The 70396-nt window shown below is 41.9% G+C and overlaps 4 protein-coding genes across 8 annotated transcripts in view; 1 reads left to right on the top strand and 3 right to left on the bottom strand.

The window, feature by feature from the left end:
- Positions 1 to 11332: 11332 nt before the first annotated feature.
- TBX19 (T-box transcription factor 19) lies at positions 11333 to 25053 on the bottom strand (the record flags this gene model as incomplete). The annotated part of the gene is made up of 8 exons (XM_082049840.1): positions 11333 to 12299; positions 13054 to 13186; positions 14055 to 14156; positions 14946 to 15007; positions 16046 to 16107; positions 16897 to 17031; positions 18927 to 19191; positions 24857 to 25053. The coding sequence occupies 8 exons, from the start codon at positions 25051 to 25053 to the stop codon at positions 12065 to 12067; spliced, it is 1191 nt and encodes a 396-aa protein (XP_081905966.1). The 3' UTR covers positions 11333 to 12064.
- Positions 25054 to 32749: 7696 nt separating this feature from the next.
- On the bottom strand, positions 32750 to 43600 carry SFT2D2 (SFT2 domain containing 2). 3 transcript variants are annotated; one of them, XR_014186438.1, is made up of 9 exons: positions 43315 to 43600; positions 42465 to 42551; positions 42072 to 42157; positions 40890 to 40971; positions 38790 to 38825; positions 38613 to 38671; positions 38339 to 38487; positions 37813 to 37842; positions 32750 to 37194 (listed from the first exon to the last, which is right to left on the bottom strand). XR_014186438.1 is itself a non-coding variant. In XM_082075948.1 (8 exons), the coding sequence occupies exons 1-8, from the start codon at positions 43375 to 43377 to the stop codon at positions 37155 to 37157; spliced, it is 483 nt and encodes a 160-aa protein (XP_081932074.1). In that variant the 5' UTR covers positions 43378 to 43600; the 3' UTR covers positions 32750 to 37154. The 3 variants fall into 3 exon arrangements, 2 of the variants coding, with proteins under 2 accessions (XP_081932074.1, XP_081932075.1); XM_082075948.1 differs by lacking the exon at positions 38339 to 38487; XM_082075949.1 differs by lacking the exons at positions 38339 to 38487; positions 38790 to 38825.
- Positions 43601 to 47047: 3447 nt separating this feature from the next.
- TIPRL (TOR signaling pathway regulator) lies at positions 47048 to 56140 on the bottom strand. The gene is made up of 7 exons (XM_082075947.1): positions 55884 to 56140; positions 53551 to 53730; positions 52614 to 52713; positions 51336 to 51467; positions 50831 to 50926; positions 48961 to 49023; positions 47048 to 47310 (listed from the first exon to the last, which is right to left on the bottom strand). The coding sequence occupies exons 1-7, from the start codon at positions 55982 to 55984 to the stop codon at positions 47161 to 47163; spliced, it is 822 nt and encodes a 273-aa protein (XP_081932073.1). The 5' UTR covers positions 55985 to 56140; the 3' UTR covers positions 47048 to 47160.
- Positions 56141 to 58199: 2059 nt separating this feature from the next.
- The window catches only part of GPR161 (G protein-coupled receptor 161), a 12842-nt gene continuing 645 nt past the window's right edge, over positions 58200 to 70396 (top strand). Inside the window, exons 1-8 of one of the 3 annotated variants that reach the window (XM_082043366.1) lie at positions 58200 to 58314; positions 58859 to 58948; positions 59655 to 59709; positions 59813 to 60412; positions 61193 to 61917; positions 63407 to 63511; positions 66199 to 66330; positions 68296 to 70396. The exon at positions 68296 to 70396 is cut by the window's right edge and continues 645 nt beyond it. In XM_082043366.1, the coding sequence (XP_081899492.1) occupies positions 59973 to 60412; positions 61193 to 61917; positions 63407 to 63511; positions 66199 to 66330; positions 68296 to 68543 (1650 nt within the window). In that variant the 5' untranslated portion in view covers positions 58200 to 58314; positions 58859 to 58948; positions 59655 to 59709; positions 59813 to 59972 and the 3' untranslated portion in view covers positions 68544 to 70396. The remainder of the gene's footprint in view (positions 58315 to 58858; positions 58949 to 59654; positions 59710 to 59812; positions 60413 to 61192; positions 61918 to 63406; positions 63512 to 66198; positions 66331 to 68295) is intronic. The other 2 variants (XM_082043368.1, XM_082043367.1) reach the window with 2 other exon arrangements.

Raw genomic sequence — 70396 nt, forward strand, 5'->3', positions numbered from 1 at the left:
GCTTTTTTCTTTCACCAAAGTGAAACACAGGCCTGGCTGTACTTAAATCAGGTATAAAACACTCTGTGGAGGTTGTGTGTTTCCTACTTCCCACTCCTTTTCTCTCCCCACTTTTTTCCTATTTTCATACTGAAATAGGGATGAATCACACATTCAACAGCTCTTAAACATCAGGTTTTATGTAATGTCCTGATTTAATCAGCCAGATATGGTGTGAAAGGACAAATTATATTTATTGACTCCTTGCCCTATTAGGTCATTAAAAGTACTGCCAGGATTTTATTGTGTGTAGCTATTAATGCATCTGCACCCTTGTTCAAGGTTTTCCTCTGCTCCAGCTTTTCTAGAAGCACCAGTGTTTCAGCAAAGCAAATTTCACACTAGTAAACAGGCTAGTTCAGATAATATTGTAAAAGCTCCAAGAAGCCCTGACTCATAGGATTCCCTTAGCAGTAAGGGGAAATAAAGGTCATGCCTCATGCATCAGTGCTGCCCAAAATGGAAGCTTACCTTCTGTGACAGAGGCAAGTATGATCACAGGATGAATTTGTTGAAGTATTCCCAGGAGAAAGAGAGCAGTTTTTGTGGCACAGTACAAGACACTGGTGAGACTGCCTCCAAAATACTGCAGACAGCTCTGCTCACCAGGTTTGGGATGGATGAATTTCAACTGAATCAGCACAGAAAAGGGCTTTAGGATGAACACGGCAATAGAAAACCAAATACCTGAAGGGGGGTGAGGGGAAGGTGTGATATCAACCCAAACCTTTGCTTGATTATCCAGCAAAATTAAGGCTGGGATTGCAGTTTCAAAGTATGTTTAATATGACCTAGCAGTAGCTTGCTATCAGAAGGGCAGGCCCACTTGCCCCAGTCCCACTGCCTCCCCTGTGCTAAGTGGCTTAAATGAGGAGCTGGACAGAGCTCGCCCGGCTGCTGCAGCACAACTGTCTCAGACAGAGGAGGCAGCAGGGCAAAGCAAAGCTGCTGAAGGCAAAGCAAAAGCATCTCTTCTTTCAGCAGGAGCAAGATTAAATGAAGCATAATGTAAAACTGAGAGCAATTTATGAGGTATGGCAGTTGCAAAAAAAAAAAAAAAATCCAAACCGACCAAACAAAACCAGAAAGAATTAATAATTCAGCTAAGGTACAATGCCAGCCCAAGAACCAATGTTGATAAATTAATCATAAACACATTTAGGCTGGAAATAAGCTATCTAAATGTCAGTCTTCTCATGGGGCAACTGGGTCCTAAGCCTCAATTAATATTAAGATATTCTTAATCAGTTTAAAAAATTGATGACGTTTTCCCTCCAGTGACAGGGGAATAGAACATGCTCCTAGAGTTCCCTGCCAATCCTACACTTCTAGTTTAATCGTCCATTTATATCAACCCTTCTAAAAGAAAAAAAATATTGAAAACATTTAAAGGGTATGGATTTCTTGCTTAAAATATATATATATCTGCCCTAGGAGACTCATACAAAACATTCAAATAAATCCGGACAAAGCACTTTATTGCATGCTGACAGAATATATCAAAAGCAATGTGTCCCTTTTGGACATCTGACTTCTCAGGGCAAAAATGGTTCAATTGACCAACATATGTTACAGAAATTGATTTTTTTTCTGGGTGTTTACTTGTGCAGAGAGGAACTTTTATAGCAGGGGACAGCAAGGACCTGAGGACACTCAAACACAAAACAGAGAACACAGCTGGTTTCCTGTCTGCCAGCTACTGTTATTGGAAGGATTACAAATACAGATTATCCATGGGTACACATGCACACATCTTACCCTAGGGCTAAAACTGATGAGCCTGGAGACCTTAGGGTTCAAAAGGAAGATGCTCAGCTGGTGAAACCCATTTCACTGGCATGGCAGAATTTCATAGTAGCTGAAAGCCTGCCTCAGGACAACATGATTTCCTGATTCCTCAGTAGAGTCAGCTGAGCCCTTCACCTTGCCAAGTTACACAGTTACTTCATATAGAGCGAGACCCCTTGAAGACCAGGACTCCATTAGACTAAATACTCTTCTGAACTTCTGAATTAATAGATGAGGCGACTCCCATGTATTCAGGCAATCAGGAAAGAGAAAGAAGTACCACTGTACAACCATGCAGCTCCCTGGAATCTGCAGACACAGTCAGAAGAAGAAGTGCCTTGTAAGGCCTTTCTCCTGCTCACATACAGAGATTCACAGTTTACTACATTTGCGCAGCACACACACATCTCCTCCCAATCACCACATGTACTGCAGGCACAGCATCCAATCCCAGCTCACGCTGTGGCTGGGAACGGGATGGCAGCCTAGGCTGAGCCTCGGGAGAAATGCCTACACAAACAGTGGACGCAGAATCATAAGATGCCCTGAGTTGGAAGGGGCCTACAAGGATCATGGAGTCCAACTCCTCTTCCTGCATATGACAACCCCAACATTCGCCCCATGTGTCTGAGGGTGTTGTCCAATTGCTTCTTGAACACTGTCAGGCTTGGGGCCGTGACACCTCCCTGGGGAGCCTGTTTCAGTGCTCCACCACTCTCTGGGTGAAGAACATTTTCCTAATGTCTAACCTAAACCTCCCCTGGCACATCTTCCTGACATTCCCTCAGGTTCTGCCATTGGTCACCAGAGAGAAGAGATCAGCACCTGCCCCTCCTCTTCCCCTTGTGAGGAAGCTGTAGCTGCCATGAGGTCTCCTTTTAGTCTCCTTTTCTTCAGGTTGAACAAACCAAGTGACTTTAGTTGCTCCTCATAGGGTTTCCCCTCTAACCTCTTCACCAACTTTGTGGGCAAGTGAAGGCCAAGGCAGCAGGAAAGGCAAGGACAGCCACATGCTTTTATTCAAGCTGTGCTAATAGCACACTGTGGGCTATATCATCGGCCAGTGCAAAGTCAGCTTCTCTAAGGGAAGCTGGTTTGCACCAGCAGGAACACTTGTCTCAGCATGACAGCTGCTTTCAGGAGCTTACCTCCTCTTGCCATGTGCCCACATGCTTATTTTATACCTTCTTCACACTCACTCTCCCCCTTGGTTAAACTGTCCTACTTCTGCCCTAATAACATCTTGCCCTTCTGGAGGCAAGACATAGTCTGTACTTTCCATATTTTATGTTGCCCTCCAGAACAACAAGTAAGTATAGGAGAACAAAAAACATTTAGAGATAGGACATCTGGGGAAATTAAAAAAAAAAATAAAATAAAAAGAAGAAGTGCGGAACTTTCGGAAAAGTTGTTTGTATTGTTAAAACCAAGCATAAGTATGCACTTCAGAATTAGGAAACTTCTTGCTGAAAAATTTATGCTATAAATTTTAATCTGTTCTAACTGACTTTGCTGGAGGAGTAGGCTTCATGCAGAAGTACTTCTAAATGAGCATATACACTTACGTCTTTCTTTCAGATTTGCCCATCTATGGCTGCTAGAACACAGTCCTTCCAAAAACTCATAAAATTCACAGATTTTTATACTTCATGATTACAGTATGCAGTTAATTGGAAAAATAACATACTCTTTAGAAGTATAATCCTACTTCAGTCTTACCAAATCACACAGTTCTAGCAAATCTAGAATTTGCTTATTTCCTCCCTGATCCCCAAAAAATCACCTAGAGGTCTCCATATTGAAAGAGAACGCAAGACATATATGTGGAAAGAATTTATAGCAAACATCTCAACTTAAGAGTTCAGTACCCTCAAAATAAGCTTTTATTAGCTTTTTAAACCAGAATTATTCTGAATTTCAAAGTGAAAGTTAGTTTTAGCTGAAACAGTACCATTCAACCAGCCTTCTGAACATTTTAAGCAACACTTTAACATCTCCAAAACAATTTTAAAGTATCAGCAAAAACAGGCATTCCCTGAAAAGAAAACTCCGATTTTTACAAAACTAACATTTAATATTAGTAACAACAGTAAATATTGGCCACGAAAACTGTCATCTCTTTGCATACATATGCACCTAATTTGTTATATTACCAGTAAATGCAACTTTTAAGCCACTACAGTTACTTATCATTACATTTTTTACTAAAAGCTCTAATTTTTTTCCCAAAAAAGCAGCCAGGAATAAAAGAAAAAAAGTGGGAGAGAGACTGTCCCAGTTCAGGAGAGTTCACAGCCTGAACAGGGAGGACAAACAAGCAAAGACAAAACACAGGTGTCAAAGAGGTTCATCCCTGTTTCTCCTGTGCTCCCCTGGAAACCTGCCTCTCAGAGTACACCGATACTCAACAGATACCACCCTGCAAGTGAGGAACAACCCTTCTTAGCCAAACAGGATATGGATTTGGACTGTGAATCGGTTTTTTCCCAGGGATCACAGCATCTCATCCAAGTTTCAGCTGTATATACCACACAAGCCTGGCCTTCAGCTAACGCCTCACAATCATGGACATTTTAAATGTCACCCTTCTGATGGTTCAAGTGTCATAACCATAACTGAGAAAAATCCATGCACATTTGAAGCTGGTCAGAAAAACATCAAGCCTGCTGTGTTGAGCTCCTTGTTCACCAGAGGGGATGACATAAAGACAGAAATTAAGCAGCTACATACCTGTCAGGGTCAGCAAAAGCAGAGCTGTAGGCCAAAGGATGGGGAGACACAGGCTGCCACAGGGCAGGCAGCGCTCTCATCAGCAGGGCGTAACCCCATTGTGCCCCAGTCCAGCAAACAAAGCAGAGCTGTGATGGAAACACATCCTAGCAACAGCCCTGCGAGCATGAGGCAAGTCAAAAAACCAGGTCCAGGAAAGCCAAACACCAACTCGAGAAGAGAGTCAGAGCATGAACCCTGTAACACAGCCCAAACAGAAAATAAGGCCCTCAGGCTGAGCTCAAATGAGGGCCCTGGGGGCAAGGGTGTGAGTGGAGGCCCCAGGTGAAGCTGGTCAGAGCAATTAAGGTTCATTAATGCACCCAGGGCTCTCAAAAAACCAAGGGTTACAGTATATTTTTGTGGCTTAAATGAGGTGCCTCGTTAATGCCTCAACACCACGAAGTTACGTTTTTATATTTTGCTTTTACTACATGCTCTCTGAAAAACAACCTATCTGCAGAAATATAAAATATATGAGGTAAGGGCTATAGCAGCCAACAAGCACCCTGTGTCTGGGGAGTTTGACTCTTCACCCCTTTGCTAGGAGTGTTGCACCAGCTACAGCTGCAGAGATTACAGTGACATGGGGACATGGGACACGGGCTCCAGTCCTGCCTGTCCTCCCAGTGTTTGTTGCTCCTGGGTGAGATTCTGTGCAACCTACAAAGCCCACAAATTTGGCCTGGTCCTGCCAGTGAGTCTGAAGCTGTCCTGAGTTTCAAGTTTGTCACAAAAGTAAAGGTGAGGTAAATTACATAGGAGATTTCCTGATTTTTCACAGAGCAACCTAGAAAGACAGAAAACAGCGTTACCTCAATGTCACTGCCTCACAAACAGATTTCTAAAATGTTTTAAAAGATTTTTTTGTGGCATCATCTAGCACTGCAGATTACTTAGATGGACTGCTTCCTTCTAGGAGTCAAGTTGTGGTTTGGGAACACCATCAATGTCTTATTCAGAGCTCAGCTCACAAGTTCTAGAGTATTAGGATCACAGTGCTGTGACTGCTGCCTCAACTGGTGGCACATGTACAAACACTCAAGGCTCTATAACTTTTATGTATAAGAGTATGCCGAAAGGCCTCAGTGAGACAATGCCTCATTTTGGCAGTGCTGTATGGATGTGCAGTAAGAGGTACTCCTACCCCACGGATCTCCCACTACAGAGGCTGAGAGAAAATGCAAAATGCCTGGTTTTCAGATGCGAAAATGAGATGCCTGGTGCAACACTGCCCCGAGACAAAAAAAAAATGCTCAGGCACTCAACCTATGAGGCTGTAAATAATACATGCAAAGTTCTACAGAAGGTCTACGAAAACTATAGGCATTTGGTCAAGATAATTCAAATCCTCCCCTAGTTCACTCTTTCCCCACAATTCTTCATTTAAAAACTGAGTGTATCCTTCAACTGACCATAAAAATCGCTCATACTTTATGTTGCAATAACTTCTTAAATGAGAGACTTTCAAATCATGTAGTAAACATTAGCATCTCTGTGATAAGGACTGTTATTTATTGTTGCTGTAGGCCTAGCAGGCTATGACACACCATAGCTACAGCCATTAGGTGGAAACAGTGTTTTTGTACCAGTGTGTTGTATTTAGAAGGATTATTTTTAACCCACGTACTTGCATAATCAGAATATATGACTAGAATATAAAAATGGTTAAGTATTATCAGCTGTTATTGTGCTCATCTTAAGAGCAAACAGAAACACAGAACCCAGATGAGCTGTGCAGAGGATCTGCCGAAGAATGAGAACCCAGAACCAGCTTCAGGAAAAAACTACACCTGAGCGCTGAAGCAAGTGTCACACCTCAGTGTGGACAAACCACAGCAGTTAAGCTTAAACTGACAGAAGTATTTTCTAATATCATAAAATTCCAGATTCTTTTAGGTTTTAAAGTGTTGTTAACTGCACTACCAGCTGTACTTCTTTCCCTGTTTCTGCATTTGCTAAATTCCAGCCAACAAAGGGTCAGAGAATAGATATTTCATGGCAGCAGAGGTCAAAACAACAGGAGAAAACTGAAATACTGGCAACTAGGCCTAGTTTTCCAAATGCTACCAAGTCATTTTACAGATTTGGAGATGTCACACAACTTTTTTTAACAGCTAAGACTGTGGAAAATTGCCATGTCCCAAAGAAAATCTGTGATTGCTCCAGTGGTTGATTGAATCCAAATACAGAAGCAAATTTTTTCTGCTTACCCTGCAAACCACATGGCATTTCAGATTCAAACAATTATCTATATTTTACAAAACTACTTCATGTCTTTATTGAGCACAAAGTTGTAGATACTCTAGAAATGTGGAATGCAAAAAAAACCCAAATCCAGATCTCAGTCCAGGGTGCTTTAATGGGACTGTTACACTGCTGTGGAGAGCCCACACTGGGAAAGCAGGAGGAAAATAAGGATGAACACAGATTATAGCAAAGTATCTCTCAACTACAATATACAACTGTCCTCCTAGAGGACAAAGAGCATGGTGTACAGCGTGTCCTTCATGAGCTGTCTCTCTGACAGGAAAAGAGGTGGATGGATGGATGGTTCACCAGCAGTACTGCTGACTTCTGAATTTCCTCGACATTATGACTGATACATGTGAGCATCACAGACTGAGGTAAGCAAACAGTTCAGAGTGAGTCACAGAGAGAAGGATAAATTAAGATCGTCCCAACAGCCATGCTGGAGATTCACTGTGGAGCACCTTTCTGCCTCAGTCAGTGCTGAGCCAACACCCCAGCTGAGTACAGAAGGTGCCGCAGAGTTTTGTTGGCAAAAGTGGCCTTTACAAACACTCGTCTCAAAATGCCTGTGTGTTTTGGCATCAGTATATACCAGGGAAAACTGGTGTCCAGGTTTTGATTGCGGGGTGACAATAAAACCCTGGCAGATGTATTGTTAACCTCCTCCCTCCCCCCTCTCCCCCTACATTCCCTCCCTCTCCCCCCTTCCCACTCAGCACAGGCGATCGGGAGGGAAAGAAGGACAGAGAGAAGGGAGTTGGAAAAATTAAAAATGTTTTACTAATGCTACTAATAAGAATAGAGAAAATAATACAAAATATACAAAACCAATCTTGAAAGTCCCAGCAACTCTAGAGCTGGCACCCGAAGTCCTGGATTGGACTCTGCAGCCAACCGGAGCTGGATTCAATCTGTCACTAGGCCTCAGTTCGCAGGGACGACTAGCAAGGTCCTCTCCTAATGTTGGCCATAAGGAAAAGGGATGAGATCCTCATGATCTCCCACTTTTATATGAAGTATTCACATGAATGGGATATGATACTCAGTTGGTCATTTTCTTGGTCACCTGTTTCTCATTGCCCCCCTCGTGAGATGTGCATCAATTCTCATCCATCCTTACCCGTCCAGTGACCTTGCATACCATTGCTGTCTACCAAAACATGTATCTGGCTTTTCAGGAAAGCAGCTAATATGAAAACTTTAGCTGACAGGCAAATTGACTAAAAGAGAAACTTGTTTTTAACAAAACCAGGACAACTAGGCAGTCATCCTAAAGTATTTCTGCAGCAGAACAATCCCCAAAACACCTGAAAATTTGTAAGCCTGAAAGATCTTGAAGATCTGAGAACTCAGAAATATCCCAGTCAAGCACACTCAGAGATGAAGCAGCAGACCCGCAGGGGTGGTGACCAGCAACACGGGGGCCGGTGTGAGCACAGTGGCACGATCTCCTGGGGAGGGCAGGAACACAGCAGGACAAGGGTGTGAAGGGTGTGTCAGCCTCACCACCCAACATGTTGCCCACCCAAAATGGCGCTGCCCAGGCTAGAGAGGAGCAGCAGCCATTGGAGTGCTGCCACACAATAGCCAGGTCATGTTAGGAGGGAGCAGGAAAGCTCAGGCACAATTAAATGGCCACTGAAGCCCACAGAAAGCATTAAAATGCACTAAGGGCAGCCTCCTTCCCCACCCGGCCACTAGCCCTGCCAGGCTGCCCAGCACCGCTGCTGGAAGCGGGGACATGGAGGGCAAGAGTGCTCAGCACTGGCTGTGAGTCCCTTTGGGGCCTGCGGGCCCTGTTACAGCTGCAGACCACAAACCAGAAACTGCAGTACTGAAGGCAAAACAGCCAAGATTTGGGCTTGAGGTTTGGGGTTTCTTTTTTTACCCTTTAGATCTTCTGCTTTTACTAACCCCTTTCACCCCATCATTTCTTTATACATTAAAATAAGGTGTCACACAAACCACCTTGCAACCTCACAATTAGTATCAGAGTACACTGCTAAAGCCCTGCAGAAACCAAAAACAAATGGCTTCTCCCTCTAATTACATGAAGATTTGTATAGGGATGTGCCCCTGGTCCTTGACCTCTGGCTGTCCAGGTGTATGGGTACAGCATGGTTGCCCACGTGCCCAGCATTGCTTCTCAGTCAGGACAAGACCTACCATGTTTCATGGGCCAAGAGACTCCATAATCTGGTTAAGCTAAAAAACATGAACTGTCATTAACACCAAGTAGTACATTTGCCCTGGAGACTTCAAAAGAGCTTTTCCAGTCTTTCGATGTGTTTTTCTTCCACAAAATCAAGGAGTGACTTTGTTAAAACGTATAAAAATTGGGAGGGGGAGGGTGGGGGGTGGTGTTGCTTCTCTTTCTGCAGTTTCAGTTACTGCTTATAGCAACCAGTGAAATATTCAGTCAGAAATTATTATTGCATGGTTTTTAATGGCAAGCAGAAATCTACTGGGGAACAAGGGCACTATGAGTGCCAAACCAGATCCACAGTAATGGTTTATTGGAAGGGAAACAGTTCATATACAGTTTTAGGGAATCTGCCTCCCATGGGAGGACGGTGCAGCCAGCATCCCAGCCTGTTACTGCACTATGGGGAATTCCACTGTGCTGGAGAAAGATATATACAAAGTTAAAGCAGCAGCTTTTCCTGTGATCAAGTGGCAAAAGCTTTCCCCAATGCTCCCACTGCTCCTTAGAAGTGATCTGTCCAAGCCAGATACCAATTTTCAAAGCCTTTGCCAAAGTAGCAAAATGCCAAGGCAGTGAGCAAGCCTAGGGTGTTTTTATCCCTCTATGTCATTTCTCAGGCTTTGGCTAAATCAGATTGTCTGCAATGACAAAAATTAGCTTGTTTCTGACATCTCAGAACTTTTTGCCTCCTATGACGTGAATCATGGCTGCTCTTACAGTGATAAGAAAAAAAAATTACTCTGCCTGTTCATTTTGATCTTTTTTTTTATCCTTTCCATCCTATGGGACTATCAGGAAAGGTAATTGGATTTTCTCCTAGATTGTTTATTTGTGCAATAAAAATGCAATTTGTGCAATATCTTACGATCCTTCTTCTATTACTGTAATGCAGTATAAGGGGAAACTAACAAATTATCCAACTCATTAACCATGAAGGAAGTATAGCAAGTCCTGGAACACAGACAAGTCACCACTTTCCTCTTTCAGCATCTATAACTATCTTTTATAGGCTCAGCATGTGGTGTGTATGTGGGTAGCTGAACAGCCAGAAGAGGGTAGCATTCATTAGTTAATAAGCCTCATCTGTAAAGCAGAGCTATTTTTGAGAGAAACACCTGGATTTCTGGCTGCAAGGTAGAGAAACATAAAACTGAGAAACTTATCGCCAAGCTTTTGACAAAATATGGAAAGCCAGATTTACAGTCAGAACTGACAAGGATTAGGCTGATCACTGGCCAATGCCTCTATTAATAAAAATGCGCATCCAAAGCAACTTCATGACTTTATTTTTAGGGGGTAGCAGCACAAGTCAGCAAAACTAACAATGTTCACATTGTCTTGCCTGCAGCGAATCTGAAAAATGGGGAAGTCGTGAAAATGCATAACAATGAGAGCACCCTAAGGAGATGGTTCAGGGCAGAGGTATAGAATATGAAACAGGAGCTTGCTGACCTTACCAGGCAGATGCGCCTTTGATGGCCTGAGTAAGTGTCCTCCTTGCTGCTGCTCCTAATATTTACCCAAAATAAATGCTGCTCCCAGAGACTGTGTGCAGTAAGTAAGTATTCTCAAAGGGAGAGTTGCTGTATCTGGCAGAAGCAGAAACACCTGTGTAGGGACACTGGGTTGCAGGAGCTTTGGAGAACTCTCTTCTATACCTACATTGAGAATTTCCTCTTTGAGGGTATCTATCCAGTCCCTGTCAATGTTCATAACTGTAAACAGAACTGAACTGCTGCTGGGCATTTCCTTATACAGCAATTTTTTTTTCACCCCTACAAGAGATCAAATGTCAGACTCTTCTCTGAGAAGCTGATAGGGCTTGCGTGAGGAGGTCCATGAGAGAAACAAGGAAGATTGGGGGACAACTGTTATTATCTACATTACAATTAGAAATCCCAAACAGGATCAGGCCTCCACTATGCCAGTTGTTGTATGCTCATACAGAATAGGAAAAGCTGTGGCCTGAAAAGGGAAGCTGAAACAGACAAAAGTTCAGAGGGGAAACAGGTAAGAAGACATGAAATACCATAGCCAAGATCATACAGCCAGTCACTGGCCAAGGACTAGAAAATTCCTGGCCTGTCGACTTGTTTCTGGCAGAGCTGCTTTAAATTGCTCAGAGGCTGTTAAATGAAGAAGACTGTATTTGTGTTTTCACCTTGGAAAGGCACTGAGGAGACAATACACCATTTATTCATATTTTATTTGAGCTCTATACCTGAAGCAAAGTGGAAATGCAAGCTGAATCTTTTTTCTATAATTCTTTTCCCTCCACCCTGTCAAAAATAGCACATATAGAAAACATTGGAACTTTTCATTTCAAAGACGGTCACATCAGACTATAAATGCTCAACCAGATGCCCTTCACCCTGCTGCTACAATGCAGCCACTTTCTCAGCTTGTGTCCACTATCCCTATAGCACACAAACAGCAAACAGGAACCGGGGAAGGGGAGAGGACAGAGAATACTGTATGCAGGTGGCATTAGGGTCTCAGACTAATTTAATCCCCTGAAGGGTTTAGTTGCAGGCATTTTGAAAACCTTCATTTGAGAGATTCAGAAAGTCAGCAGCGCTGTCCCTTCAAATTATCAGTTGCAAACTTGCTCACAATTTCCCCTGGACTTGGCTGTTAGTTACAGAAAAGACTTAAAATGACGAGCAAATAACTAGCTGCCATGTTGGCTTCACTCAGTCCCATGTCTCTGACTATTTTTTTATGTAATATAGGAGCAAAACTAATTTAAAAGATTCTTTCTGAACATCATCCTGAGCGACACATAAAGGTCATAAGGTTACAGTAATAAGCTGGTTCACATAACATTTCCTGCCTTTGCATTATGCATTTTGGCTTCTCTGGCACACGAGAGGTACATTATGGAAAGTGATGTTTGATGAAGTCGGTTTTCTGCATACACATCCCTGCCCTGAGCTGCAATTCTGGGAGGTCATTTGCCATTTGTGTCAGTCCTGTTTGGCTGAGCTTCCCTGGTGAGCTGCCTCTCCGTTAAAAGGAGTTTGAGGATGTCCAGGCAGGGTCGGCCAGTCTGGCCAGAGCAGTTTCCCCTTGCGTTTCCATGCTGCCAGACACCACTCCCTGCAGAGGGATTTGGACTGATGATGAAGCAGGTAAGGGGACATTACCCCTCAGAAACATGCTCGAAGGGCTGCTGTTCACCTCGCTTCCCGGGCTGGCGACATTTACAGCGGTGTTGCTCACTGTCCACAGGCAAGGGTAGTGGCTGGGAAAAAAAGCAGTATAAATTGAATTATTTGTTTCAAAGCATTTTCCCCTGCACAAGACTCACCACAGTGAAGTCAAGTGCATTATCTTCTAAAAGGCAGCGATCCAAATCAAATTAATAAAGTAAATCAGCCTTGCAGATCTTAAGTGAAAAACCACGAACAGCCATCAGACTCTGTGGCCTTGGAGAGAGACATGGAGAGAAATGTATAAATACATGTGAGGTTTCAAGATTTAAAGATTAGAGAAGAAATGTGAGCATTTCTTTTGGGAAAAGAAGGGGAAATACTTGATAACTGATTGACTCTCTAGGTGCAAATTCCAACCATTCCTAGAACTGTTTACTACCCTCTTAACTATATTTTTATAACAGAACATGAATTAGATTCTTACATCCCTGCATGGGAGTAGGATCCTCATTTCATGCAAGAAAATAGCGAGGAACATACAGAGAAAAATAATTAGGCTTTAAAACGCTCACAGATTGTAGATACCATTGTTCTCTGTGGCTGTTCCAAGCTGTTCCAAGATCCTGGTTTTCAGCAGTGTTGGGGTAAAACAAAGCTCCCATTGATTTCAGAGCAGGAGATAATTAGCTTGCCAGAAAGATCTGTCCAGGAATCTCGAGTTGGGCAATTAGGTTATGTTTAAAATCCTGGATGCCGATTAAAGCTTGGAACGAAGTGTGAATCACCAGGGCAGTCCTACAAACCTCACTGCTCCTCATACCAGCAGTTTTCCCATAACTTTACCTGGGTCCAGGGCTGGCAGCTCCCTTCGTGTGTGGCACTGAGAGCAAATTAGCATGTGGAGAGGAGGGCAAAGTCCAGCTGTCATGTCCTGAGAATACCTGAAGATTATTGCTGGAGCTCTCCAACAAATTAACTTTGGGGAAAAAAAAAATACATAGCAAGCAATAAACAAATCCTCAGTAACTATTACAGAGACACCGTCTTATAGCAACAGAACGTGAGTCGGCCTAAGGAAGCAATCTGATCATGAGGTTCCTAACCATAGGTAAAAGAACAAAATTCATGTGTTTCTTAAGAGAGCTGCAAGGTGACATTGTAATTCCAGGTATGATATATGGGAAGGTACACCATGATAGACATGGTATATGCATTTTTGCGAGTCTGACTGACAGTCTTTTCATTAATGATAATTGCCATTTTACTGGCAATGTTTTGATACAGATTTCCTTATAACCTGAGCTTAAATATTTCCATTAAACATGATGCCTTGCTAAATTATAATCAGTAAGCAGACTACTCTATCCTTACTCTTGTTTCTAGGCAATTTCCTCTGATCAAAGTAGAATCAGTTTCTGGAACTCTGCACCCAGATCTAGAGAGTGAAAGGGCCTCAGAAGACATTCTGGCAATATCAAAGCACCCTCATCTCAAGTCAGCTGCTGCCATGTTCCCAAGGATTGCTTCGGCTTGAGAGCACAACTGCTTCATGCCATAACCTCGACAGAAAGCTTGCAATGCTCTTTTTGTATAATTGGGAGCTGTACTTTGAGCAAGGTCATTCGCTCTAATTTATAATTAACAGTTACAGTGCACCCACCTTGTTGTACCTCTTGTTTTGCTGCCTTAAACTCACTCTGTGCGTGCAGATTGTTACAGAGGCTGGTCATACTGTTTCCTAGCCTCAGCTCTTGCATGTTTTAATGCTTACGCTAACCTAAAGCAAGGGTCAGTCAGGCAGAGAACACCTGTTCCCTGGAAGCAAAGCAGCAGTACAGTCGTACCTGTAGGTGAATGATTTCTCTGCACGTAGGAAGGTGGGTACGGAGCAGCCCGATGCCCTCGCAGTGCTGAGTATCGCTCACAGCCGTGGGGAGTGTGTGGGGCTGGCAGAGGCAAAGGTCCAGCATACTGATAATTAGAGCTGCCTGATGCACACATTGTCTCTGGGTTGGAAATCAACCAGCCACTCACTTGGAGGGAAAAGAGACAGGAAAACTGTTACTGCTCTGAAACATTGCTGTGCAATAAAGAAACCAACCAGCCTTCTTGCAGAATCAGCTCTGCCTCAAAAATACCAAGCAGATTTCAAAATACTGCTTTATGGAACCGACAATCAAAAACAAAACAAAACAAAACAAAACAAAAAAGCCAAACAAATAAACAAACAAAGAGCCCTGCAAAAAACAACTGTCAGTGACTGTCATAAATGTCAAAGAACAAATTAAAGAAAAACGAACCATCATTAAAATGAACACAACCTCTGTTCCTCCCATTTTTTTTGACCTGTTTGCTAGTGAAAGGTAATCTTATAGGTGACTAAAAATATTCACATATTAAAAAAAATGGGGGGGAGAGAAATCCCTAAAAATGTCATATATTATTTTGTAATATTGAAAATATTGAAAATAATATTGAAATAATATTGAAAAATCATATTACAGGAAAGTTACATATATATAAGGAAAATCATCACTCTGCATAAACTGTTACATTATTTGTTCCTGTGACGTTTATAGATTTTTTTATTTATTTTTTTTTTAGAAAAAGGTCCCTTTCTATGATCATGATTCAGGACTCAGTAAACAATCAGTATGACCCATTTAAGCAAGTCCCAGGTTCCCAGCACCTATCATATCACACAAAAATTCCATCCCAGTAAATAAAAACCTTACAGTGAGAATATGTCATATGTTGACCTTCAGAGGTTGTTTCTGGAGCATCCTTGGGGTGGTTTCTGAAAAGCAAAATACTTACTGGTAAAACTTCTCATTGAGAAAATACAAAAGATAGTTAAAACCAGAACTAATCACTAAAAAAATGGAAAGTAAGCTAAAAAGGAGGGAATTCCATTGTCTTTAACCACTTGATAGGCAGCAGTAGACTTTTCTGCACTGTTCCATTAAGAAGCAGGGACTTATGTTTCATGGCATGCATAAAAATTCTCCTAAATTTGCACCAAATTTGGTGGCAGAACCTGGAATTCTAAATCTACCTGTGGGCACCTTTCCTGTTTGTGCCACCAGGCTAAGCCTGGCCTCCCGCCCAAACCAAAGCAGCTGGAAACCCTGACCCTGAGACACAGCAGCTTCCTAAGTGCTGAGAGGTATGGAAAGAAACAAAGACTCTCCTGCAGGCAAGTGGGACACTTCACATGTCAGAAGATGTAGCGGGTCCAAACAAAATTTACTAGCAGTTATGGACCAGAATGCATCATTCAGATGCCCCACTGCATTAGCAATGGCTGATGGCAAGTAACACTGTGAAAGGTAAACCACAATTCGTTTCCAATGGAAGCACCTCTAACGTCTTATATAGTGAGCACCTATAGGTTATTTCTAATAAATACATCATACATTATCACACAGGTTTAACAACAGCAGTGTAGTTATGTTACAGTTACAGTGCAACTTCACTTTAGTTATGCTTTTTGACATCTGCAGTTAGCTGTTATTCTCCCTGAGCTATTAAATTATGGGATTTGTTGGAGTGTAAGTACAAAGTGGTGAACATATGCAGTAACATTGCTGGGGAAATTCACATCAACTTATTTCTGGCTTCCTGTGTAGATAGTACTAAGTTCTAGGAACCCCAGAAGGATATTCGCCCATTTCAGACCCTATTGTGGTAATAATTATAGAGAGAGTCTTCCCACTGATTTCAGTGCAGTGACTCAGGATTTAAGACAGCAGAAACAAAATTAAGTTACATTATTTATCTTTCACATTGTGATGCCATAGTTTTAACCATATAATCAGCAAAAAAAAGGACTAACCTTTCTTTTGCATCCAGGAAGGCTTTGGCAAAGGGATTATACTTGATTTTGAGAGCTGTTATCTTGAGTTTACAGAAAACAAGGCATGTTAGTGAAGGCAGTTTGGAATAGAGACTTGACAAAATATCTTGCAGAGTAATCTAAGTGGAACTGACACAGTTACCCCTACAAAAATATATCCCCACATATGATGTTTTCCAGGGCTGGTTGTGAGAGCACTTTGCTTGTTGCAGAACACCCGTCGGGGCAGCCTCATGGCATGGTCCAGTCTGGGAAAACCCATGCGATGCTGGACCCTTTCAAGAGAGTTTAAACACCGAATTCACTCCAAGTATGAATCAAATCTGCAGCAACACTAGTTAAGGGACGTCACACAAATTAGTAATTGTCACAAACCAAAGCATCCCTCAGTTACAATTTTGGAGTTTGGATTAAATTTTCCCATGCACAATTGCACTGTTCTGCAGTTGTGTGTATTACAAAGAGTGTGGGGAGAGAGGATTATCATTACAATTATCAGTTGTTGCTGCAGAAAGATACTGGACTTGAATGTAGGGGTTTGGTTTTTTTTCCGGTAAGGGATTGGGATGCCAGGACAGATGGACCAGTCTGGAATAGCTGTGGCAGGATATTAAGCTAAACCTGGCTTAGAACTGCAGCCAGACACTAGATTAGACAATGTTCTACTGCAGAGAAAAGACAGAGTATTAGAATGAATGGAGCATTATAGTGCATGGGACTGGTGGGGAAACAAGAAAAGAACCAGTCTGTCCATGCTGATCTTGTAGTTAATAAGCTTTTAAATATATCTGACTAATGGTGGCCAAGAGCACAGCATGGAGTCCACCTACCTCCTCATTTTGATAGGCAGTCACAGCTATGAACTGTGTCTCAGGGAAGGAGCAGTTCATCACCATCCGGTGGGGGCCTCCTACGCGAACTATGTGTACCTGGGGCTCATATTTATGCAGGGAGTTCAACATGATCTGCAGAAAATGAAACAGACAGACAGAACTCAGTGCCACCCACAGCTGCTATTATCCTTTGGCTCTACAACAGACCAGATGTCACTGCTCAACCTCCCCAGCCTGTGATCACTGAGAGCAGAAGGACAGGCATCTCCCTCCCTTCTGACAAACCACAGGGCTGAGCAGAATGAAACTTCACTGGGTTTGGATTTAAAGCTTTTGATACAGCAGCATCAGTGAATATCTGTGTTAGCAGCTATGGCCTTTAACCTATTGGGCTTCCACTGTACTAGAGGCTGTTGAAACAGTTTAAGGGGCAATCCCCGTCCTGCTTCTACCTTCTGAAAGACTCAGCATCACCATCACAGAAATCAAGGCCAGGAGAGAGCTGAGGCACACACCTTGTCATCTTTTTGGGGCAAGACGAACTGTACCTAAACAAGCCTCGGTGGATGTCTATAACCTGGCATTCAAAGCTGTGAATAGCATCAATTCCAAAACACACCTTTCTCTGGAAGTCAATTATATTGCTTAATTCTCTCTACTGCCAGAAAAAAAAGATACTAAAAAAAAAGTACTTTTGGAACTGCTGTGTGCACATATATGCGGAAGAACACAATCATTAGCATAAACCACTGATAGTTAGCTTTTGCCTTCTAGTAACACCACAAAAAGGAAAGCTGAAGCACAGAGCAAGTGCATGGCTTACCTTAACATTGTTGTCAAGACTTCAAAAGAAATCCAGGAGACCTTCAGATGTTTGCTATTTAGTGATATTTACTTAGTGACTTTTGCTTAGGTTCTGCTTCTCATATGGCTTTTCCTTCCTTGCTTTCTATTTTTTTCCTATCGACTTCACCATATACACACATCATGTTCCCCTGTGGCTTGTTTGTTATTTGGTTTTTTTTCCCCAGGGTATCTCTGACCCTCCAAGTTGATTTCCTGTAGCTTTTTTACCCCTATGCATACTTTTCTGAGGCCTTTGACTTTTCTGCGATCCTGGATGCAGGACAAGAATTTGCAAATTCAGATCCCATTCTATGTTCCACAATAAATCTTGTGTGCTGATTCCGTGTGTGACTTAGGAAAAGTCAGGTCATCTTTCTGTTCTCCAGTTTGTAAAAATTGAGATAATTTCCTACCTAATTAGGGTACTAGGCTTATGGAGGTACCTCACAAACCTAATGGAAATAGCAGATGGAGTACATATAATATTTACGTGAAAGGAATTGATTCTGGGCTGACAAGTATCATCCAATGTGGGAGTTTTGTACAAAACAAACACGCAAACAAAACGTCTTGTGCAACATTTTACCTTTAGATGCATCATCAAAAATAAAATACAAAACAAAACTAATTTTCCTTTTTGCATTTTTAAGGGGTTCAAAGAGAAAGTCACTTATTTCTGGTACATGTGGTTTCTTTCCAAAGGCCAAAGCTGATTCAATAGAATATTGATAATTATCATGATGCAGAAGCAGACATAGTAATTATTTCATTTAGGAGCAGCCTTTTATTCTGCTATCTGACTCCTGCCAACATTCCACTTACACCAAACAACATGGGGGAACACAACAAAAACCTAATACCCATGACCATTTTTCCTCCTTCTCTGAAGTCCTATGTAAAAATCCCCAGCACACAAGACCAACTCTGAAAAGCCCCCTGATGATTAAGTAAACCACAGCACTCTGTCTCTCTTAACATCAAGAAGTCCATTAAAATCTGAAAGCGCCAATTAAGGCCTGTTTATTCCTGTTTACATTTGGCCTCCAGAGAATAATTGGCATCTATGGGTGAAGAGGCCTGTAAGGGCCTCTATAATTACATAAATGCACCCTTGATATTTCTTGATTGGTAGGTGCTTGCAATTGAAGCCAAGAGGTGTACGAGGAAACATCAGGCCATACCTGCCCACTCCCATTGAGCTTGTTGGTAAGTTTGACTTTGCTGAAGGAAATGGCAGCTTTCATCCAATGGGCCCCAAAGTTGGGAGAATCTGGGTGGATGTAGACGCAGCTGTGGTTTGGTGGCTCTGGTTTCCCAGCCGGCACCCATTCTCCATTGACGTACTTCCAGCGGTGGCCATCAGTTGGGGCAAAGTCCAACAAGAAAGAATACATGGCATTTGGGTCTAAGCCCGACACACTGATCTTCAAAACAGGGAACATCCGTCTGGCCAGGAAACAAAAAAAAAAAAAAAGAGACACTGCTGGAAACTGGTTTTGGAGACTGCTCATTATGTTTGTGACCAGATCGTTGACCAGGTCAATGTAAAAAACATCTTCCCTCCCTCCATCTATCTGAAGAAACCTCTTAAATGTTAATCCTTCATTTCATTATTTGTTCAATCATTTGGAAAAAAAAAACCAAACATGTTACCTCTAAAGTAGGGCACTAAGGTCTTGATCATGCCAAGAGTTACAAACATGATGAACTGTGTATAGCATCTGGACATGCTAAATACATCATTAGGTGTGGGACAAGAAGGCATGAACAGGATCGAACAGAGTTGCAAATGACAGAAGGTGGAGCTGAACCACAGATTTACTGCATTAACTGCAGAATCCTGTTATAAAGCGCACCTCTTTGGTTCTCGAATTCCCCCGACGCACGCCGCCGTACTCTAACCAGTGGCCAACTCCCACCTTGTCTGATGCTGGATATATCTTCTGAAATGATCCTGCAATCTCCAGCACCCAGGACATAATCTCCGCCACGTACTCATCAGACTCCGGTTAGACTTATTAACCATACTACACTATACAAAAGGTTTTTCTTCCTTCCCTGATGTCTCCCACTTGAGTGATGGTTTCCAGGTAGTGCTGTTCTAAATGACCTAATAGGTCTGCTACATTTTCCTTGTCTAAAAATATTTTTTTTTACTTTATCAAGGTTGTATCACATTAGTCTGGCATGACTTAAATTTAATAAAATGCTTTTTTATCTAATTTTCCATTGTCTTCCACATATTTAATTACTCTTTCCTTCAAAATACATCCTGAATTCTTATAATAGGGATATATTTAAAAGCCTGTAGTTAGCTGAAATGTGTTTTCTCCCATTCTTAAGTGCAAGCATTCACCTGCTGTCCCACTATTGTTACCTAAATCTCCAGTTTGAGAAGTCTGGTTAAAATCCTTGACATTAGACCTTGCACTTGGCAATTCTTTCAGTAATTTGGTCCTATTCTTCCGTATTCCCTGACCTTATCAGCTTGTTCAGATTCTTCTGCTTTTAGTTTCACCGCAGATGCAATGTTGTCCTGTACTAAGCTCTAGACATCCATCATCCAGCCTTCCCACCATCTTGTGCATTTAAAACTGAAACCCTGCCTTTGTTTAGTTTTGGGAAAATGCTCCTTTTGTGCTTAAAGGTCCGAATGCCACATTTTCTCAATCCCCTTTTAATTATTATTTTTCCTCTTGTAAAGGAGATTTGCAGCAGCTCAGTTAGGCCTTCAGCAGTTTTCTGTCTGCCCCAGTACTTGTGATCCACACCACACAGCCCTGAACGGGCGTCTCGGTGCTCGGAAGTCTGCAGCCAAAAAGTTAGTAAGGCTCCAATAGTCTCAGGAACTGGGAAAAAACTGTGGTTAGCAGAACAGAGGAGTGTCCCAACAGAGGTATCCTATTCATTAAGTTCTATTCATTAAGTTTCTTAGCTTGTCAAAGAATACACGTCGTTTATGTGGAGGATTATTGTAGCTCTTACATATCACCTCCTACATTCTTCTTACATGAGTAAGAGGCCTCCCTGCCCGAGACACCTCCGTACCGACCTCTCCTGGCACTTGTCATTTTGCCGTGCCACATCTTTACACACAGGTCAATGAAGCTTCAAGCGCCTTTTCTCGATTGGTACAGAGAGACTGGTTACACCAAACAACCACAGCAATTGCCTGAGGTTTGTAGATTTCTAGGCTTAGTTAGGTAGCAATCCAAGACATCCAAAATACAGAAGAGAACAGAAACTCCAAGCTGTCTCCAGGGACACCAAAAGCCTCTGTTCCCACAGCCACACTTTCCAGCGGCCCTCAGCTGCTGACAGTCTCTTGTGCTCCTACAACATCCCACTCACCACTTACCTTTCTGGACACCTTTATATTGTTCTTGCTGTATACATTCAACACCTTCTGCTCACAGGAAAATATATTATTTGAGAAAACTGAGATTTTTCATCTAATATCAATACTTGGTGATGTAGGGCCTATGCAACATTGAGAAAGATATCTTGAATCATGATATTTCTAATTAAATAGAAGCTTACCCAAGGATTTCTATGCTACATTTAATGTACCTTCCTGACCAGGGTGCACCATCTATCAAACTGGAATATGATAAAAAGTATGGATGCATTGCTCCATGTACCTCCCAGACCCCTTACAGTCAGTCTTCAAAGTAACACATATTTAGCTGAAATTGAAGTAGAGGGGAAATTCATCCACATAAAAATTTAATTTCACAAGATTTCTCAGAACTATTTGTGTGACATACAGATTGTTACTTCATCTGCCCACAACGCAGACTTCTCTGCCTCTCTACTTGCGAGGCTTGAGCTTATCCCCAAAAGACCTATAGACTAATGCCAGAAGAGAGTGCAGTCATCATCAACCCTAACCTCCCGTATCACAGAGATTATAGCACTTCCCTGCATTAACCTCTGCTTCACACACATTTAATCCCCACCTCACCTGAACCAGCAAGTCTCGACGGTACAGATTCTAACAATGGAAAACCTACCACCTCACTTCTGCTGATTAAGTGATTTTACTGTTATAATCACATTTACCTTTTTTTTTAGCATGGCACATGATGATTTCTTCACATTTGTTTCAGCCAGAATGTTGGTGTCAATGCTTGGGTCAGTACACACATGATCTCTGCTACTGCAATAGCTGAGCACTTCAGCTTTTTCAATTTATGTAGAGTAGATCTGCCACAATTGTTCCACAGCACAGAACTTGAGTGGGAAGATGTTTGGTATCAAACTTGAATGTGTAGTAACCAGTAAAGTTGCTTTAGCATTTAAGCCTAGAAAGGGCTTCTTACCCACCACTCATGTTTTCCTGCACTGATCCACTGGAGGGGAGGAGTGGCACCTTCCTGCCTTCAGGCAATAACACGGATTGCAAAGTCTGAGGGTACTACATAGATAATATGGTATAAACACTGGGACAGACAACTTACTCAATCAGAAAGCAGAGTATTTGATATTAAAATGCCAACCCAATACAATAAATCTGAGTAAAATAGAAGACTGATTCCAATTATATCAGCTGCACCTGTTGGGATGTATTTTGTGATATAGCATGTGATTTAATTTCTCTGGTGCCTGTCCTGTTCAGAATATGTCCATCTTCCCTGTGCACCTAGGCATATTACTATGGCAGGTGATTATTATAATGAAGTACAATACAGCAACAGAGAGCTATCTATGTATTAACACTGAAGTTGGTTGATCTAATTATAACATTTTGGGACTCTCAGTACCAATTAGAGATGGCTCAATCACAGCAGATAGAACTGTCCATGCTAGGATTTTACACATGAGGATCACTAATCAATCAGCCTTTCGTTCTCTGGGATGCTCCTTCATCAGGTTTCAGTTTAATTTCTGAATTTTGTTAACAATGTGTCCACAAAAACTTGCCTTAGTTTCCTCATGCAAAAGCTCAGACTGGCTTTTCTCGTTCATCATAGAACACAGTTTTCAAAAGCTTCCTTATCTCTTTCAGCAAGAATGATTGAGTTAGTCCTACTGATTTGAACAACATCAGAATTAGATCAATATTTTTTCTGTTGAGAATTCCTCTGGAGACAATCACTTAAAAATCCTGAACCTAAAAACACCCACGTCAGCCCTCACAGGAAACTGTCTCAAGTTTGTCTCCTTTTGAGATGCATGGAGATGTTTAGAGAGTTTTGCTGCAGGCTACTGCATTCATTTCCATTTTTCGGTGTGCTGATGCGTTTGGTATGGAAGATACTTTCAGAAATGCAAGAGATCCTTTTTCACAGTCTCTGATGCTACAGTAACTTTGTTAAACAGATTTATGCAGCTGACAGTGTAACATACTTTTATAAATTTTTATTTTGAGATTGCTGTAGTTCAATTGTAAATAACCTGTTCCTTCCCTCACTGACATCACTAGAGTTGTCACTGGCTTTAGGAAAAGTAGGATCGAGCTGATAAGGAACATGATAGTTAGAAAAAAGAAAAATTAGAAAGTTTACACAATGAAATAGAAAGTAACCAGGCATATTCAAATAATGAAAGATTCCTTTATCATCATAAAAAGAAGATTTTATCTATGCAGTCACCTAGACATTTCAGAGAAACTGGTATCACCGTGTAATAATGATTTACATTAGATGAAAGAAACTGAAAGAACCCTGTTGGTAAGGTGCAATTCTTTCTATCAATTTAATTAATTAGAGGCAAACTTATCTTACCTCATTTTTGGTCACTCATGCTGCTAAGAAGTCAGCTCAAGCTACCATACACTAAGTAAAAGTCCACTCATAAGTTGGCTGTAGCCTAACAACAGCTTTTAAAGCAATTTAAATGAAGCAAAAGCAGCTTCTCGGTGTAAAGAGAATCTTGGGAGAAGATTTCTAACCCTACAGGTAATTAGGAGGAATCAGAACGACGATAGGCAATGTTACAGCAAGAGCTTGTGTTTTGGGAAGGTAGCTGTTCTTTCAATAGAATAATATTGCTGAGCCAACAGACTAGATTTTTTCTGTGAACTGCTTTCACCTGCATCCTTTGCCAATCTACAATCAACAGTGATATTTTCCACAAATTCTGCTAAATAAAAGTCTGCAAAATTAACAAAAGTCACACCATATAAGTAAGTATTTTTCTCCATCTCTTAATTTCTCTCTCCTATGCAGGTCTCCTGAGATGTCTTGCGAAAGAAATGCGTGCCTGTTGGGGGTGGGGGGAGGAACAGTAGAGGAAAGGTGAGGGTAGATGAAATAAAAACCTTAGCACGACTCTGCTGGTGAACCTTATTTTAGTAGTTGCCTGTCTGATATGGGCTGGACCCTGTTGTCAGTCCAGTTCAGAGCAGAATCTCTCTGCAGAACCTCCTTCAATCCAGCATCTGATTGAGAATTAACATCCTTCTTGCCAGGCTTTGCACTCTTTTCCTGTGCCTTTCGGCATTACCCGAATAGTAAGATGTGATCTATTTTCGTCACAACATTTTGTCTTACTAAAACTGTGTTAACCAATATTCCACACTTGTTTCTGAGGGCACCAGCAACAACTATGAAGCAATACAATTGTGGGACCATGCAATCCAGACTGCACATATGTGCCACGTAGGGCACAGGTTTATTGTACCCCTTTCTAGTGCAAGCTGTTTGTAGAAGCTGTTAATACCCAAGGCTAGAGAGACAGAAACCGCAGCTGGGGATAACAACAGCAATCTACTTCTATACAGTGATTCGATGTCTACGGGTAAGGACTTGCTAATAAAAGCTGATGATTATTGGTACAAGACATCATTTGAAAGGTTTTGAGAAGTACCATCTATTCCCTTGCAAAAGTTCCCTTTTTGTGTAATCTTAAGTCAGTCAATGTATTTCCCCAGCAAGTTTCACCAGCAGGAAAAAAAGGTGGCAGGAACGCTTTAACAGTGACCAAAAAGGAGCAGGAACACCCTGTTCTGTCCATATGCTGGTTTTAGGTGACTCTGAGGCTACAGAGACAAAACTGATATGTGTTCATTGAGATTCCTTTGAGTCTCCACACACAGTTTACTCTTATAGCTCTTAACCCCCCCGGCTGTCACCCACACTTAGCCCACAGTGCTGAGCAGATCACTCACCTGCCGTTCTTGGTCACAATCATCTCATTAGTGACTTCCCTGAATCTCTGCCAGAGCGTCGCATCCTCCAAGACAACCTGGAGCTGTTTCTCAGTTGGGTCGCCTTTGTCTCTCCCCGCCCGGAGTTCGCTCTCCACCACGCTGAGTAGCCTGGAGATGGTGCAGTCGCTGGGCTTTTTGCAGCCCAGGTCTGCCATGATGACTTTCCTGCCAGAAACTTCAGGTAGCTGCTAAAAAGACAAAAAATCATAAGCTAAATTGAATGAAAACAAGTCAGTTCGTCGGGCACAGGCTGACAAACGTGCTCTCCGCGCTCTTTTGCCACTGACTAGCTTTCCTCTGGAAGTCCCAATGGGCAGTGACACCAGCGTGTGGAGGTTTAGGCACAGGCTCCACACAAAAAGAGGACTATCTCCTAATTACCTGTCAGACGGTCAGGTGGGTGGCAGGCTGATGACTCAATTGGCTGCCTTGAAAGAAGAGTCCTCCATCCAAATTAGCATGCTTTTATCTTTTTTCAACCTGAAGTGGGTCTAATTGTTCTGCTTGAGAACCAGGTTTCCATTAATGAAAATTGTTTCATTTCCAGATTGAAACAATGCATGGAAATTGCGTTCACGCTGATGCAGACTCTAACTGAAGGAGCTGGTTAACAGTCAAGATAGTTACACAGAGAGGGTAGTCTTAAATTTTTTTTACCAGCCATGTTGAATAAACACATTAACCTTGTTCCTCTGTGTTCACAAATCAAAATGTAGTAGCAAGAGATCCTTCTGTGCTGAGGTTTCGATGCACAAGGAGCAGGTGGCATCCCTACACTCCACCGCTTATGCCTTCTGTGTCCATCCCTTCGTCCCACTGTCATTCACAAAACTCCCGCTGCACCCTACAAGCAGCTGAACTCCTCTCTGGCTGCATCTCCAGGGACAGACCCCAAGCTTCTGGGGCTGGGTGGGACCCTCCTGCTTGCTGACATGCTCAAGGTCCATCCTGTACAAAAGCTCCCTCAGCATCCCAGAAACAGGCATTCCCTCTTGCCTCAGGCTGAGACCTTTTCTGACAGGCCTAATCCAACCGCACATACCCCCTATAAAGAAACCACCATTTTACTGAGAAGTCCAACAATTCTGGCACCCAGCTGAGGATTTGAGAGGCCTGGGTTCGGTCCCATGCTAAAGGGTTAAAGTGGAGGCCACATGAATACTGGTGACCCATAAACACTGGACTTTGGCAGAAAACAAGGCATTTGAGTGCCTAATTTCTCCTGATGCATCTAGCTCAAATAGCATTTGAAATTTCTGGTCGGTTGGACATGACGTAGTCAGGGGCTTGATTATGAAAACATACGGTTGGAAATGGTTTTTGGAGAAATATATTTTCTGGGTACTTATTGAGACCTTTGCATTCATTTAATTCAATAACCCCTGTTGAATTCCTGTGCTTCCAGTTCTTTCCAGAAGATGAAATGACTTGGTGGATCACTGATAAGATTGATAAAGATTTATAAAGAGTCTGGCAAACTTTATAAAACAGGATTTAAGTTAAATCTGTCATTTGACATGGCTCAACAGATCTCGCAGCTTAAAACCCCAAGAGATATCATCTACCTAAGCAGCAAGAGCCAGAGCTTGTCGATCCTATTTGCCTTGTACACCACCCTGTTTGGCAAACAGTCCTACTAATCCCTGCAGCCCTACATGGAGTAAGGATGCTGGACCGCAAGTGTGATGTTCTGCAGAATGGGAGACTCTATGAGAGAACGCTCAATTCCCAGCAATCTCAGCACTATCAGAAGGTGCAAACCAGACAGGTCTGAGGTATTTTTACATTTGGGTAACCCCGATCATGCTACTTCGCACTCCTGTGCATTTTCCCTCTCTTCTTTTGAGCCTTTATGTACCTTTTTTTGAATTGTCAACTCATAACAATTAGATTATCAGTCAACTCACCTTACGAGTTACACTGGAAGATGTCAAATAGCAATTTCTAGTTAACATCCAGCCCACTTTCCCTGTTGAACAACTGAAGAATGTACTTTAAAATCCATAGCATATTTAGGTACTTGGAAGTGTGCCATTTCACATTTGGAAAAATAATTGCATCTCAAGTAGTATGTTTGTGTAACATGGAATATGTTTATATTCTGATTTTCCTTTTCAAATGCTGAAAGAGGAGAGAAGCTACAACTGTAGTTTTCCCCTGCCTGTGATCGAATGGCATAGCAAACACATAGGAGACTATGTAAGATGGTTTTTAGTTGTCTTATACTATAAATGTAAATAAACACAGAAATCAGAGCTGAGTGAAGTACTGTGTATTTCAATTCAATAACCAGCTTTTCAGACAGCTCTAAACCAAATACATCTGTGGTATTTGGGGATTTTGTTGTTGTTGTTTTTTGTTAAAGCCTTATTTCCACATAGATTTTTTTATAATTAGTTGTTCAGAAATCATGAGATTCAAAGTTGAGGCATGTGAAGAGACAACAGGTCACAAAAGTAGTAATATTACAGTAGTTGTGCACAGTTCTTTCTATAGACAAATCAAAAGGGTAGCAGCGTGGTTTTCAGAATTACTTGCTGCCCATCTCTCGAGTGATAACAGATCCAATCTGCCTTCCTCAGGATGCTTAGAGCTTATTGAAATCAAAAACATGCACAAAGCAACAACAGTTCATGTTGGAGTAAGGGTTTCAAAATGGGGAAGTGAAACGCTCTCACCCGCAGACACAGGTGAATCCCTAGAGGTGAAGAGCATGTCCAGCAAAGATTAATTGCAAATGGAGACAGCCACAAAGCAAAAGAAAGGGGGGTCCTGCCCTGAGTGCATTGCTGGCCCAAAGCGCTCTTGAGACAGAGCTGTATCTATGGAAGGAATGGATAATGGACCCATTCCAGTAACAGGCTTGGAAGCAAGGTTTTCATCAATAAGACTGGATATTTTTATACCTAGCATCCCTAAGGGAGAAGCATGAAAGCATTTTCCTTGGAGCACCATACTACAACTTGCATCCTCCACAATAACAAAATGCACTTTCAAATACTAAAAGTAAGTCACATTTGGGCACTTAGGGTTATCACTCACACAAGGGGCATGATGCTTGAAAGTCTTGTCTCCCAGAGGAAAAAAAGAAAACAACAAAAAACCAAACAAACAAAGCCCACACACACAAAAAAAATCTAATATCTTAAAATACCTGACTTTCATACAGTTTGAATTTTAGTTTATGTTACCATAGCTCAGGATGCCTGCAACCAGAACATTTTGCAAAATGGCAGTAGTTACCTGTGGTTGGTTAGTGGGAATAGTCCAGTTGCTATTTTCAGTGCGGGGAAGGTTGTTTCAGCTGTAAGAGTTCAGACTAAGAGCAATTTATGATGTATCACAGTATCACAGTATGTTTGGAAGGGACCTCAAAAGATCATCTAGTCCAATCCCCCTGCCAGAGCAGGAACGCCTAGGTGAGGTCGCACAGGAACATGTCCAGGTGGGTTTTGAATGTCTCCAGAGTAGGAAACTCCACAACCCCCCTGGGCAGCCTGTTCCAGTGCTCTGGCACCCTCACTGAGAAGAAGTTTCTTCTCAAATTTAAGTGGAACCTCTTGTGTTCCAGCTTGATCCCATTACCCCTTGTCCTATCATTGTTTGCCACCGAGAAGAGCCATCCAGAAGACACAGCTCACCACTGACACAACTGTCCAGCCTAGAAGAATCAGCCAAAGAAATAACAAGTTTCCATGCACACAAGCAAATGATCAGCTGAATGCAATCTGACCTGAGATTTTACTTTAACATACACATGCAGACCCATATGAATCCCATCCCACACAACGGGATTCCTCACATTGTACATTGTCTCTGCTTGACACAGCTGCCATGGGAGAGGACTGAGGAATTGAAATCAAACTGATCAATTTGTAGACAAAGTTATTTGCTTATTGTTGGCTTTTCATTAAAAAAAAAAAAAAGGGTAGAAATCTTTACTTCGAATATGCAGCCTGTTTTAGAAATAAGAGACATCCTCCAATCTTCTGCTCCTCTGTTCACCTAAATAACAGCTTTGAATACTTCCCAAACATCCCTTCTCCTTCCTACTTTCTTGCAAGATGAATTTTTCCAAGTCTACAGAAACTGAGGCAGAAACAGTTTAATGTCACCAGACGTAGGTGTTGCTGGGGCACCGAGAATAACCCCTTCTCAGCTGTCAAGGGAGTTATTTCTTGGCTGGATGGCGCATCTCCCTGAACCTGACATTTGAAGACAAGGTAATGGCACTTACAGAGCTAACATGGTAACAAGGTGACTGACAACCATTGTCACTGCAGGTGGGACAGAGGAGGGCTGAAGGACCATAACCCATCTTGCACTTGTCTCCTGCGTAATTAAATAAGCAAATCAGCAGGGGCATTGGAGGAAGCAGAAAATGCTCATATGAAACGCATAATGTGTTAAACTTTCCTCGAAACCCCGCTGGGAGAGCTGGGCACTTCCAAGCAGGGATCAGGCACTTGTGGCTCATAGCCAGCTGGAACTAACCCATACTAGTTAAAAATGTAAGTACAACACTCAATCATCTCCAGCCACATCCAGGATTTGCTAATAAGAATTTTGTGACTCATATTTTTAAATAGAATGTCCTGAGTTGGAAGGGACCCACAAGGATCATCAAGTCCAACTCCTAAGCAAATAAAGCAACGAGGACCTGGGAGAGCAGTGAAAAAACGATCCTGTAACACTTACTGGAGTTTATTCACTAAGTTACAGCAGGAAAAAGCAAGATGTTATTTTTGGCTTTCTAATTAAACTCATTCTAAACCCCTCCTGGCCACCAGCTGGTGATACACAGCAGAAAGAAAGAAAGAAAGAAAGAAAAAAAAAGGTAATTAAAGAGGCCTTCCTTGCCTTGACATTGGATAGCTGTTTTTTGGCCTTTAGGCACATGTTTCCAAATAAAAGGCAGCGCTGCCTGATCAGGTGAAATCACAGAAAACAAGACTCACTCTTTCCACCTCCGAAGCTCCCACTGAAGCATTCAAGCCACTGGCCCCCCTCTGAACATCCAGTCCCAGCAACATGGGGAAACGTAACCTCCATCACCATGACACTCCCAGGAAATCAACACCTATCAACTACCAAGGAATAATTAGAAGAGGATAAAAAGACAGCTGCTTTCCCTCTGTTTTTTAATCATGGATCCAGCCCCTTAAGAGATTGCTAGGGTCAAAGAGACTTAGAGAAGATTAGCCTTTTCATTACTGCCAGGGTGAGGGCGCAGCTTCAGTCACTTCAACCAGGTATGTTTTTAGCAGTGAGACGGACGGCTTATTCACGCAGTACCACCCTACCTGGTGTTATAACTGGGAACATAACCGAGATTAATTCTGAGCCCAGAATGCATGGGAGATTTTCCAGAGCAACCTTTTTTCTTTTTTAAAAAGAAAAGAAGCAAAAAAGACCACACAAAAAAAAACTGATGTAGTCAGGCTGGTGATAAACATAAGTTAGTTTGTTTTTAAGAATAATTTAAGATGTCTAGTGCTGCCTCCAGACATGCATTAGCACCTAGAGCAAGAAACTATTAGTCTCCCCATTTTTAAGCTCAGAAAACAATAAAAATAAAGAATTTAAGAGAACCTAAACAAGCTTTAAATTCTATTTACAACATCTCAGAACAAAACTAATGGGTTCAGTGTTTATATTGGAGAAATCAAACGTGGACTTTTGTCTCACATGTGTAAGTTAAAGCTTTTTGTTTACTATGAGAGTTACCAAGTTGCAAATACGGGGTGTTTCAAGAAGATTGACCCAATGTGAAATTGGTTTAGGTTAGAAATTGGGTCCATCTTTTTGAAACACCTGTTAAGTCTTGGTTGAAGCATTTGATTCTCTCCAAAGTGGTGAGCCTGGTGCATCCTGTTACACACAGCTAAAAAACACGGGAGTATGTGCCCATGATAAAATAATTTGTTTTCACACTTCATCACTTTTTGGAAGTGACACCCCTTCAGAGCTGCAATGAAATCATGTTGGCCAGCCAGTACTGGCAATATATCATTTTTTCACTACATTAGTGTTACTCCATACCTGCTTCCATACAGACTTTAGAGCAGAAACTCTCAGGAATAACCTCTCTTAGGGATGCCACAAGGGAACCCAAGAAAAACTTAAAAGGGTTTCAAATAGGCTAACTTAAAACATCAATCCCAAAGATTGGCAGCTTGGATGTAGTATTCCATCTGTAATTCATCAGCAGCTTTCTTCAGAAAAATGACAAAATGGAGGATTTTGTTCCCTTTAGGCCCCTCCAGCTCCTCATGGCTGGGCAGTCACAACCCCGTGCCCCCACTCCTCCTGCGACCAAGACTGAACGCAATAGGAAAGGTACAAGTAAGGGAAGGAAATAAATCTCAGCCCTCAACTTTGAACTTCTTGCATCCAGGAAACTTCATTTCCTGCAAATCAGGCCCTGTGGAAGGAGAAAGGTGCAGGCATTATGAGGACAGCACCCTTCAAAGAGTGTCATGACCAAATTTCATTGTGGTGCTGATGATTCTGCCCTGGTACTTTTAAATGGGATTCAGGGGACTAGACGCCGTAGCACAACTGATAAACCCTTTCAGAGTATTTCTTAGGAGAAAACTTACCTACAGAATACACTTTCACCAGCACAGCCGATCTTTCATTGTTTAGAGATTGCAAATGAAGACTTAATTTTATTTATTTAAAAAAAATAAAAATCATTCAGGTATTAAGACTTCAGCATGAAAATGATGTGGCCAAGTTCAACAATTTTGTTGTTATGCAGGAGGTTGAACTAGGCAAGCAAAACAGCTCTAAGCTATTAAGTATAGAAAGGATTTATTGCCTTTTTAGGACTCAGATTCATAGCTGTCTTGATATGAAATAGATATATCAGGCTCTCCTGACAGTCCTTGAAAGCTCTAACCTTTTCAAAAACATAAAATACAACCCCCTAGGTTTTTATATTACAGGAAGACAGGCTGTCTCTTCTATTTCAAACAAAACTTTGGAGTTTCCTGTAGGAGAGAAATTTCAGTTTATTCAGCTTTGAGACAGAACTTGCTTGGAAGAAAAAAAATAAAAAAGAAAAAAAAGTAACTGAAAACAGAGTCTCCCACAGGACACAAGTCTCACCACCACCCTTGCAAAAAGATATAACTGCTCTGGTGTGTCTTGTCCATCAGAAGAAAGTTTAATGCACTCTGAACACCCCAATGCAGAGCCCTATACACTGCCAAGGAATGTTAAAACCACAGCAAGTGTTTGGATGCATATTAGGTACAAACTTAAACGGACGTGCTTTCTCAAAGTTAAAAAAATTAAAATAATTGTCTCTAATTTTAACACACATTTATAAATCTTTGGCTTTTTACTTCCAGCATACATCAGTATCCAGAGTTTATTTATTCCACAAAGAAGAGCACTAGTCTTTGCTGACAGCATAGCATCAGGAATTGTTCACTCTGTAGCATGGACTAAGCCAATAGTTTGTTGGCAAATCTAGGTTGACACTTGAGGTAAATAAGTAATAATAAAAATATCACCCCCACCTTAAAAACTCAAGTTGTGCCAACCAGTTGTCTAGGTGCATGCAACTATGCCAATAAGAATTTGGTTGAGCTAGACATATGCTGGGTGAAGAAACTGCACAGCAGTGGTGACACAGAAACCCCCCTCAGCAGTACCTGTTGTGTACTGCAAAGTTGTAGTGCTCCTGCAAAGGAAGAAAGGATGAGACAATCACTTACAAAACAAACAAACAAACAAATCAGACACAACACAAACAAAACAACAAACCAACCCACACAATTCCAGCATCATCTGGAGTATCAGTATCATTAAAAACTCCATATTAACCATAAGAGCAATTCGTTTAATGCAATTACAACTTTATTGTAGGAAAAAAACAATACAACACTTGTAAGTAAAGATTTCACTTCATTACAGAGAAAGTTTTAAGTTAGGAAGAAAGTTGTTTAAAGTAGAAATCAGTGTAAATACATAGAAAAAGCACAACAGCAAACAGAATCAGTAACAGTCTAAAGCATTGTGAAGAATTTCTGAGTTTGGCTTTTATTTTACAAAAGAATTCCACAGGGGTTAAAAAAAGAAATTAGTGTTGTCACAATAACAGTGAGGCACGTGATTTTAAGAAAATATACCATTTGTGTGCTTTCTGTCCTACATGGTCAGTATTTGCTGTGGTTGTAAACATCAGTATTTAAGACAAATGTGTGTTTAACCATCATCCCCCTCCTCCTCAGTTTTGATAGTCTGCAATAGCAACAGTGATCTTACTTTCATTAACATGATTAAGTACCAACACTAGGCAAGAACTGTTTTCAGAAACTCAAGAGGCTCTTCCGATCTCTTAGCACACAGCAATCGACCCACAACTGAGGATTGATTCAGGCCTGTCAACCTGCACCTTGCTGGAGGCCAGGCCACAGCTGAGCCCCCAGCTTGCACAATAAGTATTCATACATAAAGCCTAATACACTTTTAAAAAAATTTTTTAAACATTATTTCTTAAAAGATTTCCAACTTGGTGCAGAAATTTCTTCTAACAACTCATGAACAATCTTATTACAGTAGATACTAAAAAAGATGAAACTGGTTACATCATCACTGTAGAACCATCTCAGATAGTACCAGTATTGACAATAGACTTCACCATGTAAAACAGAGCAAAACTTTGAAGTAATGAAAAAAATCGGATAGTTTCACGTTTAGCATATCAGCACTTTGGGAACAGACGACTACCACCCCCCGTTTCCATTTCTACTCTATCTGTAAAGTCAGCTGATCCCACATATGCACACTTCATGCTAGAACTTTATGCTAAGGCTGCTTGGTTAAGGTTATGTTATCTGTACTGCAAAAAGTAAAAAAAAGGGGACAGGCAAGCTGACCAACAGTGAGGCTGGGCACTTCCTGGTAGAACACCAAATCCTACTGAGAACGCCATCCAACATCACATAAGTTTCTTTAGAAAAGTCAGCCTTAAGTGCTGTAGGCAACTCAGCAAGAACTTTGGGAAGGAAGGAGCTTTGTGATTTAAAACACAAATGTCTCTGTTTGCAGTAGAGCGCACACAACAAACACTCCTGCCTTGAAGGACATTAAGACAGAAAGCTAGAGAGGGCTTCAGAAATGCCCACCATGCTTCTTGCCAAGCAGATAACCAAAGCTGATGATATCAAAACTTAACACAAAGTAGTTTTAATGGCAAAATATGGTATAATCTAATTCAGATTGAAACTGCTCAAAAAGGAACGTCTATATACTAGTTTACTCCATGATTATGTATTTTAATGAAGTGGAAAATCTTTTGCTGCTAAATTTGGCAATAGCCTGAACACAACTAATTATAAGCGAGTAAGAAACTGAAGAGTTTTGTTCTGATACAGAAGAGTTACTTTAAATCAAAACTGTTTGTAGATGAAGTGATAAACCCTGAGTATATTCCACATATTGGCAAGAATATGGCAGGTCTCTCCTAATGTCTGACCTTCACAGGAACAGAACACAACACCAAAGGGCAACACAAACCCTAGTGGCACCCTGGTGATCCTTATGTCTTTGCCATCTCCCCTTGGGCTCCCCCTCCTTTATGGGCACAAGTGCTTAGCCTCATGTGCTATGCAGTCAAATTAAGATTTGTTCTTCTCTCTTAGAAGACTGTGGAGCTGGAATTACAGTTTTAAAAAGGAGGAGGGGGGCAGAAATCCATTAAAGTTTATTCACTATCTATTGGTAGCTTTCTAAATTTCGTAATTCTAAGTGGTTATGCTCACAATAAGTAGCTGAAAGGTTCCAGTTAGCTAGTATGCAAGTTGAAAAACTAATATTCAGCATACACAAATCTGGTGCTCTACCAGAGAAACTGCTAGAATCAGGGTACCACAATCCTGTACAAGATAGTCAAGGAGTAAGCAAACGCCTTTTACCCCTCGTGAACTGAGTTATTAATAAAAAGAACCCCACAAATCAAACTCCTTTATGTTGACTGCTGATGAGCCTGGAATGATGAACAGAGTTAACATTACTTTCCTGGAAAGAGGAAGGAGAAATGTATACGCTGTACTTACGGAATTTTCCGGGAATGTTCAGAGATGTTAAAACTAAAGAAATATTGGAATGTAAAAGGCATTAGAGTTTGATTTCAACTGCCCTTATACAAAGGAATTCTGTAAACATTATCAAAGTCCTAATAAAAGACTAACACAGGTCCTTTGACAGATGTAAATTAGGTTTTGAACCTACGCCCTGATAAAGAGGACACGCAGCAGTTTAGGTACTTAGATCAGTCAGCAAAAAGAAGCATCAGTATTTTTACTTCCCAGTCCCTCTTGGGCATTAACTAATTCTTTCTTTCAACAAAAGTAATAGTCAACCTAGCTATTTCAATACTAACTTCCAAATCCTCGGGGGGGGGAAAAGCACCAGGACATCGCCCTGTATAATTGATTCATCCCAACATCAGTGCCATGTTTTCAAGGTGGCATTTTCCATTCAAATACCTTTGTAACAGGAACTCTAGCCAGCTAGAATCCACAGAAAGCCTGTTAAAATTTCCCTTTCACACTATCCTCAAAGGGCATTTTTTTTTAAGAGGATCCTGACAGCAGATGGTACTGTGCTTTATAAATTATCAGAAGGACACTTGAGTTTAAGATTTTGAATTAAGTCAGTTTCTAGCAACTTTCTGGAAGCCATAGAATTATTTGGCTTCACTGTGGGCTTATACTTTACATCAAGTAGGTCTAGATTTTTCCTACATTAAGATCTTTGTGGTACAAGTCAGGGATAAAATTGGCATGCAAACACAATGCAGTTAAATGACTAAACTCTTGGTAGATGAGGAAAAGGGGCTTCAGTTCATATCAAAGCCCATTGGGTCATCATCTTCATAGACACTGACTCCAGCAAGACAGTTTGGTAAGAGGAAGGGTGAAACCAGTTAAACAGTATCCCACATAGCAGAAGCAGGAATCTGTGCTCAGATATTAAACAACTGGCCACAGCAATGGTTTGGGAGTAATGATTATACTTAGCGCAGAAGATAATTTAGAGTGGCCTTGGAATTTGGATACTGACTGTTCAGCATTTGTTTGGAGCTGGCAGCTAGATTGTTACAGGCATTCTTTGGTAAGACAGGCAATAGAAAAAGTGTACTTTCTCCTCAAAGCAGAAGTTCACTAGTGTATGCAAGAGCTTTAAGAAAAACAAAACTGATCCCACTCAAAAAAAAAAAAAAAAAGTTGGAGTTTTAACTTATTTACAAGTTCAGAAAAAAGTGTCTTCTCCCCAGCCCAAACTGCTTCAACAATAGCCACTTCCACCTTATCAACATAGTTTGTCCTTTAAGGAAGGACATACATAAATTCTTTCTTTGCTTACCCATCATACCCTCAGCTTTGCACTGCTCCTACGCTACAGCTGGGGGAAAAGAGAAGCACCTTGGTTCACCTGAAAAAGTTCCATTTCTAACCTTGTATATATTGCCACTAGGTCTAAGCAAGGCAAAGAACTCAGGTTCCTAGCAGCTGAAAAGTTCTATTAACCTTATATTGCAAAAGCGTTTCCTACAGGAACAAGTTTTTACAAATGAAAACATCACTTTCATGTATTTCACGGAAACACTATCAGTTTAACTGAAAATTAAATACTTCATTAAAGATGGGAATATATCATACTTATTACAAAACAGTATTTTCATTTAGAAATCTTTAAGAAGTCCCATAAACCTAAAATTTTGCAAGACAGGCAGGAAAAGAAAGAATACCAGTATTCCGTTATCCAAGGCAAACAGTGCAAAGATTAAGTGACATAAGGTTATTAGAAAAAAAGCCCCACAAGTTCTCAGTAAGAAATCAGTTGGTAACTGATTTCTTTTTCTTGAAAAATAAATCCTCTAGACTGGCATAGTGCCATCAGTGTTGAGGTCTCCACTTTACAGACTTCACATATTACTTTGTTAATTTTGCCAAACCAAACAAATACATGATTTTACTTACAAATTATCATTACAATTTCCAGATCTCTGCCCAGTTCTTCTGCCAGATTGAAGTTAATTTAGTCACAAACACCTTGTCCCACAGACACCATTGCTTACAAAACCAAGCAATTGCATACACTGGATTTAACACAAGGAGACTCTAACGACAAGCTGAAAGGCACACGTTGAAGACAGAAGTAGGAAAATCCATACAGAGCGATCCTAACATAGTTCAACTATACTTCCTAGAACTTTGTGAAGCATCCAGTATTCCTGTTAGGACAGACAGACTGAAATACATTTCTTCACAGCATCCCTACAGGCAAGAGAAAGAAAAAACAAAACAGAGTCACCTCAGTTATGCTGCTTGATGAGACTCATTCCATGCTGCTATCATATTGACACTGAGGACTGACCACGTATTAGTTTCACTTATATAATTTGCATGACTACAGGAATGCATTAGAGACAAGGGGGTCTGCTTACCCTCCACCTGCCCTGCTGCAGGGGAAACGACATCTGTAAGCCTGTATTGAGGTGGTGTGGGAAAAGGAAAAGTGGGGCTGCTGGAGCGGGATAGAGAACTGTGTGCTGAAACACAGAGTAGTGCTCACAGAGGAGAACAGGAAAAAAGGGATACGTGCCTAGTAACATTTTGGATGAACATTAAAGCATTCCAGAGGCAAGCCTTAAGCTTAGCATGTGGTCAGCACACTTACATACTTTTATAGGAAGTCCTCTCATTTTGTTATATTTGTGTTCTCCCACTAGAGAAGATGCTTAGTTTAATTTTCAGGTTTAACCACAAGTATTTCCTCCCACATAAAACACCACCACGGAAGAACTTCTAAAGCCATATGCTACAATGCTTCTATAAACCTGCTTTATCATTAAACCTCAAGATAACAAAAGGTAAGAGAGTGGGGAAGCTTACCTTGCAAATGGTATGAAGGAAATGCTGTACCTAAGAAGAAAGATTTTTAAAGTTATCCTTCATGTCTGATTTTATTAGTCACAAACAAGAAGAACAACCCCTCTAATGCTCTAAGCAGGTAACTGCAGGATACACAATGAAAATGAAGCTTTAAGTCTGTGAGCAACAGGAACAAATATCCTTGCAAGTCACCTTAGCCCAGCCACGTTGTGGAACACTCTGGCAAAATCAGGGGCATATTGTAGAAGCGTTTTAAACACAATTCTCCAGCACCTAACTCTTGATGCTCCAATGCCTACAGGCAGGTAAGATTAGTCTTGAGGGCTGGCTAGGTGTTTGGTATAAGTTTCTGCACTGTTTCTGGGACATTACACAGAGGACATGTTAACATAAAGAACACTGACACTTAATTTGATTGGCACATCACGATCTTTTAAGAAGACAAATTCAGGAGAGTGTAAAAGAGAGATACCAGACAGTAAGCAACAAACTGATTTAAAAGGGAAAGAAAAAAAGGCAGTCTTACTTCAAGCTCACAGAAATTAAAGACGTTCAAAGGAACTTTCCCCAGAAAAGGAGCCCTAGGCTCTGTCTCCAAAGCCTCTGAAGCTGAAGTGGTGTGAGAGAACAAAAACTGGACACAAGTCAGCTCCTCATTCATGCATTGTCTTGCACCTAGAGGAATGGTGGTGTAAAAATTCTCCTTCCCTCTAACTCATGCAAGGTCAAAATCCACCCACAATTCTGCTACTGAGTTACATATAAGCGAAAATGGAGCGTGTGGGGAGGAAATCACTTACCACGCCAAGGCAAAAAACTGTAAGATGCAGAAAAGGAGCGCGAGTCCTTGCTTACGCCACTGGAGGAAGAGAGAAAGGGCCAGGGTAAACATAGCACACAGGGAGACAACAATGTAAGGATCTTATTTTTACAATATACTCCAGTTATATATACACACATAGGACTCGAATACTCACCCAGAAAGCAGAACACAGTGTTAGTGCGAGACACAACTAGAAGGAAACAAACAATTTCTATTAAACATACAAATGACCCCAGTTTATAGACATTATAACACTGTACTGGGTTCCTTTCACAGAGACTGAAACAGATTGTATCATAGTTTTGTCCAATTCTGCATAAGAGCTTCCCGTATTTAAAACACTCTCACTATCACATTTCTGAAGTGAATTAAAGCAATGAGAAAATATTAGCCCAATATCTCCAGAAAATAATATTATGGCTGCAAAGGAACAAGTATAGGTTCCTACAGCTCTTTTGCAACATCAGCATGTTCCTGCTTCAATACACACACTTCTTGGTGTTGTAGGTATACGCCACACTTCATTGTTTTGTGTAAGTCTTTTCAGTTACAGCTCTAGTCTTTCTGCTTCTGTACATGCCACATTTCCTGTTGTTTCTCAAGGCTGTCATGGGGTTGAAGTTATGTCATTACTGTATTCTTACCAGTTAAAGAAACAATACACTTTCAAGACCTTCCAGCTATTGCTCAGCAGCTCTCCTCCTTAACATAAAGTCCATTCAAACTGGTACTTTTTCTTTTTTCAGAGTTGCACTCTGCCTTTACCATAGTTAAAACCTTGGAGTGTAGTAGGTAATTTTGGATTATTTTCCGTTTTAATCCTCAATTTTAGCAGGAGCCTCCTTTTAGTTCAAGTTTTCGTTTTTTATTTAAGACACACGGTTCAGTTAGCTGCAACAGATGCTGCTACTTGATCTTCCTTCGTCAACATCTAACTCAGCCTTTTGATACACATGTACCATTGTGCTACTAGAGATTATAACGTGCATTCTTCTGCTTCAGTAAAAAAGAGATTTAGTACTCCATATTCAAGACAGTAGCACATGCATTGCCAAAGAAATCATCCACTTCAGCCCAACCATAATTGTTGACATTAAATGTAGCTTTTCCATTAGTTTTAAGGTGGTGATTTGCATATTGTTCTAAATAATACATCATACATCTAACAACTGGCTTTACTGCAGTAAGCAACATTCCAGGCATTCTCCTGATTCCAGGCATCCTAAACACGTATGAAACAAACACACCACAGAGTAAGCTTCTTGCCTGCTCCTGATCTGTGCACATACCCACAGTCAACTTCTCAAGCTCTATCAGTTGCCTACAACCTCTCTGGATGTTTAAAGAGAAAATAGGCAGCACTGATGCCAAGTGAATGCTCTGAAAACATCCACAGTGAAAATGGGAGGGCAGTTTCATGCAAGTTAAACCACCTTCCAGATTTTATACTCTTCAAGAAAAAATGTGAGAGTTAAAGAGCCAAAAAAGCACATGCATTTTAATTAAGAAAGAGTCTGAAACTTAGCAGCAATTTTACACACACTCCAACCAAGAGAAGGTTGGCCAGAATTTCCATCTTCTGAATATAAAAATAATTCCAAGGGCTGATTTCAGTCGAATGTTGAATTTGCAATTTCATTGTGTCACATGAGTTTTAGAACCTGAAGATATCAGCCAACTGGGATGATTTCTGTATTTTTAATGCAAGATGACTATGGCATAGAGATTCTTCAGTTGCTTCATCAGGAAATGATGATATTATCAAGGTAGAAACACCTACACAGCTCTTTAAAGCAAATGAGGTAGAATTTAAAAAGACAAAATTATGCAAAACAGACTGTCTAACAAATTCCATAGTACAACTTTTTAAAAACTAGTTTCCCATCTTTCATCTTTTAAGCAACATGAAAATATGATGTTTTGACCTCAGGCACTCTAAAAAAGCATGTGCATGGTTCACACACGTTGGCCACAGACCCTTAATGCTTGTTTAGCATAATAACCTGGCTTCAGATCAGTCTTTCATAACAGGAAGGTGTTTTTTGTGGTGCTACACATACTTTTCCACTATAGCAGATATGCAAGATGTTTCATGTTTTAATTAAAAAAACCAAACAAACCCCAAAAAACACATTACAAAAAAAACACCCACAAACATCTTGAGACATAGTTAGATCAATGTATATGAAAAGACTTTACAATGGAAATTGTTTACAGGTTAGCATGAGTTAAAACTGATTATTCTGATACTTACTAGCATAACAATAGTAGCAATCAAACGTGTAGGCTCAAACATCCTTTTCAACTGTTTCATTGGTCCCATAAGGAAAAGAGTGCTGTCAAAAACAAAACAAGATGAATACAGAAGGTAGAAAAGCAAAAGCAAAACTTCGTAAGCATCTTGAGTGAGGGAGTTATTTTTTTGAATTGTTTGCAGCCATATGGGACACCAATACATTGTTGTTATGGTAATAAGTGCTGCATAACAGAAGAAACAGGATATACAGTGAGATAAAATCCATTCCTGCTTTTTTTTCTGTGCAACGTATTTATTCTATAATTGTTCATCTACAATTAACATAAGCAGAGCAGAACTATCAGGCTAGAAGTATAGGTCAAGGTCAGCGTCAATTAGATCCTTCTTGACAGATGCTTTTTTTAACCTGCTCTTCAAAAACACCAGCCAGGGGCTCTGCATGGATTGCCAGGTAATCCAGCTCAATTCCTCTACATAAAGGGCTGTTTTCAGGCCTGGATCCACCTCCTGATCCCTTACCAGATCTGCAGTCCTCTTTTAGAGCCCTGGTGATTGACACTGCTTGAATTATACAAGGTGAAAGTTTTATTGAAGGTGATATTTCTACTACATATACTATATTATTCTGTCTCATTACTATGTTATTTCCAATTCCATTCATTGTGCCTTCTAATATCCTGTTAAGTTTCTTTCCAATCATAGAAGGTTGTGTCTGTCACAAAGTCAGTGGTGCTGTGCTTCAGGAACCTCAGCAGCCACAAATGCTCATCAGAAAAGCCTACCCTGACTGACAGACGGCCCTGAATATATTCACCAACACACACAGAACATTACCAAATGCAAAATGGCAAAGAGTAATTTTTTTTCGAGGGGGGGGGAAAAACCCCAACAATAAAATCAAAAAACCTCAATGCCCAAAGCAAGAGTTTCATTCTTCTTTACTGATTAGTAACTTTCACCTTGAATGCATTGCTAATAGCAATAAACAAAAATTTTCTTTACCATTTCAGGGCACTACTGGAGAAATGCTGTTCTTTAAAATTCAGCAACAAGAGACGATCTACATAAACAAATCTTCTCACACAAATTCAACAGTTTCTACCACTTATGCACTTCCACTCTTCATTCTGCTTTAGTTTCTCATCTTTATTAGGGAAGTAATATAAAAAAGATTGTTACCTCCCAATAGATGCAATATTCCCCAGTGTATAAAACACTGCGAAGAGCGTCAGCCCCTTCTTTGGTACCCATAGGAGGCAACTACCCTAAAAAGGAACATTTAGAAAGGGGAAAAAAATAATATTTGTTTTAAATTGCAAAAGAAATATATCCAAGAAATGTCACAAAGCAAAAGAAGTCTTAGGAAAAATTAAACCAAATCCGAAGAATCACACATACACATAAGTAAATGGCATTTACTGGCATTCTTGCTAAGAGTTGGTGCATTTTATCTAACCGGAATTAAGTCAGATATCTTCTCAGAGACTCAAAAAAATCAAGCAAAAGCACACAGCAAGGCTGTAATTATTTGGGCTCCTGAAATATCGACGAGATCTGGCAAAAAGTCCTTACCAAGAGCGAGCACAGGCACCCTATTGCAAAACAAGCAATGAAGCCTTTCACTCTGGTCCCCCAACCTAATGATGTTGCATCAATAACCTAGAAACGAGGAGGAAAATAAGAGTGCAGGTTATTATCTGCTAACAGATCCTGTCACTTATCAAGCACATAAGATGCTGAACTGTGCCCTACGGCGGGGGGAGCCCCGTTTTTCCAGCCCCCCGCAGGACGTACGGGACGGGGGTTCCGGCACCGCCCACGTTTTCACTTTCGCTATTTCGACAACTGCCCAAACAAACAGGCGGTGGGGTTGTTTGTTTGAGTGGGGTGGGGGTTTCTTTGTTTGGTTTTGTTCGTTTTTTTCCCTGCCCACACCAAGCAAGTGTACCGGCACGTTCACGTTCCCCCGCTTTATTTTCGGGCTTGCTGCAACTCGCCCATCCGTGGCCGGCCGGCCGGGGCTCCCTCAGGAGACGAAGTCCTCCCCTCCCACAAAAACAAGAGCCAGGGCCTCTTTCCCCGGCAGCGGCTGCCTGCGGGGCACGGCACGGGGGGACTTAAAGCACAAACAGAAGTTCAAGAGACCGGCTCCAGACAAACCGCCCTCCCCGGCAGCCCCCGGCCGGCTCCGCCCCGGGGAGCCGGAGGCCCATGGACGAGCTGAGGCGGCGCAGGCCGGTCCCGCCGCCGACTGCCCAGCGCCGAGGGGCCGCGGCAGCTCTGAGGTGCGGCCCGGGGCCTCCCTCCTTCCCCCCGCCGCTGCGCTCCCACCAACCGCCGCTCGCCAACCGCCGTCTGGACCCCAGCGCGCAGCCCCCTCACCCCCCGCAAGGGCGGCAGGTGCAGCGGCGCGGAGCGTTACCTCGGACAGGCCGCTCGGCTCCTCCGCGTCGCGGCCGCTCAGCACCCGCTTGAGCTTGTCCATGCCGCCCGGCCCGGCCCGCGCCGTTCTACCCCACGCACCGCCGGACTGCCCTTCCCCTCCTCACGGACTACGAGCCCCGGCATACACTGCGCCGCCGCGGGCTACCTGCGCTCGGCAGGTACATGAAGGCCGGCGGGGGCTGCTGGGGGATGTAGTCCGCCGGGAGGACCTCCAGCAGTGAGGGGAAGGAAAACAGCCGCTTCCTGGATTCTACGAGCTGCCGGTGAGCCCCCCCGGGGCAGTGGTGGCGGGCGCTGGAGGTGTCCCGGGGGGTGCCGTGTCGTGGCGGTGAGCCCTGCGCTCCGAGCCGCAGCCCCGCCGGCACGGGGGGTCGGGGGAGAGATGGTGAGGGGAGAAAGGGCTTGGGCGGGGTGTAGCTGGTCCTGTGCTGCCCCCCGGACATTCCAGCCGTCCTGGGACAGTTCGACTGGGACAGGTGCACGAACTTCAGTACTGCAAAGCTTCAAAAGCTGTGAGATTAGCAAAGACTAGCCTGGCGCCGATTCCCAGGTCCGTGTGGCAGAGGGATTATCTTCAAAGTAATTTATACATTTGGGTTGTATAGGGTTTTTTAACAAGACAGCAAACACTGCACTTTCCCTAAGAGCCAGGCACTTACTTCTCCAAGCCTATGATAGCTGACATCTAAACTGTCCTAGCATTAATATTTTCCAGCCTTCAGAAAATAGACTCCATGCCCTCTGCCAGTTTTACTTCTCTAGTTGTAACCCATCTCCTCCCACCACTCTTGAAGCCATTATCTGGCCACAGTGAAGCTTACAGAAATAGGAATATAAATTCCATTTTGCTCCTGCCACTGTGGCTCTTCCCTGGTTCTGAAAAAGTCTCACCTTTATACCTACCTGGGGTGTTCTGATGAGAGGCAAAGGCACATGGATGCAACATCTTACTAGCACACAAAATTCAGTATTATGAGTAGTTATTTCAGTTTATTTTGCTCAGATAAAAACAGAACTATAAAATGTTTGGTACATTTTATTTAATGACATACAAGAAGGAATATAAACTGCCACATGTTAACCTTGCCACAAAAAGAGCTGGAGAATCACCCCACTCCCTCCCCCTAAAAATTATGTATCCAAAGTGGTACTTTTATGTGGAAAAACTGTACTGGAGAGCTTGTGGCACACCAGTTTATACTGCTGCTTCTTGATAATCTGTGTGGTACAAGAGAGGCACGAAGTGCTCCGAAGTTTTACTTTGTAGTAACTGTAACCTCCTAGACATTATCTTGTGATTCTCCTAACATGTGTTCCACTTAAATACACAGCACCGAAAATAAGATGGATATTACATATCTATATGTTCAGGATTCAAGTCCATTCAAGACAACTGTATCACCAGGTCACAAAGTGCTATGTATGATGGACAAGATAAAATACACAGTGTAAGCTAAACATGCAGAACACCTGTTTCAATGCAAAATGTCAATGCTGTGGGTTTCCCCCCCACAATACTTTAGCCCAATGGAGCTTAATGTTAGCATCACTGACCAAACCCAAATGACAATTTTAATTAACAAATTCAGATATAGTTCCCTTCATGCTAGAACTACATTAGCTCTCCTCTCAGTCACTACCAGCTTTAAGGTGTGTTTTTGTAAGCCTTTAAGGCATGTAAAATAATATATGCTTAAACTAACTGCCATGATTTACTTCCACCAGTAAAATGTTGTTCCCTTCCTTTTCCCTCTCTCTGTATCCCTCTGTCACTGGAGTGGACCTAAATAATATTCTGCTAACAAACAAACTTTGATTACTTCCATGCTGCATTAATTTGCAGCCCCTTTTTCATTCTGACACTAAAATCTTTAGTAAACAAGGGCAGGAAGATGAAAAAAGGCAACAGAATTTAGGACTCTAATGGAGAATATAGAGGACCTCACCTCTATTTCAAATTGGCCATAAATTCATTCACCCATGTCATGTCCAGCTGACAATGACTTGGGTCAGAGACTTCAATTTCAATTCTCTTCACTCATTTTATCCTATGGATCATAGGATTCCAAAGGTAAGGCTGAAGGTGTAGCCAGGAAAAAAAAAAAAACAAACCAATACCTTTTTAGACAATAATCCTCACAAACCCTGAGTGAGGTGGGCACGTATTAACTCTCATTTCTACATACAGGGAACTGAAGCACAGAGAAGTCACCTCCCTGTGGCTTGAGTAAATCAGTGACACAGGGAGAACTGCAGTTAGTTCCTGCCTTTTGGCCTTATGATCAATTTGTTAGATGAGGCTGCCACAAATAAAAGTGAAAGAAAATGTGTTGTTTGTTTTATTATGAAAACAGTCACTTAGATGGCAGCAGACTGCTTTCTAAAAACCTGAAGATCATCTTTAAGTGAAAACCATTTCTCAAAAGACCTGGTTAAACACCATGTTTTAGGGTGGGTTGTTTCTATTAAGCCATGCAGTGTAGAATATGAATATTTTTTTAAACAAATAACTCCAAGACATCAGAACGCATACACATTCTTACCTGCCATCACCTTAAACCACAAGGCCTGCTTTTTGCTAGTCATTTGCTTCTTGCACTTCAATGAGTGTGAGCAGTAAACCTAGCTCCCCATTCTTAGGCCAAAACACTAATGTAATTTAGGATTTCCAAAAGCAATACAAATATTTGAAGCTTAATCTACCAAGTGTTGAGTTAAAACCATGACTGTACCTGTGATCACACTTCTATTAATATCAGAACTTAAAAGAATTTAGAAAATAAACCAAGATTGCATATCTGGAATACATGTTAGCATCCTTTTAAGGCTATACAGGATCTTGTTCCTGAAACTGCAAATACCAGCATCCTTTAGGGATTAGAGACTAAACACCACTTTCTTGCCCAGTCATAAGCCACTCTGCAGTTTAGCAATTTGACTCTCAGGGCAGCATACACAGGCCAGGCACCATCTGATATGTCCAACAGAAGGTCAACACAGTACAATGTGTTTCCAATAAATACAGTACGTGGCTGTAGCAGCATACAGACCCCAAGCAACAGTCTCCAGAACTGCCTAGAGAAATCTGGCTGACATCAGATTAAACCAGTATTTGTGAAGAGACATCAGTGTGTATCTCAACAGCCAGCTTTTCTTCTGTTCTGGAGTGAATCTCTCACAAATAAGGTAATTTTGCCTTTGTATAGTGTCAAGCAAATGCATTTTTTCCACCTTAAACTTATCCTCAGATGAAAAGAATATTCTTAAAGTAAAGTCAGGATCAGAGACTCCAAAAAGCAACTGACTTAGTTATCAGCTCACAGTAGGGGAAGCCAGGTAAAATGTGTAATTTAGAACCGACACCTCAAAATATATGCAGAAGAAAATATATTTTTAAAATTTTTTTTTTACTGTGTATGATTTCTCAATAAAAGTAAAATCATGCCAATTTTACAATTCCAGTAGTCTCTTAGTATCTGAAGCAGCAACAGCAAAATCTTCATAGAAACGTTTGTGGTGGAGGGTCCAGACAACACTCCTACTTAAACAGTGAACTAAACAGAACCCAGACTCTTAACTGTGTTTTTCTCCAATGCTGCTGAAAACCGTAACTTGTCACCAGTCTATCATTAACTCCAGATACAGGTTAAAAAGAAAACAAACAAAAAACACCATTAGCAAAACTTGCTTGAAATGTTTTCTCCCAGGGCTACAGAAAAATTAGCCAAATTCTTTATTCCACTAGTAGTGAAACCGCCCCCCATGGCAATGGTTACAGGATCACATTATCTCCAGTCTACTTCAAGTCCATAGAAAGTCACATTTATTTAGACTTAACACACGTGGTTTCCAGTGATGCTTCTGGTTTAGACTCCAGCTTCTCTGGGAATTCTAGCTTTTCACAGATTGTCTCCTTTATGGGTAGATACTGAGAGATCTCATTAGGTTCCGTGAACAGGGAAGGCGGAACATGCTAAGAAGCAAAATTTTTACATAAAACAAGTGAATGAAATGAGAGGGAGAATAAAAAAAAAAAAAAAAGTATTCCAAACTACAACTTCTACGGACAACTAATATATAATTTACCTGATTTAAACACCTGAAGTCAGGTATGATTATTAAAATTTACCTTATAACTTCAAATGTACATCGTCTTTTACTCCTTTTGTGTATCAATAGGCTAAGGTAAGGTATTTAATGTTTTTAATCAGGAAATTACAAGAGCACAAGAAAGTCAGAGACCATTCATGAACAGCCACAATGTTTTAAATAAATATATTTATCATTTGAATGCAACAGTCTTTTTGAGGGTCTAGTTCTATATGAGACTAGGATGGCCACAAGGGATCCGATGCTTAATGTCTTCTAGCCATTGCAATTAATTCACTGGAGTTGCTCAGATTTAGCTATTGATAGTTGATATACCTCAACATGTATCTTAGTTTTATGAAGTCCACCACAGATATTTATACGAAAGAGTAATACTCATTGGATCTTGATTTCATATTTGAAGGAATTAGGTGGTTTCATTAAGTTAATATCTTTCTCTGGAGATTCCTGCAGACAACTTAACTTCACTACATATAAGCCATTTGATGAAAACCAAAAAAAACCCCTATACTGAGCAAACCACCTTCAAACTTTCTAACAACATTCTTTAAGAAGTGTATCCAGAGCTACTCAAATGAAACTGGTATTCTGTCTACTCCTAACATGTGAGGAATCCTACTGCTGTTTCAATTATTTCAAACCTAACTGAAGCAGGAATCTTTCTTGCTTTACCTGTGCAAGGTGATCTAAGAAACTGAAAAGCTGTACACATTTCCTCTCTGTAACAACAGGCAGTAAAAATTATTTAACAGTGTAGATGGTAACTTTTAAACATGAGGTGAAGTAAAACCTAGATCACTGATTTATATTTCAAAAAACATGAAACTATCCAAAAGCTCATGTCTCTTTATAGGGATCACATATTATTAAGAAATGATACGGTATTCCTTTCCTCAAAAAGAAAAATATTTTGCAAAAATGCAAGCTAATAACACATTAGTCACTTTTTACAAGTGAAGGAAAAACAAGGGAGAAGGAAAAGTAACAAGAACACCCAAGAACAGGTGTTGGATCAAGAATAAACAGATGCAACTCCAAATGTGCCATTAATTAGTCTAAGCCATTACTAGAGTTTTAAGGTGGGCTATTAAACTCATTATATTTGGGAAAAAAATGAATGAGCCTATTACCAAACACATCTTAACCCCTAATACTACTTGCAAGCATACAAACAGGCCTGAAATTTAGTATCATGGGACATGGACTATCTGATGTTGTTGCTGAACAGCTCTACAAAAAACACTCAAAACAAACAAACAAATCTTGTTAATTCAAAGGTAGAAAAAGTAACTCAATCCCATATCTTGCCATGTGATCAATAGATCTGAGCATTTACAAATGTAAATCTGTCCTGAAATCACCAAAATAAATATTGCATAGGCAGAAAGGTTCTTCCTCTGTATTGATTCCAAACCTAAGAAAGAACGACTTACTGACACTGCATTTTCTATGCTGACCATAAAACAATATTAAAAAGCAGTCAGAAAAACACACATTTAAAAAAATGCAATACCTTTAAACTTGATATTTTGCTTTCTCTGGATGTGTATTCTCGCAACATGTAGGTCTTGTCCGCCTAATGGGAAAAAAATGGCAAAAATTAATTATAAAATTATCATCTAGTATCAGTGCAAAATTAGCATTTTAAATATATTGAATTTAGTAAGCTTTTGAATTTGAATGACTACAGATTTTCACCTGGGAGCAGAACATATGTTCAAATTTACGAAGACAGAGAAAGATGTTTAGCAATGTTCTCTTTCCCAAAAGTCACCTTTCTGCATGCAAAAAAAATCTATGACTGAAAATGCTCGTTAATCTTTACTCAGCTAAAACTCCTACATCAGTATAAATACAGCTAGACAGAATAAACAAACCACAACTGTTATGTTCTATACTGTTTATGAGATAGTAGAATTCAGTGTTGTATGGACAGTTACTTTCAAGTTAAAACTTGCACTCATCACAGTATCACAGTATCACAGTATGTTTGGGGTTGGAAGGGACCTCAAAAGATCATCTAGTCCAATCCCCCTGCTGGAGCAGGAACACCTAGGTGAGGTCGCACAGGAACATGTCCAGGCGGGTTTTGAACGTCTCCAGAGAAGGAGACTCCACAACCTCCCTGGGCAGCCTGTTCCAGTGCTCTGTCACCCTCACTGAGAAGAAGTTTCTTCTCAAATTTAAGTGGAACCTCTTGTGTTCCAGCTTGATCCCATTACCCCTTGTCTTATCATTGTTTGCCACTGAGAAGAGTCTGGCTCCATCCTCATGGCACTCACCCTTTATATATTTATAAACATTAATAAGGTCCCCCCTTAGTCTCCTCTTCTCCAAACTAAAGAGACCCAGCTCCCTCAGCCTTTCTTCATAAGGGAGGTGCTCCACTCCCTTAATCATCTTCGTTGCCCTACGCTGGACCCTCTCCAGCAGTTCCCTGTCCTTCTTGAACTGAGGGGCCCAGAACTGGACACAATATTCCAGATGTGGTCTCACCAGGGCAGAGTAGAGGGGAAGGAGGACCTCTCTCGATCTACTAACCACCCCCCTTCTAATACACCCCAGGATGCCATTGGCCTTCCTGGCCACAAGGGCACAGTGCTGGCTCATGGTCATCCTGTTGTCCACCAGGACCCCCAGGTCCCTTTCCCCTACACTGCTCTCTAATATGTAATCTCCCAACCTATACTGGAACCTGGGGTTGTTCCTGCCCAGATGCAGGACTCTACACTTGTCCTTGTTAAATTTCATCAGGTTATTCCCTGCCCAGCTCTCCAGCCTGTCCAGGTCCCGCTGGATGGCAGCACAGCCCTCCGGCGTGTCAGCCACTCCTCCTAGCTTGGTGTCATCAGCAAACTTGCTGATAGTACACTCAATTCCCTCGTCCAAGTCGTTAATGAATATATTGAATAATATTGGCCCCAGCACTGACCCTTGGGGCACTCCACTAGATACTGGCCTCCAACTAGACTCCGCACCATTGACTACCACTCTCTGGCTTCTCCCCCTAAGCCACTCATGTATTAGACAAGACGAAAAACGTTGGGAGACAACGATAAGAACAATACCATACCATTTAGTGTTGCCTATTTTTCCTCTTGTATTTCCTCTCTGATCCCTCTGCCAAATATATTTAAATGATTACTTCACATGCAGGGTAGCAAACTCTACTCATACAATACCTAGCCCCATGGCATCCAGCAGTTGGTTGCTACTGCAGCATCACCACAATAATAAAATACACTTGAAACTTCATCAGTTCAGTTAACCTCTATACCCCCAAACACTAGTATTAAATTACAGGAATATCAGCAGGTCTTCTCTGAAAGAAACACGGCAAGGGAGCATCTGTAAAATATTCCTGACGGTGAATAAGGGATTACCTCATGATGAAGCCTTGTATCATTCATCCTGATAAGTACTCCATCAACTCGCAAGAAAAACCTCAACAGCACAAAGAAGCTGGAAGGCATAACTCTCTGCAAAAATAAAGATGTTTCATTCAGCATATGACAGAGTTTTACTTTAAGTATGCACTTATCTACATCAGATATTCACAACAAAAGACAGTATGAGGAGTTTCAGGTAGTAAAGTCAAAATTTGGGCTGTTGGTATCCTACAACTATCACGGGACAGAAGGGCAGTCAGTGTCTCAAAAGACTCTTAGGCAGGATGCAGAAAGAGGGATGAGATTGTTACCCGAAGCGACTGACAGATTTCAAGATAACATAGTTTCCAGTAAGATTATATTTCTAAAAGTGGTGATAAAGAACTCTGCATTTTAAACTTTGAATCCGAGAAAGAACAACATGCAAGAAGTGACTGCATTTTGCACACATTAGCCAACTGAGTCACCAAGTGTCATGTATACATCTCTCAGTACCCACTATTTTTACACTCAAACTTGATACTCCATGATCATGAAGTTCATCTTCAAACAGAAGCACTTCTTCAAAAAACATGATTTGTTCCCTGGCTTTCAATTTCTCCGTATTTATGTGTTCTGTTGTAGGAACAACCTAAAGAAAAAGATTAAGAACAGTTAGCATTTTAGTTTGTTGCCACACTATATACACTTGGCCAGATCTTTTAAATCCTGCAATTGCTAGTTTTATAAAGGAAAAAACTTTTAGGACACTAAGCTTAAAATATCCCAAAATTCTAAGAGGGAAAGTTAAAATTAAAACCAAAATTTTCAAGAGGAAATGGATCAAAGCAAAAACCAAGAGTGGAAAATTCTGAATAAGCTTCCCTCTGGATACAGGCTCAGTAGGGTTTCATCTGCAAACAATTCTGTTCCCTTTCTGGTTTTGAAAACATTCGAATATGCCTTAACATACAAATGAGAAGTGCTGTGTTCTACGTAGTATTCCATCCACTTAGCATCTCTAGCCAACTACAAACCCTGCACAGGATTCCAACAAAGCCCTTCCATAGAAATCAAGTACCTGTATGTTTTCCATCTCAAGGTCTCCATATACACTCATACTTTTCCACTAAAGACTACAGGCAGACAAGACATCATTTCTTTCTATGCTGCACATTTAATTCTGGTGTAACTCAACTATCTATAACTAATGTGATCCTATTGAATTAATATAGATTACCTGCTTAGTATAAACAGTAAAGAGAAGCTGGAAACTTCAGTCTTATTTTAAAGTAAATAAAAATAAGAGAGGGCCTATCAGTTTAAATATAGGGAGTTACTATTGCAGAAAAACATAAAGCCATTGATAGCAGGCAGATCTACACATCTGCTTATACAAACAGGCAAGCAACAGAGAGTAAAGGTACTAGAGAACTACATGGCTGATAGTTCTGTCATGTGTAAGGAGCTCAGGGCTCTGGCGGGCCATCCAGCAAGCCCTGAAGATTCCCATGTGCTTTACTCTCTGAGTAAGTCCTTGCTAAGGGACATAATGGCACCACTTTAAATAATCCTAAAATGCTTTAAAAAAAATCCCAAACAGTTATTAAAACAAGCCATTATTTGATCTGGATAACATGCTAACAGACATGAAAAGCCCAAACTATATTCTGAAGTTAGAAACTGTGAAGCATGAAAGATTTTACAGAAGCCTATTGAAAGATAATTGACAGCTTAAAAAAAGTGTGTGTGACTGAAACAATATGCAATCAGCATTTAACAACAAGAAAACAGTTACCTTTAATGTTGCAGTATCTCCCAGCAATGTTCCTTTGTAGTCTGTTGTGTAAGTCCAATCATATGGCTTCACGACTTCTTTAGTGTGCTCAGTCTCACTCCTCAAGAAGTGAAAGAGAAAACAGAATGCTTTGTAGTAATTCTTAAAAAATTACAGCTTCACATAAGATTATGTATTACGATTCCCACAGTCTTCAAGAAGAAAAACAGCAGCATTGTCTGTGCTGCAATGACAATGTCAAGACTTAATCATACAGTATTGCTTCTTTCATAACATGTTCCCATAATAAATTAGAAAACCATTATCAGAATTCCTGTGCTAACGCTATCTCAGTCATATGAGTTGAAATAAAGATCTCAGTTCAATGTTGTTGAAAAATTTATATTTCAAGACCATTTTTTTAAAGTAGGCAGGATGCAATCTGCTGACAACACATGACAATTATGAATGCTGCTATTTGCCTTAGTTTTTAATGACAGCTTTGATTTCTCTCTGTGCTTTATTTCTAGGTGCCCTGCAACTAATTTGGTAAATACTAAGCAGTACAATTAGTTATCATGCAAGGTAATTGTTCTGCTATATTCCTAAGGCTAAGATTTTGAACACGTGTAGCATTTTGCACTTTGAACTGCCACAAGATACAATGCTGCAATGCTCAAGGCTCTGTGATTTTGAATAAACAGAAATGGCATTAAGCCATCTTAAACTTGTAGTTTATTTTAAGAAAGCCAAGACACAATTGAAAAATACAGATGACCCATTTAACATGTTGAATGATCATGGCAAAGAAGAGCTAAGTGACTTCTGTGATCACAGCTGTATCTACAGTAAACCAAATGCAACATGGTCTTCAAGAGTTCGGTCTGTTCTTTTAACTACTTCATGAGAGTTTCACATACAACACCAGTACTTGCCCACTGGTAATAAAATACTGTACCTGCTCTCTTGCCACTCCTCTGCACAAGCCACTTTGATCATACCTTGACAGTTATTGACACATTTTAAAGCATCTGTTGCATTGAACTCTATTCCAAAACCACGATCATGTTGTATTCTTAGGATATTCTCTCCAAACATCATCTCTGGTAGAGAAGGCATGTGTAATTCATCAGCTAATCTGCACAGAAAAATAAAAATCCCATGAGGACAGATCAATCAGCTACAGTTCAGTGAAAGCAGTCCTTGTTTTGGAATAAGTATTCTTTAGACCATGGTAACTTAAAAGACACATTATCAATATCTTCTGTAAAACTTAGTTGACTTCCCAGTTTAATCATTTGACATGAGTTGCAGAGTCATTGATCCAAAGTGACTTTCCCATGATGAAACTGTTGTTGAAACATTCGTTCTCCATCAGGCTCATACAAAAGTCTCATACGTGAGAAATCAAAAAAATATCTGATAAGCACAAAGTAGCAGCTTTCAACCTGTTGTGGCAAATCTCTGGGTGGTCCATGAATTACGTCGGCAGGTGCCCAAAAAGAAGTTTTAGGAACGAGCACTCATCAGCAAGTTTAAATTCACTACACAGTGGTCTATACCTCCAAATTTAGAAGCCTACAAGCCTAGGCCACTTGACCTGCAAAGACCGACTTCAATAAAAGAGTTATTGGCTATGGCATATTTAATCCTTCACCTTTCCACAGAGGTTGCCAAGAGATTTTTTGTGATATACGTTTATCAGAAATAAAACTCCTACAGATACTAATGATGTTCATCAAGCAATACAAAAGGCAAAATGCCAAGAGAAATACATTATAAAAGGAAGCTGACTAAAAGCACTGCAATTGGATAGCTCTTGAAAAATTTGAAGTGAAGGAATTGTTTTGGGGTTCTCATGCTAGGTGCAGGTAAACAGCTAAATCTGGGTTTTTCTTCCCCACCCTGTAAAATCCTCTCTGTTCTTTCAAGCTTGTATTGTGGTTCTTGCCACTGCTTTTCAGCCTTTTTCAACACATTCTGAAAAACTCTCTGTCATGCAAAAACATCTAAACAGATAAATGTGATTTCTGAAAATTACACAGATTACAGGTTATTTTAAAATAGCTATAATTAAAGAAATTTAATAGATCAGAAGATGAGTACAGCAGGCTGTTCTAGTCTGGCGGTTCAAGACTCTCTTATTTACAGATAACAAAGAGAGTTAACATTCTCCTGATGAAGAATAAAGATCTTCATTTTTAAGAGGTAGCATCCTACAAAATAAAAGTCTTAACAAGCATGCCATAAAAACAGGATACTCTAAATAGCCCTCCTTCCCTTGCAGGACACAGGTACAGCTTAGCTAGAAGGTGAATCCTCTTTACAGGAAAATTACTAAATCACAGGATTCAAGTTTTCTAACCTGTAACTGCAAAAACTAAAGAACCATTACTAAGAAGCAGTTTGAGAAGATTATTTATGCATGGAATGTAGGATAAAGATATAGGAAGGAACAAAGGTTTTACTAGATCTATGATACCCAGTTTTTTGTTTTTTTTTTTTTTAAATCAGTATAAGCTGTAACACTGAGAATTTTAATGTTTACAGTAATAAAACAAAACATTTGAGACATGGGACTATCAAACACCCTCAGAAAAGTTAAAAGCAACATGAATGAAGATGCATTTAACAAGACTAACAAGATTTCCAGGTATGTATTCCAGAAACTGAAATAGAGAAGTATCTGTCAAATTCAACTACCACCAAGGTCAGATATGGCACTAAATAGCTGAACTGTTCAGTTCTACATGAGCAAATCTGACTTAAGTACTTGATGCTCACAAAAGAGCATTTCCTTTGACTGTCTGACAGCAGGAAAGAGAAAATAATAAATTTTTAATGAAATCCTCTATCTTAAGACAGCTATCACCATTAAATAGCTTATAAGAGACTGCAGACCACATTTAAAGGAACGTTAATCACCATTAAAAAGCAATAAGAAACGCAGGCTTCAGCTCACAGAGGCCCAGATCTCCAAAATCTTCAGCACTCATTAAAAACAAAATTCTGGGAACCCAAATCATCACAGTTTCTCACGCCAAAGAAACAAGTTTACACTCGCGAAAAGAAACAAAACCCCGAAATACTGGACTAAGCAGCGTCCCCCCTGCCCAGGGAACGTTATTTATTTCCTGCGCAGAGGAACGAAGCGCCCCAAACCCCTCGCTGTCAGGCGGCGAGGCCCCAGCCCCGCGGAGGCTCCTCCCGCTCCCCAGGCCGGGCGCGCCCCGGGGAGGGGCAGCGAGCCGCGGAGGCACCGGACCGTCCCGTGTCCCCCACCCGCCCCACCTCTCGGCCTGTGCCGACTTCATGATGTGCGTCCGAGCGGCGCTCAGCTTCCACGGCCCGAACGTGAAGTCGCGCCGGCTGCTCTGGAAAACGGGGTGCATGGCGGAGGCGAGGGGGAAGGCCCCGCCGAGGAGCAGGCCAGAGGGGCCGGACGGGGCAGCGGCGGCACCTACCCCGCTTCACCTCACCTCACCTCACCTCCCCGCTGCAGCCCGTACGGCAGCAACACCGCCGCCGGAACCGCCGCCTCGACGGAATTCCGCTTCCTGGGGCGTGCCCACGGGTGCGCAGCGCAGAAGCTGTGCGGCGGCAGGACGTGATGCGTGTGGGGCGGGCTCCTCTGCGGCCCCGGAACCGCCGTGCTGTGTGGTGACAGCGGGGGCGGGAGCTGCGTACGCCTTCCCGCTCGCCGCTGCAGGAGGCGCGCACGGGCAGCGAGTTGGGCGGGGAAAAATTTAATGAAATACAACAAGGGCAAGTGTAGAGTCCTGCATCTGGGCAGGAACGACCCCAGGTTCCAGTATAAGTTGGGGAACGACCTGTTAGAGAGCCGTGTAGGGGAAAGGGACCTGGGGGTCCTGGTGGACAGCAGGATGACCATGAGCCAGCACTGTGCCCTTGTGGCCAGGAAGGCCAATGGCATCCTGGGGTGTATTAGAAGGGGGGTGGTTAGTAGGTCGAGAGAGGTTCTCCTTCCCCTCTACTCTGCCCTGGTGAGACCGCATCTGGAATATTGTGTCCAGTTCTGGGTCTCTCAGTTCCAGAAGAACAGGGAACTGCTGGAGAGAGTCCAGTACAGAGACATGAAGATGATTAAGGGAGTGGAGCATCTCCCTTGTGAGGAAAAGCTGAGGGGGCTGGGTCTCTTTAGCTTGGAGGAGACTGAGGGGTGACCTCATTAATGTTTATAAATATATAAAGGGTGAGTGTCAGGAGGATGGAGCCAGGCTCTTCTCGGTGACAACCAATGATAGGACAAGGGGTAATGGGTTCAAACTGGAACACAAGAGGTTCCACTTAAATTTGAGAAGAAACTTCTCAGTGAGGGTGCCAGAGCACTGGAACAGGCTGCCCAGGGGGGTTGTGGTGTCTCCTGCTCTGGAGACATTCAAAACCCGCCTGGACACATTCCTGTGTAACCTCATATAGGTGTTCCTGCTCTGGAAGGGGAATTGGACTAGATGATCTTTTGAGGTTCCTTCCCATCCCTAACATTCTGTGATTCTGTGATTGAGGGGAACCATGCTGCAGTGGCAGGTACAGAACGTCCATGTGCCCAGCTGGCAGCCGTGCGTCCAGCCGCATCCCCGGTGGCTCCTTGGCAAGGTCAGCTGGAGGGCAGCAGGGCAGGCCAGGCGGCACGGCTGGGCGCTAACACAGGGTTCCTGCGGCCATGCTGCTGGTGCGGTGGTGGGAGCCATCACAGGGAGTGCTTCAGCCCTGGTGGTCCCTCGCCAGACTTGGATGTAACAGAATTAACAGCAGGTCAATTACTCTGTTGAGCAGTATTCTGTATTTTATCAGCGCTGGGGAGCTCTAGGGAATCATCATCCAGAAGTGCTCCAAAGACTGGATGCTCTTGCATTGCTTATATTCACATAATTATTACATATGCATTACAATTCTTGAAAAATTAGACATACATTACATCTGTACTAAGAAATAATTTATATTATGTTTCTTGCTTACATTTATTAATTATTAAATATAAGCTAAGCACTCTGCTTCTAAATGATGTATTACTTAATCTTTTGCCTCCCTCTTCTCATTCAGAAGGATCTAAAACTTGAAAAATATCCCCTTGTTTTGCATGTGGTTAGAAAGTATTTATCATATCAGTTGGTTAATGATGGGTACATGTCGTGTAACTTAATCACAGTATATATTAATTTAGCAGCTTCTCTTCACCCTTTATACTGTGCCCACCCCGTGCTTGGCATCAGATTGAGGGTGAGGAAGAAGCCCTCCCAAAACCCACTCTATTACTTTTAATAGCGTTTTGGAGTCCAGGAAATCCAGCAATTGGGATCTGCCCCTCTCTGTGGCTGACTTTGCATCGTGTGCGGGAGCAAGTCGCTTCATCTATGTAAAATGGATTCCCCTGCACCCCCTTTTAACCAGATTCCTGCATTTTCAGCGCAGGAGGCCTGCTAGGTTTCAGCCGGGTCATGGCCAAACCCGCCCTGGAGCGGCCCGGCCAGGGGGATCCACCCGCCTTAGGGGCGGCCGCAGGGAAAATGGCGGGCGGGAGGCCGGGGAGGGGGCGCGGCGGGATGAGGCGGCGGGGCGGGCCGATGGGGAGAGGGGGCAGGGGCACGGCCATGGCGGGGGAGGGTCGGGCCGCGGCTTGGGGCCTCTCTACCGGCGGCTGCTGTGGGGGGTCTACGGCGCTGTAACCCGAAACCTCCCGCTCTGGCGGCGGCGGCGGGCGGTGAGTGCGGTGCCGACAGCGGCGGGCGGGGACAGCGGCGGGAGTGGCGGCGGGACCCGCTCGCCGCCGACGGGACCGGGGAGGGCGAGGGATGCCTGGGGCGGGGGCTCCCGCCCTTTGTTCGCTGCCGGAGGGAGAGAGGGGGCAAAATGGCGACCCCCTCCTTCCCGCCCCACTGCATCTCCGGCTCGACGCCGCTGGCTTTGTGTGTGCCGGCAGCCCTGGCCGGGGTTGCCCGGGGGTGGGATGCTTCCCCCTGTGCCGGGAGGGCCACCCCTCCCGGAGGCCGGCTGCTTCCCGTGGGGTGCAGCGGGGCCGGAGAGCGGCAGATGTCCCCGGTGTCGCCCCTCGGGGGTAGCAGCCTTTCGAAACCCTGCACCGCTCAAACAGCCCTGTAAAAGCTCACAGAAGCGGTGTTTGGCACGTCTAGGGGGAAACTTGTGGAGAAGCGCTTTTGCAAACAGCAGACAGCTTCGCTAAAGAAGAGCGAAGTTATTGTTTCTTACAAAGCACGGGCCAGTAATGTCTTTAATTATGCTCTTAGGAAAGCACAGATAAAAATGGAAAAAACGTGGCTCTCCAGCCTGACATTACTGCCTGAGGCCACAGCAGCTGTGCGGATGGAAGCATTTCTGTGAGTACTCCTGGCCTTTTAGGAGCCTTGGGTGGGCACAGCGGTGGAGTTAGTAAACCTTCCCCGAGTCTTTAATTTTCAAGAAATGGAAATACCACCTTTATATTAATTGGTGGACTCTTTAGTTTTTTTGTGTGCACGTATGCATTTTTTGTGGTGTTTTTTCTTCAGCCTGCTGACCTGCAGAGGGGTGAAGGATTTAGTGAAGTAGGTAGGAGTGCCTGTTGGAGACAGCAGGGAAAAGGCTGCTAAGGAATTGGGAGAAATACCGAGGTTTCACGAAATGAGGTTGTGAGTCAGTGGGATGGACGCTGGCAGTGAGAAGTCAGGGCTTAAAGGTTCTCAAACGTTTCTGTAGAGTACCAAGGGTCTTTCAGACCTCATGTACAGAAAGCCAGTTTTCCCACCCTTTGATATTGGCCATATAATATAATCACTGCTGTAGCTAAGGTGATATGAACTTGGAGAGGCCATGTTAGGAGAATTCATGCAATGATCCCTGAGTCTTTGGATGTTACTTAGCAACTGTTAAGAAAGAGCCCGCAGGGTGTGACTAGCCAGGCATCCACAGACCACCAGCAAATGTTGCATAGGCAGAATACATGGCGACGACCAGGGTAGACAGGCAGACTTTTTTTAAAAAGGTGACATTTTTAAAGTGAGAGAAACAAAGACTGATAGTGACCTTCTTCTTGTTTCTTCACAGCCTAGATGAAGGGACTGAGTGAGATGTACAGCTGGCAAGTATGGCTTAGAAACAAGTAAGATCCATAGAAAATTGTAAAGTAAAATATGCTAATTCTCTTCCTTGTTCCTCCCTCTCTACCTCTTTTTGTATTTCTGACAGTTTCTTCTCTGTTCTAGGCTTGGCATTGTCATTGACCTCTTTGGTGTACCCATAGGCAATTTCCTGCCCCTTCGCTTTACCGTCTAAAATGGTTTCCTGCATCCTACAGGTAAATTTTAATTAACAGAGACAAAAGGGCCTCCAGTTTTGGAGAGAGTTTGAAGAAGTCCTTCCTGAATGTTTCGGAGCGTTGTTCTGCTTCTCGCTGCTCAGCATGTCTTGGCTGCTCCGGCTCTGCACGCTCTGACCATGAGCGGCAATTCCTCCCTCAGCAATGTGAAGGTCTTGAGGAACCTCACCACGCAGGAAGATGGGGCAGTCAGAGTCACAGAGTCCATTGCTATAATTGTCATCTCTATTTTCATCTGTTTGGGCAACCTGGTGATTGTTGTCACCCTCTATCGGAAGTCTTACCTTCTCACGTTGAGCAACAAGTTTGTGTTCAGCCTGACCCTCTCCAACTTTCTGCTCTCTGTACTGGTGCTGCCTTTTGTTGTCACCAGCTCCATCAGGCGGGAATGGATTTTTGGAGTTGTTTGGTGCAATTTCTCAGCCCTGCTCTACATGCTGATCAGCTCAGCCAGCATGCTGACTCTTGGACTCATAGCTATAGACAGGTAAGCAGCTCTTTTCTGATGAAGGGTAATGAATTGCCTGGTCATTCCATAGAATGGCTTGTTGGCTGTTCGTAAGGTCGAGAAGCACTGCGGTGGATAATGCTGTGTACCGTTGTAGTGTCATTTTCCCTTCAGCCCCTTGTGAAATTTTGATACAGAAGAAAGTGGTGTCATCAGTAATACACAATGCGGACATGCATCTAAAGTATTTTTTAAGCTGTTTGTGGTATAATAACGTACTACTTGAGAAAGAAAAAAATCCAGATTATACCCCAAGCAGGAATGCACCCATAGAGACAGATTTAATAGCTGCATGTGTGCCTTCAGACAAGCTTTACAGCCTTGCCTGCAATGATGATGGGTTATGGATAATGAGGGTAATGGGTTCAAATTGGAACACAAGAGGTCCCACTTAAATTTGAGAAGAAACTTCTTCTCAGTGAGGGTGACAGAACACTGGAACAGGCTGCCCAGGGGGGTTGTGGTGTCTCCTACTCTGGAGACATTCAAAACCCGCCTGGACACATTCCTGTGTAACCTCATCTAGGTGTTCCTGCTCCGGCAGGGGGATTGGACTGGATGATCTCTTGAGGTCCCTTCCAATCCCTAACATTCTGTGATTCTGTGATACGTATTTTTACATGTAATTATTTTTATAAACAGTGTCCCTGAGCCTGCTTTGAGGTTTAGAGGAAAGAGCTAGATATCAACGTCATTAAAATAAGGTCTTTTTTTATTATATGTCTTTTGTGCCCCTGTTGACTCTTTCTTGTCCGCCAGGTACTACGCTGTCCTGTACCCGATGGTTTACCCAATGAAGATAACAGGCAACAGAGCAGTGGTAGCTCTTGTGTACGTGTGGCTACATTCCCTCATCGGCTGCCTCCCTCCCCTTTTCGGCTGGTCATCTTTGGAGTTCGACCAATTCAAGTGGATGTGTGTGGCGGCCTGGCATAAAGAGGCTGGCTACACTGCCTTCTGGCAGATCTGGTGTGCCTTGCTGCCTTTCATGGTCATGATGATCTGCTATGGATTCATATTCCGCGTGGCAAGGATTAAGGCCCGCAAAATCCACTGTGGTAGTGTCGTCATTGTGGAGGAGGACTCCCAGAGGAATGGGAGGAAGAACTCCAGCACCTCCACATCTTCTTCTGGCAGCCGAAGGAATGCTTTCCAAGGGGTTGTCTACTCAGCCAACCAGTGCAAAGCTTTCATAACCATCTTGGTCGTCATCGGTGCTTTCGTGATTACATGGGGGCCTTACATGGTAGTAATTACATCAGAGGCGCTTTGGGGTAAAAATAGTATTTCCCCTGCCGTGGAGACATTGGCTACGTGGTTGTCCTTTTCCAGTGCCATTTGCCACCCACTGATTTATGGACTGTGGAACAAGACGGTGCGCAAGGAACTACTAGGAATGTGCTTTGGGGATCGGTATTATCGTGAGCCCTTTGTTCAGCGGCATAGGACGTCGAGGTTATTCAGCATTTCCAATAGGATCACAGGTAATACGTGTGGCTGCAAGAGTCACTCTTCCTCAATACTAGTAAGTAATGCTTAATGCCTGCATGTTCTCGGCATGTCTCAGGGCTCTGTAAACAAGGGAGGACGTTTCTGGTGGTTTCCATAGTCTTTTGTTCGGGTTATCACAAAGACTTGAAATAATGTTGTGGGGGTTTTGTTTGTTTTTTGTGGTAGTTAACCTCTTTCTCCTACTCTAGTAAAATTTTCTGTGCAGGATAAGGCGTAGTGATGAGGTTAATAATTTATTTTCTTCTCTCTGAATTTCTTCTTTTCACATGCCTACTATTTTGTGTTCTCCAGGTTGGACCACTACCAATAGTAGCACTTTTTCTTTGATGCCTGGCTTTATGCTGCAACTCTTTGATAGTCACTGAAGTTACACTGGTCTTACTGTTTCCCTAAACTCAGTTCTTAGCCTTAATGGTGGTGAAGAAAAGATCATAGAGTAAAACTGTGTAAAAGAGAAAAGTGTTTAAAGTCTGCCCAGGTTGAAGGCTGAGAGTTTCAGTTGCTCAGTTTGGTGTGGCTTTTTGTTTGTTTTTAAGTAGCAGTGTAATGGTACTCTGATTTTTTTTAATTACTTTCCTGGTCCTGTTGAGAAACTTCCAAAAATAGGACATCTTCATGGGGTCCCTTGCCATGTTTCATGCAGTGGCAGGAACTGAAGTTATTTAATTATGAAGGAAGACCTAAATGCAGAAGGAAAGGGAGAGCAGAAAGGCATCTGCTGTCTTTTCTGCAACCTGGAATCACTGGGACTCCATCTAAATTAAAGTTCTGCAGCTACATCACAAGCTGCAAGGGCTTCTTCCTTTGGCAAGTCTGTGTCCAGGGTATGCTATGGATGAATACATTGGGAACTGAGGTAGGGAGAGAAATTTCTTTCCAAGTGAGAAGAAGCTGAGTGCTTCAAATTTATCAGGTGTCTTTGCTAGAGGCTGATAGGGAGAGGGGGCGAAAAATCCCCAGCCAAACCCACAAAAAAAAATCTCGAAGTGGCATCCAAAGAGAGCAACTCTGTGAGAATCTTTCCCTTCTTCTTTTGGGGGTTTGAAAGAAGCCAGGCATCTTGGTGCCACAGCCTTGCTCATGAGCTTCCTGCCATACTAAGGGCCTGTTGCAGCTGCTGGTGGCTACCAGGTTATTCTCTCTCTAGAAGGTGTCTGGCAAATATCACTGTCTCTATCCGCCTGTGTGGCTGATAAAACACATGCAATTGCAAAACGAGTGGGAGGGAGATGGTGCAGGTAGAAAGAACACTTGCTATATGGAAAGACTCCAGGGATACCTGAAAGCTGCTGTCTGGATTTCTAAGATGGGAAGTCCAGAAGCGGTGCGCTCTGGATCAGCAAGGTAAGTTCTATACATAGAATAATAATTAAGCCAGTAGAGTGGGTATTACTGGAATGGGTTTTTACTACTGAAGATCCTTTAAACATTCATTGTGTAACAAGAACAAAACTCTTGCAGATTTGGGACTATCTCCTCATCTCACTGCCCTCATGGCAGGTGGGCGGCCATTAGGAAACAGCAGCAGCACAGGAGAGACAGGTTTCAGCTGCTCACAGGACTCAGGTAACTAACAGTCTCTTGCTTTCTTTTCTTGGGCAGAAGATTGCACTGGTAACTTTGCAGAGGTCTCTGGGATAGCCTGTATTTACACACACAGATGTCTCTTGGTGAGTGGATGACATAAAGCATCTGTTCCAGCAGTTACAACAAAATTGCTGCAGTTGTTTTTCTAATTTCCTTGCCCTCAATATATTTACTTGCAAAATACTGTTTACTCTGAAGAATGATGGCCCTCCCTTGATAATGTGTCCGGGGAACAGGACTCACTTTTTTTTCTGCCCTTCTCTTTTGGCTTTTTTTGTTCTTCAGGGACTTTCCTTGTATCCACAAGGAACAGAGCAGCAAAGTTCTGTGGAGAAGTGTTTCTCTGTTTCCTGGTTTGTAAGAGACCTTGTCTTGTTCATCCTGCAGTGTAAACATAAACACTTAGGATGGTTTCAGCTTATGATTTTATCATTACTTAAGATCTCTCAATTGAAGATGGTTTGGAAAAGGCAAAAAGAGCTCTGATGATAATTTTCTATCCAGAACTGTAGCTAGGTTTTTCTGGAAGTTAATTCAGCTACCACTCCTTAACTGCACTACAGTTATTTTAAATAATATTTCTGCTCTAGAGACAGAGGGTTCTAAAATTTGCTTGATTTTAGAGGTTTGTTTCTTATTTTTGTAAAGGAAGTCTATGGAGCTGGATTTATCTTGGTAGTTGTTTCACACTGGTAGATTTATGCCTGTTGTGGGTATTCTGCAGCTATCTGTGATAAAGGAGAACAGCATCCTGGTAAACTTGCCTTGGTTAAGAGGATGTCATGTTGTCATCTTGTGAGGAATGGTACTGAGCAGTTTAAACAAATGAACGAACTACATACTGAATGCTGTTAGAAGTGCCACTGTTTGTTATGGAGAGAGTACAGTCCATAACCTGGGAATGGATATACAGTGATTCACTGTGAAATACTGCTTCATTGGATGCCTTTAATGTGAGGAGCTGAAGAGCAGAAAGAAGTTGTAGCCCTCTTCAGTGCTGCCTCCTGCAGTACTTGATCCTGTGGCCTGTGATGCAGTTGTGTTTTTATCTACTCTGGTAAACAGAAGCTGGGCTTTTCATGTTGTGAAAAACAGATGAAGTAGTAGAGAGGAAAAAAATCTGAGTGGTGTCAGCTGTACACGAAATATTGAGACCTGAGCCCCAATTGCTAGAAATGCTGCCTTAAGATCAGTGATTCCAAGGACAAAGATCCACCCTGTAAGAATAAAAGGCTAGTCTCTTCACTAGCCCCATCTGAAAAATTGCACTGAACTAGGGCATTAAAAAAAAGTGCTAAAATTCTGCTCCACGGAAGAAAGTATCTCCTCCTTCCTTGTGCCACCCCTCCATTGCACACTACATTTCCAAGGAGGATCCAGTACTCTTGGAGATAGGCAGGAGTTTGCTGTTTCCAGTAGACAAACTCAAACCAGTTGATCCACAGAACAACAAAGTCGTTACCTTATTTAGGACTGTGTATTAGGGCAGCAGCTCATTCTCTTTCTTGTGTGCTGGAGGGAGACATGACATAACACACAAGTTTCACCTTAAAAAGTGTATAACTTGGCTGACAATTCATTGTGATATAGCAAAGGCTAGACCTACGGAGAAGTATGTTGTCTAGAGGTAAACCCCCAGCGATGTCTTTCAATTGTTGTAAAATGGGTCCTGCAACACCTCCTTATCACAAAGAATAATTTTGAGGATCAAAAGCAGTCAAGTGGGTGAAGAGGGATGTGAAGAGGGATCTGGATGAGTTATGAAACCTACAAAGGCTCTTTGTCCTAGGCCTGTTGTCACATCACTGGTGTAAACGGACTGGTAGTAAAGTGTCACACATCGAATGTGTGCAAGCTGAGTCTTCCAACAGCAGCTTCCCTGAGCACTCGGCACTGACTGAGCATCCCCTTGAAATGCTTGCTCTGCTTCTCCCTTATAGAGCAAAGACCAGTATTGCAAGGGCTCTCTAAGCTGTAGTCTTGTCCTTTGTGTGAAAGCATTGCAGACATGGCAAGCTGAATTGCCTCATGCTTGCAAAACTGTTTTATATTGGAAGGGTGCAAAGCAAATGCAGGGAGGTGAAATTAAAAAATTACTCCTAAACTGAAAAAAATAACTTATCGGACAAAAGTCATTCCTAACCAGAAAGGGATTTTTGTCTGTTAAAATACACTTCAAGAAAGTCAAAATAGGTTATTAGAGACAAACTAAATTGAACAGAAAAAAATCTCCAGTTCACATTTCCATCCAGGTCTGATTACAAGCATGACATTTGGCAGCTATGGTTGTCTGCCTCTCAGGCAGCCATTGTTAGCCTATTGTCTTCCTCAGGAAATAGGGAAAGTTGCCCTGAACTTCACCCTTTATTTACTGAAGGTAAGGTTTCACTTTTGTCTGCTGTCCCATTGACATTATAAGCTCTGCAGCTGAGCATTTTGGAGCTGCTCAAGGTTTTAGATGGCTAATGAGAAAAGATTGCCAAATCCTTTCTATGAAAACTCTGACCTCATTCTTTTTCTGTGCAGTGTTTAATTCAAGCTGAAGTTACTCACAAAAGCTGGGTTTAGACATCTTTGAAGGAACTGCTGTAGACTGAAAAGTTTTTGCCACCACTTAAAGATTGTATCCCGGTGTTAACTCTGTTTTGCTCTTATGTTTGTTTCAGGAACTGAGACAATGCTTCTTGAAGATTATAGCTCAGATGGCCTTCATGTGCCACACTGCATTTATCCTCCTCGAAGGAGGAGTTCAGTGACGTTTGAAGATGAAGTAGAGCAAATTAAAGGTGGGTTTAGGGGTAAGTATGGAAATGCTCAGATCTAAATATATTGCCTTAAAACCTATCTGACCACTGTTCACCTTGACAGACCTGACCATTTGTGGAGGTACAACAGAAAGTAAGATCAGCTCTTTCTTCCATTTCTCAAGTAGCCACAGACAAGGACAAGAGTCAGAAGCAGGGATTCCCTGTATACCCGTCATTTATGTTTCACAGCAGTCTCCTTTCTGCAACTTCCCTCATCTGGTGGCTGTTTTCAGTCTGTTTTCTGCTCTTAAGGAACACATTTTTCTGCCCTTGTACTTTGATGCCATCATCCCAGTGTTTCTCATTTGCTGCCTCATCTCAACTTTGTCATTTAAATTCTTCCATTTACAGACCACAATGGTTTGAATATAATTTCTTTCTATTTCACTTTTTTAACTTAACTTTTACTTCACTTAGTTTACTGAGTATGTTTCTCAGCAGATAAGGGTGAAAAGAGATGAACCATATACACTTTTTTTTTTCCCCCAGTCAACTCACTTGTTGATTCTGTGCTAGCAAAGTGTTACTGTGATCATCTGTAAAATATGGTAAAGTTGGTTTAATTTGAGCCAATAGTTACAAAAATATGGACTAGAACACTTGATTATAACAACTGTATTTACTAAACAATAAATAATTGTGGACAATAAAAAATTAGCAGAATGCATTTAAGAAGCAAGTAATAGTAAAACCTGTCTGATTTTTTTTTTTTTTTATGGTTCTGAACTAATGAGAAGACTCGTATGTGGAATCTTCTTTTCAGACATTTTGGCAAAACTCGCTCTTGCCTTCTTCCCAGCATAAGCTGATTATTTCTTTGGACAAATACATTACCATACATTTTCAGTTGTCTTTCTGAGTGATTATGTAGAGGCAGGCATTTAATTTTTTTGCAGTTCAGTGAAAGGTCTTAGTGCAAAAGGTCCCCCAGGTTCAGCAGTTCTCCCTGGTATGTCTCAGAGTTTTCAGGATCTGAGAGATTTTAAATTATTTCAGTTTCCTCATTGAAGAATTACATTTAGCATCAACACCTGTGTTGCCCAACATATTGGTGGGTAGAGAAGTATATAGATGCTACAAAAGCAACTACATCAACACTGAAGAGCAGGTGTATCCAAGGTAATAAAAGGTTAGGAAAAAGTATACCACTGTCTGCAACTGCAATCTTCAACCTCTGCTGGCATGGAAAGCTCTACAGCCTCCTTGCTGGAAATGGAAGTGGGTCCCACAGTGTGGCTGGAACAAATTTAAACCTAAAGACAGCAGACTGCTGGTTTTAATAACTACTTGGAAGAAGCCCTTGGAATTTGGGGACTGTTAATTTATAAACACAGAGTCTGGTGTTTGGGCTTCAAATGTATTATAAAATAGCTCTTAAACTGCACTGTTCATATCTATGAAGTGCAAGATCTTAGTCCAAAAGCACTGGGAACCCCTGTAAGGCTGTAAGTTGTGCTTACAGTAGAGGAAGGACAAATTGAGGGGTTTGTTCTTGTCTTCTGCTTGAATTGTTGCCTGATGCCAGACAATTCCCATTTTCTCTAATCCTGGACTTGAGGTAGTAAGCAGAAAGCAGGCTATTGACTTCAGCTGGGTACAAATTCAGACCAATAAAATCATGTGTGCATAGGTTCAGATTCAGAAAATCATTCAACACACACTTAACACACATTTGTGTGTAAGCACTTTGCTTCATCAGGTCTGATTTTTTTTTGCTTGAATTGGAGTTAATCTTTCTCTGCTTGACCTATCAAGGTCACTCTGAAGCTTTGTCTTCAAAGAATGGTTTAGGAACCCTGGGTATCATTGGTTTTGTAAATGTTCTCTGTAGGGTAGTTATTTTGCAGAGGGTGTGATCATAGCTTTAGGAAAGGATCAATATTTATCTTCAAGCATTTGTGCAGCCATTCGGGTCAACTGTCTATTTTCTTATATGTTGTTTTTTGTTTTTTTCAGAAGCGGCAAATAATTCTGTTCTTCATGTAAAAGCTGAAGTCCATAAATCTCTGGACAGTTACGCATCTAGTTTAGCAAGAGCTATTGAAGCTGATGTGAAAATCAGCTTGTTTGGGGAAAGCGCGTTACCAGGAGCTCTGTTCCCTGTGCGGACTCTGCCCGGAAGCAGCATGACCACACGGCGTGGTATCAGGCCCCATGCTAGCCAAAGACTTCAGTTGCAGAGCATCGATGAAGGGAATATTTGACAGGAGCACTGAAGTAAGAAAACACAATGAAACCACTAAGTGGGACCTACTACAGCTGTTAGTGTTTCAACAGAACCAGGATACATTGTCAGGATGTTTTTGGTGTTTTTTTCAACACTTGAAAAACAGCTCGATTCTGGTACTTATATCAGCATTTTACAGCAGTATTTGTTTACGGTTTAGGGGTGCTATTGATTTTTTTTTTTGTGCTATGTCTTAAATCTATCACACAGTGCATAGGAATGCAGGGTTTGGTGTCATCGACCAGATCATTGAATCTTGGGTCCAGTACTGGCCAAAGACGATACAGAAATCTAAAAGGAAAAGTATGTGCAGTGTTACATTCCTTATTGCATTGATCTGTTTCTGACCAGCGGGATGATCAGTTTTCACTCGATAGCTGGAGTGCATTGACAGGAGGTTGTGCATTGGATACTACACACGGCCTTACAGTCACAAACTCCATAATGATGGAGCATGAACTTCACTGGGGGACAAAACCTGAACTTTTCAGAGGGCTCGTGCAGATTATGGTCCTCCTTACCCTTGCTAGCAGGTATTTCTAGCTGTTTAGCCATGAGAATGCTAGAGCTGAAACTGGATTGTGCATTGCTTCTGTGTTATGACACACCAGCTTCACTGGATGTAGTGGGTGGGAGCAGACCTGTCCTGGAAATACCACAGAGAAGGTATTTGAGGACATAATCAATGTAGAGTTCTTCAATGCAGAGAACTTCAGTTCACTTCCCCGGTTTTGCTTTTACTAAAAGGGCGCACTATGGCTCTGATAAGCTTGAAAGGATATAAATAAGGTATTACCACTTCAGTGACAGATTCAGGATTTATGTTGTCTAGAGAGAAAAGTTCTACAAGTTTCTTACTTTTTTAATCAGGAGGGAATGTAGTATTTAAACTCATTACCTCAGTTCATATATTTCTTGGAGTATTATTTCAGTAATCTCTAAAATAAGAACATTGGGGACTTCATATTGCACTTTGCATATTCTTCAGCACTGTACAGACATTGCCTTGTCAGGCCTTTGTGAGAGGACTGGTCAGCCCTGCTTGCCAAGGAAGGGGAGCCCAGCAACAGCTGAGCTGCTGGCAGTGAAACAAGCTGCAAAGGTGGAAAGGTTTTTGATGAAGAGAGATGAGGTGGATCATACAAGCATGCCCGGCTTGAAGTGCCTTTTTGTGCCTTCCCGGCCTGGCCCCTTCTATACTTTGTGGGGGTTACAGCCCTGCCTTACTGCTCATTTCAAAGAGAGGGAGGCATAAGTAAGATAATTTCTTGGATGTGTGTCAGTAGCAAATGGACTTAAGGACCAAGGATTTGTGTGTGTTTGCTCTGTGTTTGCTTCCCCCATACTTCCACCTTTACTCAGCAGCAGTTTGTGTGAGTTTTTGCTGCAGACTGGGGCAGGATGTTTCCATCTCGGCAAAAACTGTGTGTTCACTTGTTAAATTATGGCTGTGTGTGACTAACTTGGAAGCACAGAAGGAAACTGTTTTTGAGGCAGAGCCTCAGTCCAGTACTGTATTTAGACATCCTATTTGTCTGTGTTCCCAACTCAGAAATATATTTCAGCACAAGCTGATGTCCATCTCTGGACAAAGACTTCATGAACTAGTCTGAATCCCTTTACATTCCTATGTAAGGTTTAACTACATGCTTAAAATTCAGTACATGGTTTGCTGATTAAGAACAGGCTCTTAAAGCAAGAACACTTAAGCACCAGTAAGGTGGCTCTTTGCATAATGCAGGAATGAAATTACTAATAATGGTGAGGTCTTCTCTTCTGTATTTTTTGCTTCTAGTGTGTTAGAGAAATAGGCACCTGTGGGCACTCATT

Source organism: Streptopelia decaocto, assembly GCF_964273445.1.
Source record: "Streptopelia decaocto genome assembly, chromosome: 1".
In the NCBI taxonomy this organism is placed as follows: Eukaryota; Metazoa; Chordata; class Aves; order Columbiformes; family Columbidae; genus Streptopelia; species Streptopelia decaocto.

What these genes read in the sequence shown, in the direction of transcription:
- SFT2D2 (XM_082075948.1), bottom strand. Translation starts at nt 43,377, where the DNA reads ATGGACAAGCTCAAGCGGGTGCTGAGCGGCCGCGACGCGGAGGAGCCG. An exon ending in CAGTTTTTTGCCTTGGCGTG is followed by an intron (nt 37,843 to 38,612) that starts GTAAGTGATTTC and finishes CTTTCTTCTTAG; the next exon opens with GTACAGCATTTCCTTCATAC. An exon ending in TCCTTCATACCATTTGCAAG is followed by an intron (nt 37,195 to 37,812) that starts GTAAGCTTCCCC and finishes TCTTGCCTGTAG; the next exon opens with GGATGCTGTGAAGAAATGTA.
- TIPRL (XM_082075947.1), bottom strand. Translation starts at nt 55,984, where the DNA reads ATGCACCCCGTTTTCCAGAGCAGCCGGCGCGACTTCACGTTCGGGCCG. An exon ending in ATACAAGGCTTCATCATGAG is followed by an intron (nt 49,024 to 50,830) that starts GTAATCCCTTAT and finishes TTTTCCCATTAG; the next exon opens with GCGGACAAGACCTACATGTT. An exon ending in GCAAAATATCAAGTTTAAAG is followed by an intron (nt 47,311 to 48,960) that starts GTATTGCATTTT and finishes TTTGCTTCTTAG; the next exon opens with CATGTTCCGCCTTCCCTGTT.